This window comes from Juglans regia, chromosome 7, assembly GCF_001411555.2.
Source record: "Juglans regia cultivar Chandler chromosome 7, Walnut 2.0, whole genome shotgun sequence".
Taxonomy (NCBI): Eukaryota; Viridiplantae; Streptophyta; class Magnoliopsida; order Fagales; family Juglandaceae; genus Juglans; species Juglans regia.
In genome coordinates this window covers 15568872-15640960 of record NC_049907.1, presented here as the reverse complement: position 1 = coordinate 15640960, position 72089 = coordinate 15568872, and the positions used below count along the sequence as shown (strand labels likewise).

Below are 72089 nucleotides of genomic sequence, written 5' to 3'. Positions count from 1 at the left end.
AATAATGCAAAGTTCACACCTCATATACAAACATTATCCGAGAGTAGGTTAAGAGTCAACTTACAAATACCGAAGCAAAATACAAGTTTCACAATCAAGCAAGCTGAAAATATAATTTAAACTATTAGACGTAGTGACAATACAAAACCCTAATCCGAGTAGGTGTAGGTGTGTGTGGCGCGTTTAGGGTTTACTCCCTCACGATTTTTGGAGCTTCTTCCATGGCTAGAATGGCTCTTCATGTACTCGTCCTTAATGAAATTGCCCTAGGCCGTATGATGTCCATTGCCTCCTTAACAAGGCGTGGTCATGGGGTTTTACTAATGTGGCATCTCTAGCCCTCGCTTGGGATTGGACGGTGACTGAAACATCGGGACATACAACACATCGCTACATACCCCTCGTACATAACAGATAAAATGTAATGCTCCTATCTATACTGGCAGTATGCCATAATTAATGCAGTGGAAAATATAAAGTTCATATAAAACTAGGCAACACCTAAAGCAATTGCCTTAGCACATGATACCGTAAGACTATGCATAACTCAAACATTGCCTTTAACATAAAATTCATATCAAAAGTACCCAATGAAAGATATGTTCATTGTCTCCTAAAACATGAGTAACTGACATAACCTTTTTCCCGAAAACAAAGGGACCGATCACAAAAGGGCTTAACTCATGAGACAAGAAATTTCACTAGTACTAAGGTCCCTTCACTGGTGAGACTTAAGAAAATACACCTAGTCCTCATGGGCTCGGGTTTTATTAGTCCCAAACTAGCAACAACTCCCTCGGCCTCTATTGAGGAATCCTTTGCCTGATCTAGATATCTGGTTACAAAATCCAAGTGGCCCTTTATTGTAAAGGCTTTCTCGATCTCGATTTCGTAATCGTCTTTATTCAACGCTTCTAAAAGTTCCCTAAGGCGTTAGGCCGTGACTTTCAGAAGATCGGCCGTAAAGTTATAACGGGTCTCTACGGTGAATTCATCTTCTATTAGCTCATTACTCAAGTCCATGGTCTTTGGTACCTGTCACAACTTCTACCATTCTGGGTGGGGAATGGTAGTGGAAACTACCATAATGAGATTTTGAGAAATCTCAGCAAGTAAACATACAACATACAATGATTAACATAAGCATACAAGTGACAAACCATGAAATGCATGCATGAACATGTACTTGACACATGATGTGACCCAAAACTTGACTTATGCACTTGACCTTTTTCAAAAGACATGTAATAGATTCTTTGGACTTTTCAAAAAAATATTCTTTGAAATCATTTCATATCTTATCATATCACGTGATACATATCATATTGTATTATATCACATCATATCATGTGATTCATATCACATGATTCGTATCATGTAAGCTCATTGCCTTGTTCTTATAACACATGGTAGACACAACACAACTCCTCTAAGCACCGCGTGTTCCTACTAGTTACCACACCACCAACAGTCTATACATTATGGTGAATACGTCTTATTCATATTCATTATAACACAACAGTACTACGTCAAGTTATTAGCCTTAGTCATGGCACCCACTAGTGTTAGGTGCTACCTCGCTTCGATATCCTTTCCAAAAAGATCCATTCAAGACACGCCGATGGTTCTTTATCGACCCAGGGATTGCCACTCTATTCTTAAACACACCAGAGTGGACATAGGAGTTCCACAGGACATTCTCCCGTCCTAGAATTTGGGGTCATGATAAAACATTTTCTTTGACACTTTTCTTTTTCTTTTAAAAAGGGCATTTACCCAAATGCATGTAACATGAGACTTAAAACGTATTCTTTCTTACACTTGACATGCGACACATGAAATGTCATACATGAAATCATTAAGTGTAACATATTCAAATCATGGCACGATAACATAAGACATATGAAATATCAAAATAACTTCATGAACATAAAAGAACATGGCTTGGCCGAAACATCAAAGGCATTTAACATGGAGAAATTTCACGTTAACCTGTTCTAAACTTGAAGCATAATAGATGAAAGTCATGACAAGGGTGAATCAAAACAGAAAATCATGGAAACATCACATGAATCCGAAACACTTAACCTTACAATCACCGAATCTTCATTACATGTGAAATATCAATAACCACAACTAAAAACCATAACATGTGCATGTGAATCGTGGCATTTTTAACATAGATCCAATACATATAATCTCTTTCATGATCTCATTTAAAGTCGAAACAGAATATTCAACCAAGTAAAACATAGATTAACAATCAAAGGTAATAACAACAACGAATGACTGACACAAATATATACACATGTTAACCAAACTAAGTTGAGTGTTTACTTACAAAAATCCTTCAAGAAAGCACTAGCAAGCTGTGAATGGAAGTACAACTTGTTAGAACATGGATTTTGAATCCTAATTTGTGTGCATAAGTGTGTGTGACGTTTCTAGGGTTCATCACTTGTTGTAGGAAATACCTCAACCTTTCGGCTCTAGGGATTTTGAACATGAAAACCCTTCAAGTTCACATAACCATGACTAGGTTATGAACATATGAGTAGTGTGTGTATGTGTATGTGCGCGTGTGTGTTTGGCCAATTGTAGAGGATGCAAGTCCTCAAAGTTTCAGCTCCTCCTCCCCTTGGAAAATCCTAGGTTATAAAAGCATTTGTGACCCTTCGAGAATCTAATACTCTTTGGATATTCTATCATCTTTTCTAGTGAGGTGTGTGTAGTGTGAAGAAAAGATAAGAAAACGAAGTCCTTACCTTGGATTTCTTTGTGCTTGGTGTCGAGGTCCTTCTTTGGATGTAGAGAAGAGTTGTTTTTCATGTTTGTTTGAAAGGAAAACTCAAGAAAGTGATGAAAATACCAAATGGTCGTGTGAAAGAGTGTGGAAAGGGTGAGAACATGCAAAATCCGAAAAAGACAAAAAGAAAAGCCCTTGGGTGTGTGGCTCCTCCCCCTTTATATATTGAACTCTCCTCAAAATCCTATTGGTTGATAGTGATCCATTGCATGAAGGACAAGTGGCGTGTGGCCTTTCCCTTTAGAAGAATGTCTCTTCGTCTTCTTCATCATTGAATTGCTTTGGAAATGTTAAAAGGCACATGGTGTGGCGTGTAACCCTCCCCTTAGTCAAACCTCTTGGTCTTCTAAATCCCCTCTTTTCTTGTCTAGGTACAATGTACCTTAAGGCAAAAGAGTAAAACAACCACAAGTGTGTGAATGGCATAGGTGTGTGCGTGTGTGCCCTTGCCATCCACTTCCTCTCATTTCCCCATGAAAATTGTTCGCCTTCTAGTGCTTCTTCCCTAGGTGGCGTTTTCAAATACCCAAAGCCCTCTTATGTAACTCTAAAGTGACAAGTGGTGCATAAGTGTGGGCCCTTGAGTGTAATTGCCAAAAAGCTAGGGTTAGGATGGTCATTGTGCTCATAAGTCCCTTCCTCTTCCTTCTAGAAACAGTCATCTATCAGTGCATAGTTGACAAGTGGCAAATTGTCAGAAAAACACTTGAGTGGGCAAGTGGGTGAGGGAATCCGAAAATCCCCTTTGTCCCTTAGGCTTCCCGATGCAATTTCTTGAAAAGGATCCCCTTTTATCTTCCCTAGGCGCCACTTCCTGTGGAGATCTTCTTGGAACTACAAGCAATTGCCACATGGCATGGGGTGTGCATGTGGGTGGGTTGGCCGAGTGGCCTTTGACCTTCTCTAGCCTTGACTGAATCCCTTCCCCTTCTTCTTTAGGATTGTTCTTCCTTGGGAAGTCCAACTGACCTCTATGCTTGAGTGATAAGTGGCTTGCCTTCTTCCTTAAGAAATTCGAATCCCTTAATGCCCTTAGGGCATGTAACACAAGGTGGTCTAGGTTCAATAAACTTTTGCAGCATGTTGGTCTTTTGGCGAAACCTTAGTCCTAGACTTTGGCTTCCTAGACATGTGCATGCTAGCCAAGTGGCAAGTGGCATATAGGGGTGTGTTTGTTTATGCCCCTTTGTCGTCCCTCTTTGGCTCTTCCCTCACAAAGATTCTCCTCGAACATCAATGGGTGTGTGCATGTATTTCCCATGCATTTTTTCCTTTTCCCCACGTGTGTCTTCATCTTCCCCATGCACCTATTTCTCTTCCCCATCATTACCTCTTTCTTGAAAGCTCCAATCCTAGTGCATGCATGAGACTTGGCTAAGTGTTTATTTCTCTCACACAATGCTCATATGCTCTTGAAAATGGCATGGATGAAAGTGGTGGATTTAGGGTGCTATTTATAGGATTCATATGAAGGGGAAAATCATGTAAAAATCTAAGCATCACACGACTTGTCTGAAATTGAGAAGGGTAACTCATCTTGATGCAATTGGGTAGGGTGTTATGATTGCATTTCATTTTATTTCCTCATGTGCAGCTAGGAGAACCACTTTGTCTCCCTTTAGATGAAGACCTAGCTAAGTGTGGGTGGGGTGCAGGCTTCAGATTTTTCAGAAGTGATCAAGTTCCTGAAAGGAATCGATTTATCCTTGCAAAACCTCTTCTCCTACCAAAACCGTCGCCTATACCATTTGGTTTCTAACCAAATCAGTCCTACGGGCCCACGTATGTGCAAAGATATTATTTTCTTGTGAATGAGAGAGATGAAGGTAAGGGAAACTTGGCTTAAGTTTGTGAAAGAATTGGAAGAGGATGAGCGAGGTGTGCATCAGACGAAAAGAGTGACTTGGCTTCTTCCATCTTCTTTCGTCCATATCTCAATCTTTTTGACCAAGTAAGATGTGTGGGAGTCAAGTTAGAATCTAAACATCTTGAAACTCTAATTCTTTGCTTGTGGCGTGTGAATATGGCTAATTCTGTTTGGTTGAATGGTGTAGATTCATGATGGTACCTGGTTGATGTTTACATGCATTATTCCTCTTGTGAATGTGTACGAAAGTGCAGCTCTTGTCCCAACACTAGGTTTGAATTTCTAGATTTTATTCTTGAGAGGGGGTTGTGCTTGTTGTAGAAATTTTACCCAAATTTGACTAGGAAACCGATGGTATGCATTGAAGGGAATCTGATCGTGCCAGGTGTGTTGTTTGTATAGGGTCCACGACTTTGATATGTCTCCTATGGTTATGACATGTGCTGGTATTTACTCCTAGCCTAGGTCTGCCAATGCTTGATCTAATTCAAGTGGAGAGAAGCTTGGTTTCAGAAAAAATTTCAAAAGAAGAGAGGTTTGGAGTCAATTGGCCGATACATAGCATTCATGCTCTCTTGCCTTGTTTTTGTCCTATAATGCCATACCAAATTCAGAATTTGCATTCTTGACCCATGATGGAGTGTGAAACTTGGTGCCAAGAAGTTTTGGGGGCTCCACTTGGTTTGATCAAGGCGATTTTTGATTTGTTAGGTGCTACAATCTTAAAGGAAAGGGTGATGAGCAAGGCAAGGGTTGTGCTTGAGCCCTAAGATTCTATGTTGGGCAAGGCTTGGTTTTGGGCCTCCTATTGGGCCTTAGGTCTAATTTTTTGGGCCTTGTTATTGGGCCTCCTATTGGGCCTTAGGTCTAATTTTTTGGGCCTTGTTATTGGGCCTTTAGTTCTAGCTTGTTGGGCCTTGATATTGGGCCTCACTATCTTATCATATCGGGCTTTACCTTGGGCTTCATATTGGGCCTTACCTGGGGCTTCTTATTGGTCCTCATCTTTGTCCTCTTTCTTCAAAAGTTTGATCTATCATTTAACTAAGTTTGAGTCTTCCTCATATCCTTCTATGATCCATAGTATGTTATAGGTTCATTTCTAAGCCTATTGATTCCAAGAATTTCCTAAAGATCTTATCTTAAGTAATGGAAGTTACTTGGCTAAATCCTAGCTCTAAATACTCAAAAAAATCTTTCCATATAGTTACTATTGCCAAAATTCCAATGTGTTTTTGGTCCTTTTGCATGATTTGGTGAGGTTTTACACATATAGACTAAATATTTGTTAGTCGATAACTAAGGATTTCCAACTCCATTATAATGTCTATTTAGTTTGAATATTGGTTGGAACTATGTTACAACTTATGAGATATGTGAATTTATGAAGTATTATTACGTCTTGGGATTAGTATTATGATACATTGTGTATTGCTCAAACAAAAGAAATTATCCCTTGGGAATATTGCATAATGTTAGATGCATAATAGGTACATTACATCTTCAACTGTCATGAACGGGGGAATGTGACATTGTGTTGCATATCTCGATGCTTCAAGCTCCATCAAATCCCAAGCGGAGCTTGCAAGAGTCACATGGTGGTATCAGAGCAATACGTCCCTGGGTTAAACCAACATGTCCCTCAGAATTGTACTAGAATATAAGATTAGTCTTTTATTAGGCTTGAATTTTTGAAGTATAAGAGTTAGTACATGAATCTGATACATGTAAGCATGTGTTTCAGGAAGTAACACATGGTGTGTGGCAGAGTGCCTATAAACCCTGGTGGAGGCAACAACTAGGAGGATCAAAATCTTCAAATGGATGAAGGACGAGGAATAGCAGAAGTTTTACGTCTGCTGACTTAAGTGCTCAGAGAATAGCAACAGCAGCAAGTGCTTGTGCCTAGACCTAAAGTTAGGGGTTGTCCCTATGAGAAGTTTTTAGTGTACCATTACTCAAATTTCTTCGGTAACAAAGGGCCTGCAAATAAGTGGATGATTGATCTCAAACGGACGTTTGAGATTTAGGGATGCACCGAGGACCAGAAAGTGTTGTATGTCAAACATCTATTGCAAGGAAAGGCCGATATTTGGGGAGATACGTGAAGGTAGCTTCTAACAAGGGAGTTGGGAACCCTAGCTGCCTTACTTGGGGAAGATTTTGGGAGGAGTTCGACAATGGATTCTCCCAGAATCAACGAAGCAACAAAAGGCTCAAAAGTTCGTGTCATTTGTTCAAGGCAACATGTTTGTGGAATAGTATGTTGCCAAGTTTATGGAATTAGGAAGGTTCGCACCTTACCTAATTTCTACTGAAAAGATGCAAGCCCAGAATTTTCAAGGAGGTTTGCAGCCAAGGATATGAATTACCAAGAGCAAGTTAATGTGGCAACTATTGCTGAAGTAGAGAATAGGGGCTTAACTTCTCACATTAATTTGAAGAAAAATAGAGCTTAACCATTTGCTACCAGAAAAACTAAGAAAATAAGAAGGGGATAACCAGAGCTGACAAGGGAAACAGAATCATGACTAGAGGAAAAATTCCCACTCCACTACCCATATGTAGAAAGTGTGGTAAGAAATATGGAGGTGAATGTAAACTTGCTTCAGGAGCCTGTTTCAATTGTGGCCAGCTAGGCCATATGAAGAGGGCTTGTCCCAATGAAGCTCAAGAAAGTGGAATTGCCCCCAACATTGATAGCAAACCAAGGTCGAGGCACCAAGTACCCGTCAGAGTGTATTCTATCACTCCGAGAGATGTAGATACTATTGTTGTAAGGCCCAGTTTCTTCATCAAGTGGCCCGGACCTAGCGTGAAAATGGCCCAGCCATTTTAGTGTTTAGTAAGGGTCCCGAACGACGTCGTTTGTGGAGGTGAGTGTTTCTTCTTCAACTTCCGTTTCTTTCTCTCCTTTCTTTCTGCTTTTCTCTGTTTCATTTTCAGTTTCTTCCGCAACTTTCTTTCTCCCACGTCTCTCTTATTTCCTTTTCGGTTTCATTCTTTTTTTTTTCTTGTTGTTGCGTTAGTCTGTGAGTTCCGATTCTCTGCCCAAGTTTCCTCAAGTTCAGTTTCTCTCTTGCGCTGCACTGGTTTAGGTTGTCGTTTACTGCATTCCTCTGTTTTTCTCTCCTTTATGCATTTCGGTCCTTCCTCTACAAGTCAGCGAGCGATCCCTCCATTTTCGACTGGTAAGGGTTTCCTTCTCATCCCTTTAGGTTTCGGTTTCATCTACTGAAACTGTGCAAAATCTGCTCCTTAGTTTTTGGTTTGATTTAATCTCTTTTTCTGCAGTTTCTGTTTTGGCTGTGAGGTTTGGGTTGCGTTTGTGTGTCTGGGTGTTGTGCGTGGTGAGTCTTCAGGTAAATCTCTCTCTTTGCTCTCAGGTCGATGCCTTCCCCGTACTTTATTTCTCTAGTTTTATACAATTCCGACTTTGAATGGTTCCAGGCGGTGCCGTTGTTTTCTTCCCCACTCCGGAACCCCACTTTGATGCTCATTCTCTTACAATCCACTTTGTTTCACTTCTGTCCGCATTGTGTTTAATCTCCTTGTTGTGGCTTGGCATTGAACTCTGTTGAACGGGTAAAGAGGCCGTGAACCATACTCTTCATGGTGTAAACTATGTCTTTAATTGTTGGAGCGTGGGAAGGATTTCTTTTGTTTTTAATTAGAGTTGAGGCCTTGTAATATGATAGTTTGGTTGTTGAAGAAGGATTTATAAATTTTGTGATTTTTTGTCGAGGTGGTGCGGTAGAGCAAATGAATACTTGGGTTGACTAGGTTCTGTGTTTCTTTGTGCTGTTGGTTGGTATTTTAGACCATTGGTAAGATTGTTATTTTTTTTAATAGTGACGTTGACCTTGGAGGGTGTTTAGGATAAAAGCTAAGACTAGTACATGGTTCTTGAGTGGGAGTGCAGGCTGTTCAATTTTATTAAGTGGTTGACTTAGTGTGTTAAATTGTGGGTTTTATTTAATTATTAGATGAGGTTATGCCTTTTGTCTTTTAATACTCGGTGTATATTTCTTTTGTTTTATGAATAGGTGACGAGATTAATAGAGGTCATTTTCAAGGCTTAGATAATACGCTACAAGAGTCAGGTAAGCGGGGTTCCTATGCTAGGCTTTACACGAACTATTTGAGACTGAGGTTGATTTTCTGAAAACTTTGCATATTTTTGTGGTGAAATGAGAACTTGGGAAAAATAAAACCAACCTCAGTCGTTTATTTGCATACTCATGAAATCTGTACGAAAAAGAGAAAAATATGTTCTGACATGCATTGTGTAGACATGAGCTAAATTCTGTCATGTGATTTTGAAATCTGAAAAAAATGAGCGATATTGAGAATATGAAAAATTGTGCATTTATTCGAAAAGATATTCTGGCTTTTGTGTTCAGTGTGTGTAAACTGTTTGATTCTGTTTTGATACTCTGTATTATTTTGATATAACATCTGAAAACCTTTGGCATGGTGTACTGGTTTTCGTATCTGACTCTGTCTCTGCTTTGCTCTGCTCTGCTCTGTTATGCTCTGCTCTGTTTGGGTTGGTACCAACTTCTCTGTCTCTGAGTGCACCCACTTTGGAAACAAAGTGGTTTTATTGTGGTCTTTCCTGTGTGCACACTCGGGGCTCCGAGAAGAATAAAGGAAAGATTTCACCTCTGTCTCTGCCTGGTTTGGCCACCGGGGTTAGCACAACCCTACCACGAGGGTGAAACATGGTCTCTGCTCTGTTTGATGCTCTGTTTTGATCTGATGATGATACTCAGTTTATGTTATGCCAAAGCACTATGGGTTTTTACTTGTCTTAAAACCATCGCTCTGTTACTCTTGAAAATATGTTCTGTGCTGCATGATAACTCTGAAAAATATTTTGTTCTGCATGCTATTCTTTGTAAATGCTCATGTTTGCACACTAGCATATGATTTATGCTTACTGAGTTGTGATAACTCACCCCCTATCATGATAATATTTTTCAGATGATATGGAGAGTCCAAATGAGGATCTGGATTAGATTGGTGAACGTGTTTAAGTTGAGGAGATGTGGTTAGAATAAGGACTTCTGATGTCCTTAGTTTTAATGTCTTTGAGTTTTAATTATATTTTCGGGTTTAGTAGGACCTATGGTTTTATCAGTTTGGTATGTTATTATTACCAGGAGATTGTGGACCCTTTGATATTTTTTTTATGATTGCATTAAAGATTGTGTGGAGTTTGTAATGAGATTATCGAGAAGGTATGAGATTGATTTCATTTATGAAGTTTTTTGGAGATTATTCTTTGGATGTGTTGGGAGACATGTTTATGAGTGATAGGTAGTAATTCTCCAAGCCACCTGGGTTTGGGGCGTTACAATTGCCCCATAAAATAAAGGAGCTAGCATTGTCACTGGTATTTTCTAAGACCTATGTATTGTTAAGTTTAGCTAAGATTAGTTTAACTATGGTCAGTAGTGGTACCACATTATGGTCAACGTTAGGCAATATCAAGCCATTGAGGATTGTGGCTTGTGCACTGTTTAATTCAAGCGCATCATGGTTTTTAGTGTCTGCAGTGTCGCACGAATATTAAGTTCGTATACTAAATTAATACCCAAGAGCGAAGAGTAACAGTTCTTGTTAGGGGTATTATTTCTTGTACCTGTGTAGGTATAGAATACCCTTTTGAAGTAAGAGGACATTGAAGATAGATTAAATAGTGTTCCATGTATTGGAGTTTGTTTTGATTTTGAGAATGATTAGACAGGACAAACTATCCAACTTAAAGGATACTTTTGAGCTTATTTTTGGAAGAGTAGAGTAATTGGGAGAAACATTGGCCTTAGTAGGATTACTTAAAATAGTAGTTTTCTTATCGCCATTAAATTGCCTCTGGCGAAGCACTATATTTGTTACAGATGAGATGGTCTAGTGGTATGACATTCTAGATTCAATTTCTCCCATTCCCACTAGAGAATGTGTTTGGATCCCATTTATGATGATTCACAGGTTCAAAAAATAAGTTTTATTTGAAGCTATATTGCTTCAAATAAAATTTCCTTGAATAGTTCCATTTAAGCATCCTAGCAAATGATACTTCATAAGAGTAATGGGAAGGAGCATACACAAGAGGGTGGGTTCACATATTGGGAATGATTCTTTCAATATTGTGGGAGGGCTCATCTAGTTTATATTTCACTATCCATGCACGTAGAGGAGTGTTTTTTAAGATATTGCAAACGACGACTGCACTCAAAATGTTGTTGCAAACTGCTACGTTGAAGTTGAGCTTGAGCTTATCACAAGGTGGGGCAAGCAATTCTTCATCCTAAGTTCTTTTAATTTCTACTTAGGCATTCCTATGCTCATTATATGCTTTTTTAAGTTTGTTAAGGACGTGTTTTGCAACCCCATGATTGAGTCCCTAAGAGTCCACTCACCTGCACCTGGGGTCAAGAAATCTTGGTCGGCCTCCCTACTGGGTGATACCTCCGATGCTAAAGTTTGTTCATGGTGAGAGTAGTTGACGTATATGAATACTTTAGAGGAAAAAAATAGATAAAGGCAATGAATACTTTTCATTTTCTTACCCTAGGGTCCATTTTTGCTTGCCCTTATGTGTCCCTCATACCCTTTGAGGCCGAGTCTCGTCTGCTGTAGGCCAATAGTCTTTTGGTTGATTCTCTAGGTACTCATATCGCTATATTTAATGCAGTAACCCTTTTGGACCTTGATGCCATTTTGACCTGTCTGGGGTTGATTCTCCCATGCAACCATATCGTGTTTAATGTGGCATGCCCAACCATGGGTCTAGGTGAACTTCCACCTACTTCTGATGCAGAGATGTATGTCCAGCAGGCCCTCCTCGAGTGTGTGCCTTATTGCATTTAATGCGTTGACCCCTATAAAAAAATGGGCGAATCCTCCTTGTCGGAGCAGGTTTGACTTTCAGTTAACCAGAAGGCTCTTTATGTACCGCATATGATAAGGATAAGGATATGTGGTGTATGAGATCTCACATTGCTTGGGAATAAGAAGCTATTTCTCTTTATAATATTCCAATAAGCCTCCAATTGTATCATTGATTAGTTCTTTTGGAATATAGGTCATGTATGTGGCTTGGGCCTTCCATTGGGGCGTTACACTCTCCTACGCTACTGACTTCCAACTACCCTCATGGCCTCGCCTCATTATCAAATGGTGGACTTTTGCACCACAAGCATGGTTGGGTCCCTTCTATAAGTTTCGCCATGATGGCCTGGTCTGATGGCTTCGACCAGGCAGTCTTTCTTGGGGTGCATTTTAGGTTCAACAGTTACCCTAAAGATTCTAGTCGTGTATTTGTGTGATGGGAATCTCATTAACCAATTCCCCCCCTTTTTTTGTTTGAGTCAGCGCCTACTCATTCTCATGATTATTTCCCTCGTACAGAGTTACCCCCCTCGGTTCCCTTTCCCCGTGTCCCTTTGATCCATCAGTTTCACAAATTGTGCACACCATGCCTCATAATTGTGACACAAGTCCCCATTGGGAAGGCGCCTACCTCCAACCATCACTCTCCCTCTTGGGATTGTTGTGCCCATCTGTACGATCACCCTTTTATTTCTTCTGACGGGTCCTACTGGCCTTCTGGCCTTCACACAAATCTTTATTCCTCCTTTCCTCTATACTCCTTGATGCAGTTTTGTGCCAGACTTTCTTTCCAGAGTAGCGCAACTGTTAATGGCTTCCAACCGTTCCTCCCGTGGTAGGGGCCATGGTGGGACCCCCGAAGGGGCCCATAACTCATGCCCCAAGCCTTCTCACAATGATGCAAGCCTTCCTAGGAAAAGGGAGTTTGCGGGACACTCTTGGTCGGCCACTACCATGGCATCGAATCTTAACCTTGTGTGGGATCAATATGGAGTCCTAGATTCTGTGGACTTGATTTTTCCGGGTTCACGCCAGGGTGTAGTGGACCTATAGGGCTTTGCTAGACAAGTGGATGTGCCTTCCTTTCTGCCACCCTATTCGCAAGGTTCTAGATTGCTTTGGTTTGGCCCTGTCACTTCCTCCCAAATGTTTGGAGGATATTGTTTTCATGTTGTGTGGCATGGCTTTTTCACACATTAAGGAGTGGTACATGAGTTTTTTCTTTATCTTGTGACTGGGTGGGAGTTTCCAATAGGTAAAGTGAGGCAAGGTGACTTTTCGGTGTGTTCCATATGGCAGATGCTTTGGACAATAGTTCCCTCGACATCGTTCCCTCCCCTCAAAAGGTAGACCTCCAGGACTTTATATTCATAAGTTGGGGAGAACCTAGAGGTCACTTGGTGCAGCACCCTCCTAACTAAGGAGAGCATCGATAAATTCTTAATCTCCCCCAACCGGTTGTGATTAGTTGGCTGCCTATCCTTCGGTGTTCAAGGAGAGCTCCCACCAGTGGTCAGAAGAGGCCCGCCTCCCCTTCTTCGATACACGGGAGGGGAAGAGGCCTTGTTCAGAGCAAGCATGTCCTAGTGGTTCTAAAGAGGTTTGGGATTGGACACGCTCCAAGGCCGTAGCCGCTAGTTCCTGCAGAGGCTTTCCCCCACCTTAGGTGCCTACTATGCCTTCGCTAGTGAATAAGTCCCCTCCTCGGGACACACCATCTCCTTCTAACTTTCTGTCATAAATACTCAACCGGGGACGAAAAATGTCAGCGAGATAAGAGATTAGGCCTTTTTGGGCCCCGCGATTCAGAAACCGCTCATGCAAGGTCAGACCCCGGTCGCGAGCTCAGTTCCCAGGGGGTTGGTTCCATGGTTCCTCAACCGAGGCTGCCTTCTCTTCCTATTGCCCAAGTGCATTCAAAGGCATCAATGTTGCAATGTAGAAATTATGTTGGAGCCATCCATTAGGGGGAGGGCAACGTGGGTTTGCTGCACCCCAAGTTTTTCGCCCCTGCCAACAATGTGTTCAAACCTGTCTGTAAGGCACCAATTGAAGAGTCTGGAACTTCATCGCCCAGGTCCACCGACCACGCCAATGAGAAGCTAGGGTTAGACTACCTGCGGGTTCCCCTTTCCTAGGGAGCCCCATGCTCACATCTGGTGAATCCTCATTAACTTCGCTATTGGCTCCTACGAAGGCCCCATATGAGGTTTCTCTTATGCATGCGCGGTCTTTGCCAATCTTCCCAGGCTCTGGGTCTAGTGGAAGGAATGCTGGGGACGCCGAGCCCGCTTCTCCAGTTCCAGTTTCCTTCGACGGGGAAGGTTCTCTAAAGGGTGCAAGAGATCAACGCATGGAAGGGGCTGAGATTGCATTGTCCTTTGCCATCTTCCCTCTCCCAAGGTCTTGGGGAAGAACTCACCTTTCCCCTTTTGGACGTACCAATGATAGGCCGGTCCTTCAAGGGTGCATGGCATCCCTTGGCGAGAGATTGTTCGGTTGGAGGCAGAATTGGCATCTTCCCAAAAAGAGGTAGTATGGCTCTCTCCAAATCCTGGTTGTGCGCGATGTTCGTGACTAGGCTAGGGGCAATCGTCTTACTCTTGGGCATGAATTGTTAAGGGCACACCTACTGAGCCATCCAAGGACCGATATGTGTACACTTCAGTCGGAGTCAGTGTAGCCCAGGAACAACTTTTATCAGTACCTGGACTCCATAGGTACCGACTCAATGCTCGATGCCTTCCCTCTCCAGCTAGCCATCTCAAGCCCTAAATTTCTGGGCACTCTGTTTAGGGTTTAATGCTTTAATTCCTGCACCATTCTCCAAACAATTTTAAATTTAATTGATGCCTTTGTTTGGGCCTTTCCATTTCAGTTTTTTTACCTGCTGCTCAATTCATACATGTTGCTTTACTTTTTACCTGTTGTTTCCTTTCACGCGAAACTTACTGTTACTTGCTAAGCTTTAAGTAAACGGTGAGGGTTGACACCATTAAGAAAGTGGTGTCATCTGTGGTGACCACTCGGCTTTAGTTCGACGAGAGACAAACTCAACCGCACTAGCAAGGATTGACACCCTTAAGAAAGTGGTGCCATCCATGGAGATTCACTAGGTGCAAGTGTAGCAACAACTTGGCTTTGGTTCAGAGGGAAACGGACTTGACCGCACTAGCGAGGATCGACACCCTTAAGAAAGTGATGCCATTTGTGGAGATTCACTGGGTGAGAGTGTAGCGACCACTCAACTTTTGTTCATTGATGCTCTTTCCGACAAGCAATATCTAAAAAATGGGTTAATTTTATTATATTAGCAAGTTACATCAGGAAACTTATGCAAAATACTTCTTGCAGTGTTTGGTGTTCCACAGTCAAGGTAGTTCTTTTCCTTAGCTGTCCTTGAGGTGGTAAGATCCGAGCTTTTGACTAGCCCGACCACGTATGGTCCCTCCCAGTGCGTTCCAAGCTTTCCTTTTGCTGACATCGTTGCTATGATTTCTTTCAACACCAGGTGTCCAACCCTGAACACCTTGGGCCTGACCCTCGGGCTGAAATATTGTTCAGTCCTTCTCTTGTGGCCGGCCATCTTGGTTTCCACTTCTTCCCTCTTTCCTTCTAAAAGGTCGTGGTTCTTTTCTACCCTTCGCCATTGGTATCCTCACTGTAGTGCTAAAATCTATAGCATGGTACCCCTATCTCGAGGGGTATCACCGCTTCACTCCCGTAGGCCATGGCAAACGGGGTTTTGCTGGTTAGGGTCTTTACTATAGTCCAATACGCCCACAAGACTCCAGGGAGTTTCTTCAGACCATGCTCCTCTCATATCCTCTAGTCTCATCTTCAAAATGGCAAACACTATCTTATTGGTGGCCTCGACTTGACCGTTAGCTTGGGGTGGCTAGAGAGGAATATCTAACCTTGATTCCAAGTTCTATGCACCAATCATGGTAGTGATTAGAATCAAACTACCACCCATTTTCGTAGATCAGGCTTTAAGGGATCCATGATAGTCCCCAAAGCCTCTCCCTCCGGCCATTTTGTAAAGTAATCCACTACAACCATGGCGAATCTCACTCCCCCTTTTCCCTGGGGCATGGGTCCCATGATGTCAATCCCCCATTGTGTGAAAGGCCATGGTGCCATTATCAACGCCACCACTTTTGGCAGACAATGAGGTACAGGCGTGTGTAGCTAACATTTTACACATTTCCTAACGAACTCCTCTGCATCCCTAAGGGTGTGTGACTAGTAGTAACCTACTCTGAGGACTTTTTGTGCCAAGGCCCTCCCATCGGAGTGATTCCAGCACACACCTTCATGTATTTTCACCATTACGTGCTACACTTGTATAGTACTCTGTCTATAAGAGTGAATCGGAGTGATTCCCACACACACTTAAGGAAGGGTGCAGAGAAACCCTACTTGTACAGTACTCTGTCTACGAGAGTAAACCGAGCTGCTCAGTTCCTCGTCTTCTTGGCCTCCCACTTCCTGTTGGGGAGTTCTCCACTGGTAAGGTACTTCACCCCCGATTGAGGGGGTTTCTAGTGTCTGGATTTCTACTTTCCAAGGCAAGGTCATCCCGTCCATGCCAAAGGCAACCCACGCTAGTTTGTCCGCTGTCTAGTTGTCCTCTCGCGATACCTACTTGATGTCAAAGTACTAGAAGCGATCATGTCTCTCCCACGACTTGGGAGTCGGCCCAGACATTTACCTCTTTTGCCCCCAGCACCTTCGCCAAGGTGAGTCCCACCTATAGCACCTCTTACTTTGTTCTATTGTTGGTAACCTAAATGCGAACTTTATTCCGTAATGGATTTCTTTTCCAGCGTCAGTCACGATGTGTACGCCCACCCCGTCAACAGCAATTCACTAGGGTTTTCCAGTAGGAGGCCCCTGTATTTCTTTGGGGAATTTTGTGAACTCCACCACGAAGTCCGCCAACACCTGACCCTTCATGGTGCTCCGGGGAAGGTACTCTATACCGAATTCACTAAGTTCAATCGACCAGTTTACAAGGCATCCTGACGTATCAGGCCTCCTCAATGCCTTCCCTAGGGGATTTTTCATTTGCAACTTGATCAGGTGGTGATGAGTGCACAAAAGTGTACTTTGAACATTGCTTTTACAAGTTTAATTGCTAGATTATGTGTTATTTGGGCATTTTGATTATGTTTTCTCAATTTAAACTTTAATTCCATAGTGCCCAAGTTTTGATTCAGTGTCTAATCATTTTATTACAAGAATGAATCAAAAAATGATTAAGTTGAAGTCTAGCTAATAAGGAAGAAAAGAACAATCAATGGAGAATTTCATACGTCCAAAGTCAATGGGATTCACGTCATAAACAAGGAAGGAAAGAACAATTAATAAAAAATACTCGGAATTCGCAGCTTCTCTGAGTATAGATCAGTATTATGGTCATATCTTCACCGTCCAATTTCCGATTGAGGCAATTCAAGATGCGCTGGAAAGACAACTCAATGGATACATTTGTTCCGAAAATAGAAATTTTATAATTTGGCCGTTTACTAAGCAAAAATATGCACATGGAAGTTTGGAGTATTACCTACCCGAGTTTGCACGCGATTTTCTTTCCTTATTGGGATGGCTCGTGAAAAAGTGAGGAAAATAAAGAGTCAGGGTTTGGAGAAATTCTTCTTCCACAAAAAGAATCCTTGTTTCGAATGGAGAGTTAATTCCTTGGTGAAGTTAGGGATGAACTTGCTTGAATGATGATGCTTTCAATTCTGTTGGATTCAAGTATTAAACTTTCTTGCTGATACAATTCTTGTTTATCATCTCTTATTAATCTTTCTTGTATTTGGATAATTTTATAACCAATGTTTTTCGTAGATTCAGTCATGCTTTCTCTATGGGATTGTTAAGGTGTTCATATTCCAGGTTTGGTTGTCAATCTTATTAGTGTGATTCTCTGCTGCAGTATTGCTATTGATTATATTGTTGTCTTTGAATCTAAGTCTAATAGGATAGCAATCTGTGCTTTCAAAAGAAGAGTGGTTTTCAAGAATTACATTTGAACAAATTGGTTATAAAGATATATTTTTCGATTAGAGAGTCTGGTGCTATGATCTCTAATTGAGTATCCAATGAATTTGCTATGAATAGAATTATCCAGTTCAAGTAAGGGATTCTCGATGCTTTGCTACTATTAATTCTAGTCAAACCTTTTCATTATTATGTTTTGGCTCTTCAAGTTATTTCTTTTCAGAAATGATTCATCTGACATTGCTACTTTGATTTTTGTTCCCTTAAATTTTTAGTCTCTTTTAGTCTTTCTACCATCTCCCTGTGGAATCGACACCCCAATCTATATTGTGACAGCTGCATTATTCTTTGGGCGTGATCAAATTTTGGCACCGTTGCCAGGGAAACGGTTCAATAAACGCATTCAAAGAATAGGTTTGCTGAATTTGACACACCAAAGGCGGTAAACTTGTTAATTTCTTTTAATTTTAGATTTAATTTTTTTTCTTTTCTCTTTCAGTGTTTGCATGCATAGATATAGAGACGAGTTAGGTAGATTTGCAAGGAGACCTGAAGTAGACACTGATACTCTCTTTGATAATCTGTTTGACACATCTAATTTTGATACACATTCTATTTCATCATTTTCTTCGTCTAACATGAGTGTGCACGAAGATCAACCTAGGACTCTACATGAGTACCTTCACGCTACACACACAGCAACACCATCCTGCATTATATTTCCATCTAATATTCCTCCAATGGATTTCTAACCAGGTATGAAACAACTTCTCCCTACTTTTCATGGTTTCGAGAGTGAAAATCCATATGTGCATATTAGGGAGTTTGAAGAGGTTGTTGCTACATTTCATGGTTAACTTCGCACTGTAGATGCTGTTCAATTTTAAGTTCTTTCCTTTTTCACTAAAGGATAAGGCGAAGAGTTGGATGTATTCATTGAGACCACAGCCGATTGGGTCATGGGCTAAGATGACCCAAATGTTTTTCAATAAATACTTTCCTTATCATAATACTAATGTTTTGAAAAGGCAAATCTCAACTTTTACACAAAAGGATAGTGAGACTTTGTATCAAGCATGGGAACATTTAAAAGAGTTACTTAGCTTGTGTCCCCATCATGGTTATGAAAGTTGGCGTCTAGTTAGCTATTTTTATGAAGGTCTTACTCCTAGAGAGCGTCAATTTGTTGAAATGATGTGTAATGGTGAGTTTTTACAGAAGGATCTGGATCAGGCAATAAAGTATTTGAATGAACTTGCAAAAAAAGCTTACACTTGGACAAGACCAAATGCTTTTGACAGTACCAATCAAGCACGCTCGAATCAAACCCATTCTAGTGGAGGCATCTATCATCTCAGAGAATAAGATAACTTGAAGGCAAGGATGGAGGGCCAAACTAGAGAGTTAAAGGCATTGAAGATGAAGGAAACTATGGCAGCTCGTATTATTCCCCAAGCTGATGCCCCAAAACTTTGTTTTGTTTGTCAGGGAGTAGATCTTCTTGCACTTGCCCAACACTTGCTAAGATGAGAGGAGTATATGAGGAACATTGCAATTCTCTTGGCATGTGTAAAAAGCTCTTTTCACTCTACTCAGATACATACAATCCTGGTTGGAGAAATCACTCAAACTTCAGTTGCAAGTCTGACACTCACAACCTTGCACAATCACAACCATCAAGGAATTACTCTACACCATATCATGCATCTACCTCTTCTAGGAACCATTACAAGATACTTTGCATGCTTTTATTGAGGCACAGGGTAAACTAATCAAAAGTTTGACTCTTTGATTATGCAAGTTGTTGAGGAAAATAAGGAGATAAAAAGTCATGTATCCAAGTTGATAACTTCGTTGAGTGTGAATGAGCGTGACAAGTTCCATTCTCAAGCTCAACCCATGCCCCAAGGTCAACATGTGGCTCAAGGAAATTTGAAGGAGATCAATACCATTGTGACACGAAGTGGGAAGTTCTTACAGATTCCAACAATTGATAAGCCAGCTGATGTTGAAAACGAACAAAGCAATGGTAGAGCCAAGTTGCCCAAGGAAGCTAGAGGTAATCAAGATTTCAATTAAGGTACTATTTTCTCAAGCTTTAAAATCTGGTATGCAAACTTTGGATTTTAGTAATGAAATCTTGGAGAACCTCATGCAGGTAAAGATCAATCTTCCATTTTTGCATGTTATAAAACAAGTTTCTACTTATGCAAAAGTTCTCAAAGATTTGTGTACAGTTAAGAGGAAGTACCATGTTAAGAAGACAACATTTCTGACAGAGCAAGTTAGTGCTCTAAATGAGCAGCGAATTCCTCTTGAGTACAAGGAGCCTGGTTGTCCAACAATTGCATGCAATATTGGGAATCATGAGTTTGGACAAGCCTTGCTAGATTTAGGAGGCAGTGTAAATTTGATACCTTATTCAATTATTTGTAGTTAGGGTTTGGAGAAATCAAACTCACTCTTGTGGTATTGCAACTAGCTAACCGTTCAGTCAAAATGCCATAAGATGTGGTGGAGGATGTTTTGATTCAAATTGAGAAATTTTATTATTCTGCTAATTTCTTAATTCTTGACACCAGTTCTACTGTTAATTCTAGTTCTAAAATTCTCCTGATTTTAGGTAGACATTTCCTTGCTACTGCTAATACTCTTATTAGTTGCATGAACAGTCTAATGAAATTCTCTTTTGGAAATATGACTCTTGAGGTGAATATTTTTCATATTGGAAAACAACCAATAGAAGATGACGAGTGTCACCAAACGTACATGATTGATGCACTCATAGACAAGGGAGTTCACATAACTCATGATTTTGACCCCTTGAATACTTCCTTATTAACTCTGAGTTTGATACTATTAGTGATTCATATGATGTTGTTGATGTTTGTGTTGTTTTTCATGAAACCCAGGATCATGGCATACAAGCTTGGCAACCAAAAATTGAGGAGTTGCCTAGGAAAAGTGAAAAACAGATTCTTTCAAGTTCGGAGGCACCAAAATTCAAATTGAAACCTTTGCCTAAAGGTTTAAAATATGTTTTCCTTGGTCTAGGTGATATTTTTCCTATTATTATCTCATCTGAATTGTCTGACTCTCAAGGTGAGCAATTGCTTCGCACTTTAAATGAGCATAAGTTAGCTATAGGTTGGAGCATTGCTAATATCAAAGGTGTTAGACCCTTAGTCTGTTCTCATAAAATTAATTTAGAGGAATGAGCTAACCCTCATAGAGACCCACAATGCAAACTTAATTCCACCATGAAATAGGTGGTAAAGAATGAAATATTAAGATTGTTAGATGTAGGGATTATATATCCTGCTGATAGTAAATGGGTTAGTCCTACGCAGGTTGTCCTCAAGAAGTCAGGCGTTACTACGGTGAAGAATGAAATAGGAGAGTTAGTACCTACAAAGCTTGTGACTTGGTGGTGGATGTGTATTAATTACAGAAAATTGAATGATGCCACCTGAAAAGACTATTTCCCCCTCCCTTTTATTGATCAAATCCTTGAGCGAATTGTTGGTCACCCTTTTTACTTTTTTTGGATGGTTACTCTGATTACTATCAAATTGAAATTGCATTAGAAGACCAGGATAAAACCACCTTCACTTGCCCTTTTGGTACGTATGCTTTCCATAAAATGTCATTTGGATTGTATAATGCACCTGCTACTTTTCAACGATGCATGATGAGCATATTTAGTGACGTGGTTGAAAATTGTATGGATATTTTTATGGATGATTTAACTATTTTTGGTGACTCCTTTGACACTTGTTTGATAAACCTGAAGAGAGTCCTTGTTTGCTGTAGAGAGAAACACATTGTGCTCAACTGGAAAAAGTGTCATTTCATGGTATCTTCACGTATTGTATTAGGTCATGTTGTTTCTTTTAAGGGTATAGAGGTTGACCAATCCAAGATTGACTTAATCTCAAAGCTGCCAACTCCAAAAACTATTAAAGAGGTAAGATCCTTCCTTGGTCATGCTGGTTTTTATAGAAGGTTTATACAAAAATTTTCAATGATCTCACGACCTTTGTGTAGCCTTCTTTTTAAGGATGCCCCATTTGAGTGGACAGATGCTTGTCAAGATGCGTTTAAAACGCTAATTGACAGATTAACATCCACACCTGTTGTGCAACCACCTGATTGGAGTCTTCCTTTTGAAATCATGTGTGATGCAAGTGACTATGTAGTGGGAGCGATACTTGGACAGCGGAAGGAGGGAACATCTTATGTTATTTACTATGCTAGTAGAACTCGGGACACCGCTCAAATGAATTACTCTACCACTGAGAAAGAGTTGCTAGATGTAGTATTTGCATTAGATAAATTCCATGCTTATTTGATTGGATCACCTATCACTGCATTTACAGATCATGCCACTCTTAAGTACCTTCTCTCTAAGAAGGATGCTAAGGCACGACTAATCCGGTGGATTTTTATATTGTAGGAATTCAATCTCACAATTAAGGACAAGAAGGGTGTCGAGAATGTGGTGACTGACTACCTTTCTAGGTTGATGTTCGAAGATACCAGCACTACTCTACCTATTCAGGATGACTTTCCAGATGAACAGTTATTTGTTGTCATTCGCCTACCATGGTTTGCCTACTGTGAACTATTTGGCTGTAGGCGAGATTCCTTCTATTTGGAGTGCACAAGACAAATGTAAGTTTTTAGCTGAGGTACGTAATTTTTATTGGGATGATCCTTACTTATTTAAATATTGTCCTGACCAAATTATGAAACGTTGTATTCCTAACGATGAGATTGTAAGTGTTCTCAACTTCTGTCATTCACTTGCATGTGGAGGCCACTTTTCTATCAAAAAGACTACTGCAAAAATTGTGCAATGTGGATTTTATTGGTCTACCTTGTTTAGGGACACTAACAATATTTGTTGTTCATGTGAGATATGCCAAAAGCTAGGTGCCTTGTCCTGTTGTAATATGATGCCTCTAAATCCAATTTTGACTACTGAAGTATTTGATTGTTGGGACAATTTTGACTACTGAAGTATTTGATTGTTGGGGTATAGATTTTATGGGACCATTCCCTCCTTCTCTTGGCTACCTTTATATTCTTTTGGCTATTGATTATGTGTCTAAGTGGGTTGAAGTTGTACCATGCAGGGACAATGATCATGCTACTGTGGTGAAAGTTTTGAAAGAAAATATTTTATCTTGGTTTTGTACACCATTGGTGATCATTAGTGATCAAGGCACCCACTTTTGTAACCGTTCTTTTGAGGCTTTGATGCGTAGATTCGGTGTGGTACATAAGGTTTTTACAGCATACTACCCACAGACAAATGGACAAGTAGAGCTTGCAAACAGGGAAATCAAGCAGATTTTGGAGAAAACAATTAACCTTGATCGGAAGGATTGGTCCTTACGCCTATCCGACACACTTTGGGCATACCGTACATCTTTTAAATCTCTCCTTGGAATGTCTTATCAACTTGTTTTTGGCAAACCTTGTCATTTACCTGCAGAACTAGAACATAAGGCTTACTGGGCTATCAATGCCCTTAACTTTGATTTAAGTGTTGCAGGTAAGCAAAGAAAACTTAAATTGACAGAGTTGGAAGAGTTGAGAGATTATGCCTATGACAACTCTAGAATCTATAAGGAGAAGATGAAAGCTTTCCATGATAGACGTATTGTGAGAAAACAGTTTGAGCCTCACCAGCGGGTCAACTTATATGATTCTAGGCTGCATCTCCATCCAGGTAAGCTACTATCTAGGTGGACCTGTCCCTTTATTGTGAAACATGTTTTTGAGAATGGAGTTGTAGAGGTTGAAGATCCAAAGGATGGACGTGTATTTAATGTCAATGGACAATGTTTGAAGCCACTTGTGGAGCGTCTGAATCCTGCAGAGGAGAACACTCTTCTTGTAGACGTTGTTTATGAGACTTAGTACCATTGCATGAACCTTTGTAGTTAGTTAGCTTCTCTATTTCTCTTTATTTTTATTTTTGTTCTATTTTTGTTTTTTTTTCTTTCTTTGTTCTATTTTTGTTTTTGTTTTTGTTTTTGCAGTAATGAGCTCCTTGAGTTGTTTTGAAATTGTCCTTCACTTCCTAGGTGATACCTTTCTCACTTCATCTCTGTGCCATTGTGGTTCCTTTTTTGTCATTGAGGACAATGTCAGCTTTTGGTTGGGGGTGGAACATACCCAAGTGCATAATTTTCGCATGACTAAAGCTTTGACATCTGGACTAGATTTCAATGTATATCTTTTGAGTCTATTCTTCTACCTTAGTTATCTATTAAGATACTCTCCTAATTCTCTTTGAGCACAAACTAAGCCTTCGTGGTAAGATGGATGTTAAACACGTACAATTAGCAGACACCCTTGAACATTAGTTGCAACTTCCACATGAGTGATTATAAGAGATATTCCTTGAGTGAAGTTCATTGACTTATAGCATGTTTTCCCTTTTGACTTGTTTAACTATTGAGAATTTTATTACATGGTTTGTGGCGTGTTGGTTGATTATACTTAGGAGATGATGAAGGTCAATTTAGGATGAGCGTTTGATCCTTTCAATCTATCCCATGTTTTATCCATTAGAAACCATTTTAAGCCCAAATAAAAACGAAAAATTAGCCTTTCTTTTGTAAACTCATGTTTCTCTCACCCCCTCCACGTTGGAGTTGAGCCTAAATTATTATCTCTTTTTCATACCTTTTAACTTTAAAGTATGTGAAAGGGATGTTAAATGTTGATCCAAAAACAAAAGGAAGCCAAGGAAATGGATGTACTGTGGTGGTTTCTTATTGGTGCTAGCAAGTTCGTTAAAAGGGATTCCATGATTCAAAACAAAAGAGAGAGAGAGAGAGAGAGAGTAAAAAAAAAAAGGTACAATAAATTGAGGGAGTTGTGCTTAATGTATTATCGTGTGAAGACCTCTGGCATGTATTTATAAGCTCTTGTGAATTCTTTTATCTTCCCTTATTCTTTTATCTTCCCTTATTTTATTAACCTGACCTTAGCCTCATACAACCTTTGATTATTGACCTTTTTTATCCTAAGTGGATTTGTGGTAAGAGTTGTTGAATTCTCGATAATTAACATTTCAAGTATAGAGATCTATGCTTGTTTGTCATTTTACCTAAATACACTTATACCTCCTATACACTTGAGTGAGTAGCCTTATTCTATTGTCGAATATGAGAGAGGTGGAGTTAATGCTTTTGTTGAGGGTGAGCTCGAAGTTGTATGTGTTTGGGTTGTTGGTAAGATGGCTATGGCTTAGCGCATACACATGAATTTTGAGAGTTGTTTCAATAGAGAAACTTTGGTAGCACTACAAATCTCTTGTGAACATGTTGCTTGATATGTCTAGATATTACTACCTTGTTTATGTGGAAGTTTTACATCTCGGGTTGGGAATATTTTTCTTTTTGCTTCCTTGACACTTGAATTACTAGAGACTAGCAATAAACTAGTTGGGGGTGTGATGAGTGCACAAAAGTGTACTCTGAACATTTCTTTTACAAGTTTAATTGCTATATTATATGAGTTATTTGGGCATTTTGATTATGTTTTCCCAATTTAAACATTAATTACATAGTGCCCAAGTTTTGATTCAATGTCTAATGATTTTATTGTAGGAATGAATCAAAAAGTGATTAAGCTGAAGTCTGGCTAATAAGGAAGAAAAGAACAATCAATGGAAAATTTCATACGTCCAAAGTCAAAGAGATTCGCAGTCATAAACAATGAAGGAAATAGCAATTAATGAAAAATATTTGGAATCCGTAGCTTCTTTTGAGTATCCATCAGTATTATGGTCATATCTTTCACCTCTGATTTCTGATTGAGGCGCTTCAAGATGTGTTGGGAAAAAAAAAAAAAAAACTCAATGGTTTACATTTGTTCCAGAAATAGCAATTTTCTAATTCGGCCGTTTACTAAGCCAAAAAGGGCTTGCAATCTGCACGTGGAAATCTGGAGTATTACCTACTTGAGTTCGCACGCGATTTTCTTTCCTTATTAGGATGGCTCCTGAAAAAGTGAGGAAAACAAAGAGTCAGTGGGCAAAAAAGAATATTCCCTTCTTGATTTGGTAGAGAGGGTGCTAGGGTTTGGAGAAATTCATCTTCCAACAAAAAGAATCCTTGTTTCAAATGGAGAGCTAATTCCTTGGTGAAGAGGGATGAACTTGCTTGAATGATGATGATTTCAAATCTATTAGATTCATGTATTAAACTTTCTTGCTGATACAAGTCTTGTTTATCATCTCTTATTAGTCTTTCTTGTATTTGCATAATTTTATAACCAATGTTTTTCAAAGACTCAATCGTGTTTTCTCTATGGGATTGTTAAGGTGTTTATGTTCCAGGTTTGGTTGTCAATCTTATTGGTGTGATTCTTTGCTGCAGTATTACTATTGAGTATATTTTTGTATTTAGATCTAAGTCTAATAGGATAGCAATCCATGCTTTCAAAAGAAGAGTGGTTTTCAAGAATTACATTTGAGCAAATTGGTTATGACATATTTTCCTATTAGAGAGTCTAGTGCTATGATCTCTAATTGAGTATCCAATGCATCTACTATGAATAGAATTATCAAGTTCAAGTAAAGGATTCTCGATGCTTTGCTGCTATTAATTTTGGTCAAACCTTTTCATTATTACGTTTTGGCTCTTCAATTTATTTCTTTTCAGAAATGATTCATCTTACATTGATACTTTGATTTTTGTTCTCTTAAATTTTTAGTCTCTTTTAGTGTTTCTACCATCTCCCTGTGGAATTGACACCCCAATCTATATTGTGACAACCGCGTTATTCTTTGGGCATAATCAGGTGGGCTTGGAAATAAGGCCTAAACTGTCGGGCAGTTGTGACTAGTGTGAATGCTATCAGGTCTACACGCGAATAGCGGTTTTCTACTCCATTTAGTGCACAACTCGTGTAGTACACGAGCTTTTGGGCATTTTATTCTTCCTTCATCAGGGCGGCCGAGACTGCAAGAGGGGAAATCGATAGGTACATGTACGAGTTTTTCGTTGCCTGGCTTGACTCAAGAGGGGAGGGTTGAACAAGTATTCCTTGTGCTGCCCGAATGCCTCATCACATTTGATGTTCCAGGAGTGGGCTAATTTCTACAATACTTGGCAAAAGGGCAGGCAGTTGTCCATCAATCTAGACATGAATCGGTAGAGGGCCGCTATCCTTTTAGTTAGTCTTCATACTTCGAAGGTTCCCAAGTGCCTTCATGTCATTTATCACCTTGATTTTCTTTGGATTAGTCTTGATCCCCTTTCCGAGACGATGAAACCCAAAAACTTACCAAAGTCCACTCCGAAAGTTCATTTCACCGAGTTCAACTTGATCATGTACCACTGCAAGATGACGAAAGCCTCGAGTAAGTCCGCCAAATGGTGCTCGTGTTTCTTACACTTCACTAGCAAGTCATCCATGTACACTTCCATGTTGCACCCGATCTGATCTTTAAACATGCAGTTTACCATCCTCTTATACATGGTACCAACCTTCTTCAGTTCTAAGGACATCATTTGGTAACAATACAACCCCTATCCATTATGAATGAAGTTTTCTCTTGACCACAGGCTCATTTGGATCTAATTGTAATTGGAATAAGCGTCCATGAAACTTAACATCCAGTGGCCTACTGTCGAATCGACTATCTGATCAATGCAGGATAGTGGGAAGCTGTCCTTTAGCATGCCTTGTTTAGGTCAGTGAAATCAACACACATCCTCCATTTTCTTTTTCAATTTCTTCACGAGGACCAAGTTGGACAACCATTTTGGGTAATGGGCTTCCCTAATGAACCCCGTGGCCAAAAGCTGCTCGACCTCTTTTGCTATTGCTATGTACATTTTAGTGTTGAAGCTCCTTCACTTTTGGCGAACCTCTTTGGCGCCCGAGTCAACACAAAGGCAATGCTCAATGATCTTGGTGTCAATATTAGGCATATCCTCGTGACTCCACATGAACAAATCCATGTGCTCGGTCTGGAGCTCTTTCAGTTAACGTTTGATTTCGGGCTCCATCCTTGTCCCTATTCTTGTCGTTGCTCCAGGGCGGTACTGGTCTAGGCCTACCAATTCTAAAGGTTCATCAACTTCCCCTTGCCTCAACCTTTGCTCATCCCTCACCTCAACCCCGCACTCAAGGAGCTCACGGGGAGGCGGCGGCAATGTCTATTGGCCTTCAGTTTCCATTTTCTCCTCTAGCATGCGCACCTCTCCCTCCGTCCTCAAGCTCATGTATGTAGCATTTGCGTGCCAACACTTACTCACCACAAACTTCACCGAAACCAACCTCCCTAGGGAATTTCATGTTCAAATGGTAGGTGAAAGTGACGGCCTTCAAGCCGTTCAAAATGGGTCGACCCACGATTGCATTGTAGGAGGAATGGATTTTAACCACCATGAGTTAGTCATGATGGTGATCACAAGCAACTCTGCTCCTACGAATACCGATAATGTGATAATTCCCACTAGTTGGACCACATCGCCTAAGAAACCCTTCAGTTGGGTATTTGATGGGTGCAAGCAGTTCGAATGAATCCCTATCTTTGCAAAAGCACTCCATAATAAAACGTCAGTCAAGCTCCCATTTTCTATCAAGGGTGGTGTAGAAGCAACCAGCATCAAGACCACCAATACGTCATCATGTTGGTACTACTTGACCTCCTTTGACACCTACTTTGCTTGTTCTAGCTCGGACTCCCTCGGGTTAGTCAGGGCTTTCAGTGTGTCTTCAGTATTGATGAGGTCGTCAGCCCTATTCATGAACTCCCACAATGACGTCAAGGTTCGCCTCGCCAACTCGACCATGAATGAGCTCCTGGGCCAAATGCCTCACACCAGCACCGCTAGTGTAATCTTCTTGTCTTAGTCATCCGTTGTCATGATCTCCTTGTTGAATCTACTAAGGTAAGCCTTAAGGCTCTCGTTCTCCCACTGCTTAACCGTAAGGAGGTAGTCAATTGGCTACCTCCTTCGCCGACTCGCTATGAATGGGGTTAGGAATTGTCGGCCCAATTCTTCGAAGTTGTTAATGGAGTTAGGCTGCAAAGCTTTCAAACCAAGCTCTCACCACTCCTTTGAGGGTTAAGGGAAGGCTCTACTCTACACATGACTTCTCCTCGAAAACCATGGAGCGTCATGTGAGCCTTGAAGGTCTCTAGGTACTCAACAGGATCTCGAGATCTATTGTACTTCTCAATTTGGGGAACCTTGAACTTAGGTAGGCGACAGTGGCACCACCATGACGTCTGCACTATAGAGTAGTCTGTCGTACTGAGTAAGTGGTCAACTAATGAAGAAGAGCCTATTCTCCTAGCCATTTCTTCGTATTTGCCCATGAGGTTGCACAGGTCATCATGCATCTTATTTTTCTCTTCGTCATCAAGGGTAGGCCTTCCTCTGCCTTGGGATTCTGCTCCATTTGCTCATCTCGACTAGACCCCGCCTCTCTTCATCTCAAAGTTTGGTTCACTTTTCAGAGGTTCTCCAAATCCAAGGTGATGGGCCTCTCCTCCATCTCTGCACACCCCCTATCCATGCTACCATCTACATGGTTGCTTGGAAGCGCGTCATCGCAAGCATGCAAAAGGCATGTTGAACACTCAGATCCCACAGACAGTACCAATTGTTAAGGACGTGTTTCGCACCCCCACGACTGTGTCCCTAGGGAGTCCACTTGCCTGCAACTGGGGTCATGAGAGCTTGGTCAGCCTCCCAACCGAGGGATACCTCTGACGCTAAAGTTAGTTCACGATGAGAGTAGCTGACGTATATGAATACTTAAGAGGAGAAAAAATAGATAACAAGTAATGAAGACTTCTTGTTTTCTTACCCTAGGGTCTATTGCCTCTTACCTTTTTGTATCCCTTGCACCCCTTCAAGGCTGAGTCCCATCTACTATAGGCCAATAGTCTTTCGATTCACCATCCTCTAAGGGGGGGGGGGTGTTCATACTTTTGCATTTAATGTGGTAACCCTTCTAAACCCCGAGGCCATTTCAAACCTATCCCGGGCTCATTCTCTCGAGCATCCATATCCGCACGTTTGATGTTGCGTGCCCTGCCATGGGTCTAGGTGAACTTTCACCTCCATCTAATGCAGAGATGTTCGTCCCATAGGCCCTACTTAGGTAGGGGCCTTACCGTATATAATATGATGACCCCTCTAAGAACATGGGTGAATCCTCCCTGACAGGGCAGGTCTGACTTTCGGATTTACAAGGAGGCTCTCTTACGTTGCTAACTTCCAACTACCTTTGTGGCCTTGCCTCCTTACCGAATGGTGGGCTTTTGGGCCATGGGCTTGGCCGGGTCTCTTCTATAGGGTTCTCCAAGATGGCCAGGTCCGATGGCTCCGACCTGGCCCTCATTTCTTGGAGTGCATTTTGGTTTCAACGGAGTTGCTTGATCTAGTAGAGGATATTGGGTGCCTCATATCCGTGATGAATGCAATTGCATAGAAGCAGTTTATGTCCAAAGCAATAGCTTTAAAAAGAATAAATGAACAAGATTCGATGGGAGTGATGCTAAGAATGATAGGAGTCAAGTCAGGTTCAAAAGGATCCCCATCCACACAAGAGGTAAGGTATGCAATGAATAGTTGAATGTATATTGAGCACTAGGCTTATAAAAAAGGATGGTGATGCCATCCAAATCAGGCAGCTTTATGGGTCCCATTAGGTAAAGTTGTCGTTTCCTCATCCTCTGGGGTTGCATAAATAAATGTGTTGTTCTCGGTAGTAATAGCTTTTAGGAAAATGCCATCCAGCTCATTTGGGATATCAAGTTGAGAGGATTTCAAGAGTTCTGAAAATTTATTGCAGAGGATAAAGGTTCCTATGACTTGCCATTTTGAAACTCATCTCTAGTTATTTATTTTGAGGAAGTCAATATAGTTGTGTCGAAGCCGGGTTTTGGTTGAGAGGTGAAAGAACTTGGTATTGAGTTCTTTGAATATGAGCCAAATGACTCTACATTTTTGTTTCCACAAAATCACTTAATGCTTGAGTTAGTTTCAGAGTTCAAAATGAAATTCGGTCTCTTTGAGTTTTATATCGAAAGAGGCCGTTTGATTTTTGAACTTGTGGCACTAATATTGTCTTGCATTGGTAATCCTTGGATTGATTGTTCTTCTTATGGTGCCTTGTGTGTCTAAAGGATTCTATTGTTGCAAACTTCTTTGAATAAGTTGCTACGATCAAGATCAATTGGATAGAATTAGTTTCATCTTGTAAATATAGGGCTTCTTTGAGAAGTGGAATGATCTCATCTCATCTCATAATTTTATTCACAAACATCACGTAAATACAAATACTTTTCAATTTTTAATTTTTAATTTTTTTATCTAATTATTACTTAATCATTATAACTTTTTTAAATTTTTAAACAAAATACAAAAACAATACTACTTTTTTAAATTTTAAAATAAAAATTATATTAAAAAATTATATTATAACAATATTTTAACGTTATAATATTTTTGTTTAATTTTTTCTCTTTCGTTTTTTAAAATTTAATAAAATATTGTAACTCAAATTATTTTATTATTATTTATAAATTATTTTATTATTATTTATAAATTTTTTATCATATCTCACTTTTGAAGCCAGCCTTTATCCTCGTGAATGAATGTCACACATGAAATTAAGATGATGACTAATATTATTAAAATAATAATAATAATTGATTATGGACGATCCATATTGATTTGATGGGAGGGCTAACCAACACGTTGCTTAACCAAGTAATTTCGTAATGAATGTTTTAGACTTGAGGATTATCCAACTCTGCAAGTGGGTGATTGACAGTTCATGCTTGCTTACAATGCAAAGTGCAGCTGAAGGTCAAAAACAGAATATATAGGCGAAGTGTACTTGTAGTAGTAGTGCTTTATTTTTATGTACTAAACGTACTCGGTGGGTTAAGTGTGATTGAAAGAGATTTTTGCTTGAATGCAGGCTAAAGAGAAGCAATCATAATCAAGCAAGCACAAGACTTTCGTCATTTTCAAAATCTCCTGCCCAAAGATTTTTAAATTAAAATTATTTTTATAAAATTAAGTTATAAGAGTACTATTACTTTATAAAAATACACTTAATTTAAAACAGAGTTTTATAAAATTAAAAAAAAAAAAAAATGTGTTTCTACCATTACTCTTATAAAACAATTTATCTCTTTTTAAATTAAACTGTAATTATGATCAATTTGATCATAATATCATTTCGAGAGAGAAAGTATCTCCAAATTTGCCGCTTATTGTCCAAATGAAAGCTAACACATGGATTAAGTGCAAAATTTATTTTAAAAAAAATTATTCACAAGTCGTGTGGTTTATGCACAAAATATACGTAAAAAGTAATGTTAAATACAACCATGAGTTTTACAAACATCGCACACTCTTTTTAAAAAAGAGTGAGATCTACTATTAAAAAATTTATTTTTTTATTGAGTAATATTAGATACAGTCATGGATGGAACAAGCGTCGCGAACTCCTTTTAAAAAAGAGTGGGATACACTATTAAAAAAATGAGGACTCTTAAAGATACAAAGAGATCTCACAAACTAACGTGTCACTCCCACATCCGTTAAATTTTTTTCTCTCCCTCCCCCGTGCCCTACTCCCCCTCCCTTCCCATTGTTGCAAACCAGTGTCCCTTGTCCCTAGCAAATAGTAGACGTTGTTCATCGGAGCCAGTCCCAGGAAACCGTTGATGTCGTCTCAAGGCTCCCATTCCTCGCTGGCAAGTATGCAAAGTTTTTTTCCCACTATTTCACCGTTCCCCTCCCTTTCAATGATTTTTCTTTACAATTTCTTTCGGTTTCTCAACAACCAAACAAAGAATAAGTTGCAAATTCATTATTTTCCTTTCATTTTCTTTTGTTTTCTTAACATCCAAACAAAGAGAGAAATCATCTCTGGCAGTAGAGGGTTGTCTATGACGTCGTCTGGCTGTCTGGGGGGCTTCCAGAAAGGAAAGTCGGGGGAGGGGTACTAGGGCGTAGGGGGAAGTGAGAAAAAAAATAAATTGCGTTTGGATGTTAAACTGAGTTAAGTTGAGTTGAGTTGAGTTGAGATAATAAAATATTGTTAGAATATTATTTTTTAATATTATTATTATTTTAGGATTTGAAAAAGTTTTAAGTGTTTATTATATTTTATATTAGAATTTAAAAAAATTGTAATGATGAGTTAGATGAGTTGATGATCCAAACGTACCATTAAAAGGAAAGTGGAAAGGGGTACTGGGGCGTCGGGTGAAGTGAGAGAGAGAGAGAGAAAAAAAATAATAATAAAAAAAAGGCGGGACAAGGGCACAGGCGGGAAACTAAAATTAGAAAAAAAAAATATTCCCTACCACATCAGTTTTTGGAATCCCTTTGTGTCTATAGTGATTTTCTAAAAAAATTAATTTTGCATGTGAGTCTCATATTTATTTACTTTTTTCAAAATGAGTGCATGGCGTTTGCATACTTTATTATTGTAAATATCATTTCTCTTCTTTTTTTTTTTTTATGTGTATTCCATATTTACTCACCTTTTTCAAAAGCTTGGTAAACTTTCAAGAAAAACTTATATCCAAACATCTTCTATAAGAAGGTGAGACTCAAATTTTGTATAATCACCCCAATGATCCTTTTTTCAAACTCTCTCTCTCTCTCTCTCTCTCTCTCTCTCTCTCTCTCTCTCTCTCTATATATATATATATATATATATATATATAATCAATCTCTAAACTGTATTTGTGGTCATCCATCTAGTCCTTTTATGACCATATTCTACGAAAACCAGCAGGCCATTTGAAGAACTTCCATTTTTGCCAAGTCCTCAACTCGGAAATAATTAAGCTGCCTTTGGAGAAATGTCACTCTAAAGTCTGAGCAATATTGTGACATTAAATAATGGAATAGTTTTTGTAAATGAAACGATAAACTATACAGTATACATAACACTAATATGTCACGTTTCATGAGTTGATTAGTGTCACAACTCCTGAAACGGTAATCAGATGATTCTATGGTGCAAATCAAATGCTAGCTAGCTGTATTCTAATGTAAATTAAAAAAAAAAATTAATGATTTGTACAACTCTCGCGGATATAAGTCTTGTGCATGCAGTCATTTTTTTTTTTTTTTAAATAGATCCCACTATAAAAAAAATGTAAGTCACTTTTTTTTTTTTTTTTAGCGAAGTCCACTTTTTTACAAAAAATCTACACAAGACTTGCACACTTAAGATTTATAGTAGCATTTCTAAAAAGAAAGAGAAGTGATATAGATACAAATGAATTATATAAAAGCAAATTTACAAGCTGACGTGACTTCATGTGATATGTTAGATCTACTTTATAATAAAAGTAACTTTACAATATGACGTAACTGATGTAATCCTTTAGATCATATACTTTATGATAAATGTAACTTTAGAATCTAACATACCACATTAAATTATGTCACTTTGTAGATTCACTTTTGTATAATTTATTTGTGGCGAAAGTATTTCTCAAAAAGAAAATAAGAGAAATGATACTTGGCACCCTAATTGAGATATATAAATATATATATATATATATATATATATTCTGAAAAATAAAGAATAAATAGGAAAAGAAAAAATAATAAAAACTCTCCGCATGCACCGTCCAAACAAAATCCCATGATATTATTTATTAGCTGGTGGAGGAACTACTTAAAATGACCCAAACTTTGGTTAAAGAGTACCCAAATCCCACCACACTTTGGATAGATAAAAAACATTTTTTTAATCGTAAAATATATAATTTTTCAGCATTGAAAATGAAAGCCCAAGATCCAAGGTACATATCACATGCATGCACGTTGCTTGGATACAACGTTTTTGCTCACTCACACGACGTCGAAGAATGTTGAAGCTAGCACCTTGCATGTATAATATATATCCATGTGAACAGCCTAATGCATGTCGATCTCACACGGTGCCGTAACCATAGCATTGGACTTCAAAACCCAAAATAAATAAATAATTGACCAAATCATTTTATAACCCACATTATTAAATAAATATCATCTTAAATTGAATCGAACCAACTCGGCATTGTTGGCTACCTATGTGAAATTCTACTCTATATAAACCTAAAGCAACAGAGCTCAAATACCACAGTACCAGCAATTCAATATTAGCTAGATATATATAGTACAAGCTGCTTTAGTGCACTCGGAGAATTCCATAGAAGGAGAGAAAATGAGAAAGGAAACGTTTGTGTTTTTCCCACTTTTATTAGCTCTTGCACTGAGTCTATGTCTAGGGTTCGCGGGTGCGGCGTCGTCGCTTCAACCGGGGGTGAAACTGGTTTGGCATTATTACAAGGTGCACAACACATGTGCTAATGCTGAGGTCTTTGTTAAGCACCAAGTGAAGAAGTTTTGGAACCAGGATAAAAGCATCACTCCCAAACTCCTCCGCCTGCTCTACTCAGATTGCTTTGTCAATGTATGTGCTTAATTTCTTTAGCCCATCTCTTCTTCCATGTATTGTAATATGCTATCCATCTATTGTTTTGTGCTTTTATTCTTTCTATTTTCTTCTAAGAAAAATATTATTCCTTATCTTTTAATTATCATCATTTCATCATCTTCTAATGTGGTATCAAATAGTTGGAAGATAAGCGAAAAATAATAAAAGTTTTACAATAATTTAGTATCACATCAGAGAATAATAAAAGGATGCAATTAAAAGGAAGTTTTGAATAACACTTCTCTTCTTATAATAGGCAAGCAATTTATTTTGAGAAATGATAGTTACAATTGTAAGTGCACAAGCGAATTGCAATCATTTTGAAAAAATAATAGATCTTATTTTTTTCAAAGCGACTGCACAATACTTGCTTACTCCACGACTGCATGTAGAATTACTCTTATTGTAATATCACAGTAATTGAGTTTTATTCGATGCTACAAAATAGATAAGATTCAACAGGATCTTTAGTCATTACAAATGAACTTCTCCAAGCTCTTTCAATCTTACCATTTTGGGTTTTTTTCTCCCCAACACTTTTCAAATGCCTAAGCCCAAGTGGGCACAGATCTTTTTCTTATGTTCTGCAAGAATAAAACACTAAGAAAAACCTTCAGAAAAGAAAATACTTTAACCTTTAAACCTATTATTTATCCCCATCTTTTATGAGTATATTTATCCCCATCTTTAAATTGTATCATGTCCCAAAATTAGATCAACTCTTATTTTTAAAATAACAAATTTAGATAATGTCTAATCGAGACAACAGAATATGAGTGAAATAAGTGTGTCCTATACAACATTTTCGTTTTAGTTATGGTGGAACAAGGAGGTGACTTTTTTTTGTTCAAGTGTGCTACGATATGAGAATGAACAAGGAGGTGACTTCGGATGTATTGCTTTTGGTGATAGTTATTGGTACATAGATTATGGGGTTTCTTTTTTTCTCTCTTTTTTTTTTTTTTTGGATCCATAGCTGCTACGAAACTAAATAATGAAAATATATCTAAGGCTACGCTTGGATAGTGATCTCAGATGATTTATGAATAGTAATAAAAAAGTGATTAAAAATAATAATAAAATATTAAATAATAATGAATAGTAATAAAAAATAATGAAAAAATATTGAATAATAGTAGAGTGATCTCATTTTCCGATGGGACCTATAGTTTATACGCACTATAAAACTTTGGATGCTTGTGCTGATCTGCATATACTTATAATTTAGATAGACAACTCTTTTCACAACCCTTCATAAAACCATGTTTTAAATTCCGTATTTTTGTCAAATGAATACTTTTATAAGTAATGCTACATGCAATTGTGGAGTGCACAAGTGCCGTGTAGTCACTTTGAAAAATAGTAGGATCCACAATTAAAAAATTATTATTTTTTCATATATGTCTCATTTATTCACTCACGACTGCAACTATCATTTATTTTTTCTTATTCTTATAATTTGACTAACTGCAAACTAAACTAAACTAGGGCTGCGATGCATCAATCCTCCTTGATGGGACAAACACGGAGAAGAAAGCACCACAGAATAGAGGTCTGGGAGGATTTGTAATCATCGACAAGATCAAGACTGTTCTGGAGAAACGGTGTCCAGGAGTAGTCTCTTGTGCCGACATTCTCAACCTTGCCACCAGAGACGCTGTGCATTTGGTGTGTCTTTTGACACCCTCTAAACTACAAGCAAAGATTGATTTTGGTAATTTCCAGAGAGTTGTCTAAATTACAGGTTTTCTTTATCTTCTTTTATCTATTCACAGGCAGGAGCACCATCTTATCCCGTTCTCACAGGACGACGGGATGGGCTGACATCAACTGCCGCATCGGTGGACCTCCCATCACCATCCATCTCATGGGAAGAAGCACTGGCATACTTCAAATCAAAGAGCTTAGATGTATTGGACTTGGGAACCCTACTAGGTAAATAAATAAATAAATAAAGATGCTACAACATTAAAATGACTAACGTACGTACCATGATGCTTAGAATGACCACAACTGACTTAACATAAATTGCAAAAGACTAAGAAGGTTCAGCGGAAGTCATTGCATCTTTGCTCCAAATTCACAAATTGCTTTAGATGAACAAAAAAATGGTTATCTACATTATCCTACATATACATAACTCCTAATTATGTCCCTTCGAGTCTACTGAATAAAAATGAATATTTCTTGGTCAAGTTTCAAGTTTGTTCATTAGGTTTAACCGCACAGAAAATAGACACATCCTCAAAGACCTGTCTCTTTTTATTAGGAGCACACTCAATGGGCAGGACACATTGTAGCTACATCGTTGATCGTCTCTACAACTTCAACGGTACCAGAAAGCCAGACCCAAGCATGGCCACATCTTTCGTCACCGAGATGAGAAAGCTATGTCCACAACGGTTGAAGAAGGGCCAAACCGACCCACTAGTGTTCCTAAACCAAGAATCAGGATCGAAATACAAATTCACTCAGTCCTACTACTCTAGAATTCGATCGCAAAAAGCAGCCCTCAGAATTGATCAGCAACTACTCTATGGTAACGACACTGCACAAATTATTGAAGAATTCGCAGCTGGTTTCGAAGATTTTCGAAAGTCATTTTCTCTGTCAATGAGTAGAATGGGAAATATCAATGTTCTAACTGGAAATCAGGGAGAGATACGCCGAATTTGTAATCGTACAAATAATTAAGGATTACCGCAACTAAAAGTATGAGGAATCCACTGTCCTATTTTGGAAGGATGAATAATTCATAAATTAGGATAAAGAAAATTCTGCCTTTCTATTTACAAATAAAATATTGCAGCACACTCCTAAATGATGAAACAAGTTATCCCAAATCTCCATCTCCAAGAACTACAATCCCTCTCTTTCTCTCATCCTTCCCAAAAAAAAAATCAAAATTCTCAGAACAGTCAAAATTGTTGATGCATGCCCAACTGTGTACTACAATAAAATTTTAAAAGTTAAAAAAGAAAAAGAAAAACACAAATAATGATTGTGTTCACCTAACCTGTGAGATCCATGGTAGCAAAACGATCGGATCTGGGGTGCATCAACAAAGGAACTTCTTCCCACTTCCAATCATTCCATTGGCTTCTAGAGGATGTACAAAAGTGGAACAAATGTAAGCATCAGCATAATCACGAACTGGTCAAAGAACTGAGAGACATTTCTAGTATTATTTTTGCACACATTGACATCTTGGCAAATGAAGTCAACACACTCAGAAAGAGTAAAAAAACCACCAGTGAACAGAAAACAAATCATGAAAATAAAAAGGACAATAAAAAAAATGAAAGGTATAAGCTTTTCTTTTACAAAGATCAAATGCCCCTTTTATTTAATGGCATAGAACCCCAGAAGGCAGGGGGGCCTTCAGACCCACGCTGAACAAATTAATGAATGGTTCAAAGAGTAAGGAAAATAATTTGGGAAAGGATATTGTATGTTTCAAAGAAAAGCTAGACCAGTTCTTTTAAATCAGCAAAGGATTACAAGTTTGAACCCACGAACACATTTTTTTTCACCCTGAAAGCGACAAAAAGTGCAAAAGGCCCATCATTTAAGTTAGAAACAAATGCTTTTGGCAAATATAAAAGCAAGTTTACCCCCCTATGCCATATAAAAGACAGTACGAGAGAGAAACAGGAGCGAGAACAATACAGACGAACCATAATGTTCAAAACAGAAAAGAAGTTTTAGGTCTATAGATAAAAGGGTTCAAACAAGACCTTTATATGTTTATTTTTCTCTTGCCTAGGCCCTAGGGATAGGGCTAGATTTTAAATCTAGGCCCCCAGGCCTATGAAATTGTTTTCATATTGTTTTGTTAACACTGTCCTTAACTTTATCTTGCACTTTTCAAAGGGGAATATACAAGATTCTAAAGAAGTCCAAGATTCCTAGATGAACTAGGAACCCTAGTTTTACTAGGAAATGATGCTGCCTAATTAGGATTCATCCATTGGTAGTTTACACGTTACAGGGAAAACCCTAAGGAAAGCTTCAACACATGCTGCTGCCAACTTGGGAGATCACAAGAACTCCTAATCTTGGTTTGGAATCCAAGAAACAGCAGGAAACTCGCAACCATTGGCTATCAAGGAACTTGAAAGGGTTTCTTTATTGGAGGAGATATCTTGGAGACAAAAATCAAGAACCTTATGGTTGACGGAGATAAATGCACCAAGTTCTTCTACCTTATGGCTAACTCACACGAGAAACAATTCCATAGAGACTGATGGTGGATGGGGTGACAACCTCAATTCATCCTAAGATCACATATCACATAGTTAACTACTATGAAAAGTTGCTTTTAGAACAATTCTCTTGGAGACTGAATTTAGATGGACTTGCTTTTGACGCTCTTGAAGAAGCAGGGTGGCTCTAATGGCCTTTTGAAGAGGTGGAGATCCAGAAAGTGTTAAAAGGTGGATACTATTATATATATATAAAAAAAAAAAAGGTATGGTAGGCGACAAAGCTCCAGGCCAGATAGCTTCTCTATGGATTTCTTTCAAATTGTTGAGAAGTGCTCAAAGATGATATCATGGGGGTCTTCCATGAAAACGGAAGGTTTCAAAAAAGTCTCAATGCAACCTTCACAGCTGTCATTCCAAAAATACCAGGCGTGGTAGAGGTAAAAGATTATCGCACCATTACCTTGGTGAGTGGGATGTACAAAATCCTTTCAAAAGTCTTGGTGAATAGATTGAGTCTAGGTGAAATAAGGAATTAAAGAAAAAACATCTAAGTTCATCCACCGAGCACTCCTTATCTTCAAAGCATCAACCATTCCTCTCTACCCAAATGCACCACATAAGGCATAAAGGTATCATATTCCAAACAGCGGCAATTTGCACATCACCCCTTAAACCTTTCCAGCAAGCAAAAAAGTCCACCACCCTCCAAGGCATCACCCAAGTCATACCACACCTATTGAAGACTTCATTCCATAACAACCTGGTCACATCACAGTGTAATAATAGATGATCCACTGATTCACCAGATTTCTTGCATAAAAAACACCAATCCAAAACAATTAATCCACACTTCCTGAGATTATCCAATGTCAAAATCTTCCCTAAAGAAGCAGACGAGCCAAAGAACACGACCTTTGATGGCACCTTACTCTTCCAAATACTCTTCCAAGGAAAAGAATGAACCCCATTCGGCCTAGACAGCGTCTTATACCAAGAACAAACTGAAAACTTCTTATCACCAGTATGCAGCCAGACCATCTTATCCCTCATATCCCTCCCAAGCTGAGTAGCATACAATAAACCAAACAATTCAGAAACAGCCCCCATTTCCCAATCATTCACAGTTCTAGAAAAAAGAACATTCCACTGCAGAGATCCACTGGAACAATCCCACAAACTCAGTCACGGAAGCATCCGGATTTTGAGAAATATGAAAAATATCTGGAAAAACAGCACAAAGAGCCCTGCCACCATACAATGGATCAAATCGAATTCTAGAGCCGTCCCCAACCAAAAAGATGACATGTTTTACAAAAGCATCCCAACCTCTCCTAATATTTTTCTACACCCCCACACACAATAAGTACCTCGTACCTCCTTGGAACTCCACGCCCCCCAAGCACTCCCATATTTAGAATCAATCACAGCTCTCCACAAAGAAGTACTCCTGATGATACCTCCACAACCACTTTCCTAGTAATGCTTTATTACAGATTTTCAACTTTCGAAACCCCAACCCACCACATGACAAGGGAGTACAAATCTTATTCCAACTAACCAAATGAAACTTAGCTTCCTTCCCCTATACCTCCCCACAAAAAGTCTCAAAATAACTTCTCCAACCGATACGCCACACCATTTCGAATGGGAAATAAAGACAGAAATTATGTAGGAAAGTTAGACAACATACTTTTGATAAGGGTGGTTTTACCCCCTTTTGACAAATACACCTTCTTCCAACCCACCAACCTCCTCTCTACCTTCTCCAACACCCCATCCCAAACCGTGTTGGCCTTGAACGTAGACTCCAAAGGAAGCCCAAGATAGCTAATCAGCAGAGAAGAAACCTGACAGTCCAAAATACTTGCCAACGTACTCATATTTCTTACCTGGCCCACCTATACCATCTCAAACTTTCCCAGCTTTACCTTAAGACCCGACACAACCTCAAAGCAAAGCAGAAGTGCTCACAAAGTTTGCACATGGCCGGCCTGGATTAAGATCACAAAACAACAAAGTATCATCTGCAAACAAAAGATGAGAAACTGCAACCAAGCCTTCTTGAGGCCTTCCCACCATGAAACTTGACAACAAACCATTGCCAACCGCAGCCCCCAACATATGACTAAAAGCATCCATCACGGTGACAAAAAGAAAAGGAGACAACAGATCCCCTTGTTTCAACCCACAGAATTGTGAAAAAACCCCTCAGAAGAGCCATTCACTAAAACTGACAAAAGAGCAATCGAAACACAATGTTTGACCTCCCCTAAAACCACATTTCCCCAGAAGATAAAACAGAAAATTCCAATTGACATGATCATAAGTCTTCTCCATGTCAAGCTTACCTAAACTACCCGGCTCATCCAATTTTATTCTACTATCCAGACATTCATTTGCAATTAATACAGAATCCAAAATCTGCCTCCGTCTAACAAACCATTCTGTGATTCCGAAATGATCATCTCCATGACTTTACCTAATCGATTGGCCAACACTTTAAAACTAATTTTATAGACCCCATTAACAAGACTAATAGGGCGAAAATTCTTCACATCAGAACCTCCCATCCTCTTTGGGATAAGTGCAATAAAATTAGCATTTAAACTCTTTTCAAACTTGCCAAAAGAGAATAATTCATGAAACACTTCCATCACATCCTCCCTCACAATGTCCCAACAATCCTGAAAGAAAGCCATCGTAAAATCATCTAGACCAAGAGCCTTGTCTCTGACCATCCCTCTTACCACAGTAAGAACTTCAATCTCATCAAAAGGTCGCTCTAGCCATTGAGCGCTCAAAGGATCAATAGTATCAAACTCTAACCCATCCAATTTTGGCCTCCAATCATGCTGCTCCTTAAGAATATTTTCAGAGAAAAGACAAATGTGCTCCTTAGTGTCAGACTGATCAGAAAACACAGCACCATTAACCTCAATCATTTCGATAGCATTATTTCTCCGATGAGAGTTTGCCACCTTGTGAATAAGCTTAGTACATTTATCCCCTTCTTTTAACCATAGGACCCGTGATTTCTGCCTCCACGACATCTCCTCCATCAGCATCACCTTCCCTCTAATTCAGACCTAATAAACCTTCTCAAAATCTCATCCTCAGAAAGAACACTACACTCTACTTGACTCTCCAATCCCTGCAATTCCTTAATAAGAGACTCCTTATGTCTATCCACATTCCCAAAGACTTGTTCGTTCCCTTCCTTCAAATCCTTCTTCAAAGCCTTTAGCTTACCCACCAATCTGAAACTAGGGATATCACACCATTAATAGGAAGTCCACCGTAACTTCACCATATCTTTGAAACCATCAGCCAACAGCCACATATTTTCAAACTTAAAATATCTACAACTTCCGTGAATGCCTCCACAATCCAAAAGAATAGAAAAATGGTCCGAAGACTAGGTGCTTATTGCCAATGAATGCTTGGATAGTAAGCTTAAGTCGGGTGAGCCAGAGCTTCTTTGCAAGCTAGACATGGATAAGACCTACAATTTTTGCTTCATATGCTCAAGAGATGTGGTTTTGGCATGAAATGGAGCTCATGGATCAAACATTGTATCCCTACTGCATCTTCTCTATGCTGGTGAATGGCATACCAATGGGCTTTTTAAAAAGCTCCCTTGGCTTGAGATAAGGTAATCATTTAACCTCATTCTTATTAGTTTTTTTAATGGAAGCTTTCAACAAGATGATCTTAGGTGTTGTGGAGGGTGAATTCTTATCTGGATCGCCCTCCTTTGCTTTGAAGCTGTTTCTGGATCAAATGTGAACCTGGCCAAGTCAGAAGTATTTTCAATAGGGAATGTTCCTAGCATGGAGAGAATGGCTTCCATCCTGGGATGCAAGATATCTTCCTTGCCAATGAAATATCTCGGCCTTCCTTTGGGTGCTCCCTTCAAAATAAAATCTATTTGAGATGAGGTGTTTGAAAAAAAAATGGAACGGAAATTGGCTAGTTGGAAGAGGATAAATTTATTTAAAGGTGGTAGGGTTACACTTATTAAAAGAACTTGCTTACATATTTCTTATCTCTATTTCTGCTTCCCACTATAGTGGCCCATCGCACAAATAAACTTCAGCAGCATTTCTTATGGGGCGATAGATGATGAGTTAAATTTCATATGGTAAAATGGTCCCCGGTTTCATAAGATGGACTGGACATCCAAAATCTGTAGATTTTTTTAATAGGATTTTATTGGGGAAATGGCTATGGAGAATATCAACAAGAACAAGAGGGTTTGTGGAGGACCGTCATAGAATTAATTTATGGTGGAGCAGGGGGGATGGTGTTCAAATGAGGTGAGTGGGCCACATGGGGTGGGTCTTTGGAAGCACGTAAGAAGAGGATGGGATACCTTTTTAGATTTACCCACTTTGAGGTGGGTGATGGGTCAAGAATTAAATTCTGCCATGATACACGGTGTGGTGATAAGGCATTCAAGGAAGCTTATCCGGAAATCTTCAATATTGCGAGAATGCAAGAAGCCTCAATTGCGAACCTTTTAGAATTATCCGATGGCATGTTACATACTTTAGAGATGCTCAAGATTGGAAGTTTGATCCTTTTCAGAGTTCTATAATCTTGTGCACTCTACTCGAATGAGGGGGGAGATGAAGAGAAGATTTCTTGGCACCCCTCTAAGAAAGAGAAGTTCAATGTCTGCTCATTCAACCAATCCCTTAATACACTTAATGCAAGTCCATTCTCGTGGAATAATCTTTGGAAGACAAAGACAAAGGATCCCTTAAAAGCAATCTTCTTGTATGAACGGCTTCCTTGGGGAAGATCCTCACAATAGACAATGAAAAGCCAAATTATTGCCATTGATTGGTGTTGCATGTGCAAAAAGAGTAGGGAGTCTGTTGATCATCTACTACTTCACTGTGAGATTACCATGACCTTATGGAATGAATTATTTGCTAGGATGGGATTAGCTTGGGTGATGCTGAGAAGGGTGATCGATCTCCTAGTATCTCGGAGAGGCCTTCAGGGCAATTCACAGATTGCAACAATCTGGAAGATGGTTCCAACATACCTATGATGATGTTTGGAGGGTGGAGAACAAAAGAAGTTTGAAAGATTGTGAGCGGTAAATGGATGAGTTTAGAACTTTCATTTTCAATACTTTATTTCATTGGTTGATTGTAATTGATTTTAGCGGCATGACCTATCATGAGTTTATTGTATCACTAGATTATCATGCATAGGAGGTGCTCTTGTATATGCCCCATGTACTTGGGCTTTCATCTATTCTTATTATCAATAAAATTTTGTTTACTATAAAAAATAAAATAAAATAAAATAAAATTTAAGAAACCACCAAGAGATAAGGCTGTCACCCCACTAAATTGTAAAGAATTTATTCTTTTATAAAACCCTAACCAAATTGAGACAAAACCTAGAGATACCTTACTGCTGCGTCTCATGAGTTAACCTTGAAGTCCCAATCTTGATCAAACCCTTGAGATCTCAGACTTTAATAACCTAGAAACAACCAAGAAGAGGGAGAAACCTACTTGCCCTATGCTGCCACTCAACATCTGCTTCAAAACAATTGAAAAATAGCCCCTAACATCAAGCTGCTGCCACTACTTATCGCTAGTCCTAAACCCTAAAAACCATTTTTTATAGGTAAAGTAAAAAACCTTAACAAACTTTAAATGACAGCAACTCAGCTCAAGCAATTTACCTGCATGCAGCTCCACTCACAAGCCCATGGAGTTCCAATCAAATCAACCAGCCCCATAAGAACCCTAGTACTGCAGCCACTCTCAAGAAGCTTTAAAAATTCTAGACCTCAACAAACAGTAAAATACAGGTTCAATTAATACACAGCTGCTGCCCCAAAAAACCCTAGAATATTTCCAGAAATCATATCCACACTCTATGGAAAGAACACAAGACTTTTGAGTCACAAAACACCCTCACTGCCATACATACAGAAACTTCACTGCTGTGCTGCCCCATATCCCTGCCCTTTCCCCTGTTTTTCATCATCAAGAATTGCAGGAAATCAAGAAATCTTACTGCTAGAGAAGGTAACACATGACTCCACCTGATTCCTATTAATTTCTTCAGCATTGATTACGCTAATTAAAGTTGTCAAATTTAGGTTGTCCAGGTGCTAGGGATAACCCCGTTGGAGACCATTCCCAGTTTCTCCCGATTTCCAGTAACTCACGGTAAGTGAATGATCAAACTCGCACACTTTTCATTCATGAAATCTGAACTAAAGAGCAGCCACCCTTAACACATGTCCATATACATGATTTAATCACGTCAAGAAACCAAAATTCAAGAGTTATTTGCCAACAGAGAACCCTAGACTAAAATTCCTCTCAAGAAAGTTTATCAAATCTGTCCCAAGTAGCCAACACCCTAGGTATGAATGTTTGGCAAAGTTCTACACATATTCAACCATCAAATCTAGAGCAGATCATTACTCCCTAAAACATGATGCTGTCCATGTTCACAGCATCATACTTATAAAACAAATGTTTATAGCATCAACAAAACCAAAATAAGCAAGTCTCTTTGCTGCCAAACTGCATGTCTGAGAGTTTGATACACATATCCCTTCCAATTCATGTTGAATCTCATGAATTATTGAAGGGGGTTGCTGCCAACAACCCCAAATTTCCCTAGAAGTCAAAATTTCCAGCATTTAACCATATTGTGTTCAATAACACGTCTATAGAAAATAGATGCATGTCAAACACACCACACGAATGTATGGTTAATGGTGGCATGCATGACCCCAAAGTCAGGTTTTATATGTTTTAATGGCTGCCATCAATTGGACAGCAAGTATACTTGTCGAGAGCCATAAGCAGATTCTTGCTTAAAGAAGTTTTGAACCCTAGACAGCCATTAAATCATGTTTTTGTGAGATAGGTATGATAGAAGTTAGGTTATGCACTCATGAGCTTCACAAATGCCAAATACACACCAGAAACATATCAAATAGCTGCTGTCATGATTTTGACAGCAACATGTTCGCATCCACGAAACACGATACAAGCATGTGATTTGTTAATTTTAAGTAAAAGTTGACTAGATGTTGATTCTATGATTATATAGGTGATTTCGATGCACTTGATTATTGCATAAGCTGCTCTTTGGTAGCCTACATTCCATGTACCCTTAAATGTATCTATGAAAATTATGAATGCAAATGAATTCTAAGAGTGCTTCCGCACATAATATTATGTCTCTTTATGCTTTATTTATCTTAAGAATGAATGGAAGACAAGAATATAATAAGATATGGCATTACAAGGTAAGGTAAGGTAAGATAAGACGAGAAAGCATGATTATGATTGAATGCATGACATATAAAATATATAGGGGGCACATGTATTATAAGTATGATGAATCAAAAGACAAAGGCGAATTGCAACACCAGAAGAATCACACTGGCGGGCACCTAGTGACGTTATCCTCATGTTCGAATTCCTATCTATGGCCATTGGTGGAACCAAGATCAAAGGATCGCTAACCTTAACACAAGGGTTAACAATGTGTAACAAGTGGAACTTAAGTGTATGACAATGAAACAAGATTTTTTTTTTTTATAAGTAAGAGTAATTATATTAATACGAATGAAATAGGCATAGTCCGTGTACACACGAAGTATACAAAAGAACACCTAAATACATTCTAAGATCAAGAGAATAAAGAGAAGAAGTCATGCACACTGTTTCCATTTAGCACGATAGCTGAAAACCAAAGCATTAAAGTATATAAGAAAAAATTCTATAGTTCCACCATTGTGAGCTCCCTATCTTCAAAACACCGCTCGTTTCTTTCCGACCAAATATACCACATGATGCACAATAAATCCACCACCCTCAAAGGCATCGCCCATGCAACGTCAACTCTTCTAAAGATCTCATCCCACAGCACCTTTGTCACCTCACAATGTAAAAGTAAGTGGTCCACTGATTCTCCATCCTTTTTGCATAAATAACACCAATTCATCACAACGCAGCCCCTCTTTCTCAAATTGTCCGTGGTCAATATCTTCCCAAGAGCAGATGTCCATACAAAGAATGCCACTTTAGAAGGCACCCGAGAACTCCAGATAGACTTCCAAGGGAAATGTGCATCAGCTTGTGATATCAATATTTTATAATACGCCCTGACTGTATATTTCTTGCTGCCATTAATCCTCCACTGCAGCTTATCCTCCTGTGCCGTAGTATTTCCCGTGGCATATATCAAGCTAAAGAAATCCAAAACAGTGGGCAATTCCCAATCATGAAAATCCCGGTTGAAGAGGACGTTCCATTGAGGAGGGCCGTGAGGGGATCCCCACACATCTGCCACAGAAGCTTCCATGTTCGCTGCAATACTATAAAGGGTTGGAAACATTGTGTTAAAAGCCCGATCTCCACACCATACCCTCCCCGCACTTCCTTGGAGCACCAACCCCCCCACTCACTTCCGTGTCTACAATCAATAATTTCCCTCCACAACAACTCCCCCTCCGAGTGATACCTCCACAACCATTTCCCCAGTAAGGCTTTATTAAAGGTCCTCAAGTTGCATTCTCCCAATCCCCCATTCGAAATTAGGGAGCAATCTTTGGACCAATTAACAAGATGGATTTTCTTTTCCTCCCCCACTCCCCCCCATAAGAAGGCCCGAAATAGTTTTTCAATCCTGTTCGCCACTCCTGCAAGCAAAGGGAACAAAGATAAAAATAGGTGGAAAGGTTCGTTAGAGTACTCTTAAGAAGTGTGAGCCAACCCCCTTTCGATAAATACATCCGTTTCCAACCAACCAGCATTTTCTCTATATTCTCCACAACCCCATCCCAAATGGCTCTAGCCTTGAAAGTCGCCCCCAACGAAAGGCCCAAATATTTCATAGGCAACAAGGATACTTTACAATCCAGGAGACTAACCAAACTGTTGATGTTGGGCACTGCACCCACTGCAACCATCTCGGATTTACTTAGGTTCACCTTAAGCCCCGATATAGCTTCAAAACATAATAAGAGAGCTCGTAGAGTTTGAATCTGGCCATGTATGTATGTATGTCTCCACAGCCCGTTTCTCAGTGCTAGTGAATGGCACCCTTACTGGCTTCTTTAACAGTTCTCGTGGGTTGAGGCAAGGGAATCCATTATCCCCTCTTCTCTTCGTTATAGTCATGGAGGTCCTTGGCCGGATGGTAAAGGCGGTGGTGGGAGGCGGTCTTCTATCAGGTTTCTCGGTGGGTAATGGCAATAATGGCTCAGTCATAATTTCTCATCTCTTGTTTGCAGATGATACTCTTCTGGTTTGCAGATGATATTTTATTTTTTTTTTAGATTGGTTAAAGAGATAAATAACACCCACCGTGGGGCTCAAACCCATGTTTGATAAAAAATTATTTGAGCATGTTCTATTCTAACATGAAAATATATGTCATTATAATTTTTACGATGCAATGTGCTTACTGAGTATTTGACTCGCATTTGTTTTTATGTGTTGTACATCCAACTGCAAAACCAGGCTTGGCTCATTGGGGCAAGACCAAGTATTAGAATTTCATTAATGACTTTTAAGAAATTTTAAATTTATGCCTTTTATAATTAGTTAGAACTTTTTTAGAAAAGCACAAGGCTTGGAGTATTTTAATGTGCTCTTTAAATTGTTTTTACAAATAAAGTTTGATTTATCATTATGAAATCCTTTATACCTAGCTCACAAGTGATTTTTAAGCTAGTATCATTCCTATCATAGAGGAAGGGGGTGTAACAATATATATCTAAAATGACAACGAAAATAAACTTGCTATCTATTCTATGAAATACAGTGTGAAGAACAATATTTTCTTATTTGTAGAAAAATATGAGAAAAAAATTGAATCAAATAAACAAATATGAGAAACTAAACAAAATAAACAAATTGAATCATTACAAAGTTTGTCCAACTCATTCTCCTCCCCCCCCCCGCGGGCGGGGTCAATCAACTATGCTTTCTTTTGTCCTTCACAAAACTAACACATGAAAGTCACAAACTGGATGTTGACCCAACTTGTAAACAGTTGCCCTTGAAGCACCTTACTCTGACAGCAGGGAAGAAATAAAATAACCACTTTTATAGGTGACGAGCAAATCCAGTTACCGAAGATTGGCTTCAAGTCAAACCCGTCACAAGAACTCATCTAACCAACCAGGAAAGATCATTTAGATCACTTCAACTTCTTGGTGGTTAATGACTAAGAGTTTGAATTCATCACTCATCAGCTCACTATCTCCAATTCATCAAACGATAAATGTTCACTTTATTATACTTTTAAGACTATATAATTTCAAAAATAAAGCCATGTTTCATACTATTTGTACTTGAAAACACACACACACAAACAATTCCCATTCAGCTCAATACTCAGATTTCTCATATGAACGGACAAGCATTTCTCTTGGATAAGGAAAAGTTAACAATATTGTAAAAGAAACTCAGAACATGTGGCAATTACCTTGCAAAAGATGACATATGGAGGTATGAACAGCTGGGTGAATCTTAAATGCAAAAGCGCTTCTGCTTTGAAATCTTCCCTTCTACACCAAATAACAGCATTTTTCACACCTACTCCAAAATCCCAATCTGTAAATACAACTCAACAGTGCCATTTCTGTGCCTTTGCCATGGCAGTACTTGCCCATTTGCAAGATGGAAAAATCCTAGTCCTCATTACGAGCTTCAGGACTCTTTATCTTGATTATCTGGTTCAAGGAAGATATTGCTCTCAGAGAAGGCATACATACATTATACAAAGAAATTGTGAGGGGTGTTGTGCACTAAACAGTGGCACTTAAATGCCCAAGAAAGATACCCATGCCACCTGTATGGTCATCACTGAAGATGGTAACCCAAGTGCAAGAACAGGATTTCCCATCATTTCCTCATAATAAAAAGCACAACTAAGACCAAAAAACTAATGCACAGCAGAATGAACAGGTTGGAGTTGAGGTAAATTTATGTTCAATCTCATATTGAGTCTTTTTTTTATTCAGATGCCATGATTACTATGTGACAAAAGGGGAAGAAAAGGAAAATGCAGAAACAGTGATATCATTACAGGAGGTCATGGAGCCATCTAAATGAGCAAACAAACCTTGTAGAGATACTTCTTTCTGAGTTTTATTGCTGTGCATATACATCTTTTGACATGGATTATCAGCATTTTATCATTGAAAATCTGCAATGCATAAAACTTGTGTCAACATAAAAAATTGCGCATGGACAACCCTCCCCCCTCTCTTTCTTTTCTTCATAAACTCATAATACCAGCGACAACAGTGATAACTATAGTGATATTGAATATTTTATTATATAGTTATTAGTATTATTAACATCTATTCAAATTTTAATCTAAATGGTTTCCTATCTGAAGAGTATTTTAAAGAATTCAAACATGAAAGGGACATTCATGACAAGATCAAGAAAAAGAAAAAGATAATAACCATGCAAGTCGAAAAAACCGATAGACATAGAAAACTTTAAGGATCTCAGTAGAAGTTTTGTCTCCACACTTTACTGCTTTGGTTTTCCTCTATTGTACTAAATGGGGACAATATTCATGATTTCATGTCGTTAATTTATCGCTCTTAGAATGTATTTAGGTGTTCTTCTGTATACTTCCTATGTACACAGGCTATGTCTATTTCATTCATATCAATAATATTTCTCTTACTTATAAAAAAAAAAGAAGTTTGTGGCCCTACACGTATCTACAAAACCTATTCACTTAAGTACTGCATTTCCATGCAACTTAAGTTAGGCAAAGGCTAGGCTCTTCCACATAGATAAAATTGACACAGATAAAGGGAAGAGGATGCTCGTAACCAAGAAGGGAGCAATTACATGCAACGCAAATAAACTCCTATGTTTCATGTACAAATCTACATCAAAATTAAGCAGAGCCACTAGTTAAAAGGTTAGGCTGAAATCTGCATTTATGGCATATCATAACCTCCATTCAGCTTCCTAATGCATGTGAATAATAGCAAGCAATTCTACATGGACCACCAATCAAGTGTAAAAGACGATTTTTGTTATTCCAGCTACTCATGTAAAAAGTAAGGAAGTTTGACAGAAAATACAGAAGATTAGAATCATGATAAATTGAAAAGAAACTTCTATCAACATTTAGTTCCCATTACCTGATTAAACTAGTACTTATCCAACAAACGAAAACAAATGGCAGTACCCGAAGATTGATTGGCAAAGGGATATAAAAAATAAAAACAAAAAAAGGAACTGCTGCACCCGCCATGACCAAAAAAGATTATGATCCACCTGCCTTTATCATATCATCAAATGAATGGGTTTCTCTGATGATTTTCTGACGGTTCATAATAAGAATTGCCGCCACACAGAAAACTGGTAACTCATTATGCCCAGTCCTAGTTGAAGAGACCACAGTATATATTTGGAAACGATCATTCTTTGACCAGAAATTCCTCGTCAAGCCACAAAAAGGACGGGATGATATTGATTTCGCTCCAATGTTGTGTGGCATGGAGTGGTCTACATTTCCGTAATTTGATGGCGAGCCACCACCCTTCATGGTACAATTACCATTTTCGCTAATTTTTTCTCTCATTTCTAGTCCAGAATCCCTAGGAAGCTGCACTACCAAGGCTTCAAGACAGTTCTCCTCTAAATTGTAGGCCATTGATTCATCAAAGTCAGCTGCCCATATCATCTGCATTTAGACCAATAATGATAAATATGAAAAAACAAAAAGCAAAAGAAAAAAGAAACATAGATCATGAGGGGCTTAATAAATGAAAAGAAACTAATCTCTATGTAAACATGCGTATATGTTTAAGTTTTTCAACAGCCATGATACTCTTAAATATAACCTCTCAACGTGTTTACTTGAACAGACCATGCTAATAATAAATAGCAATATCGATTGATAGTGCTGATTCTTCAGGAGATCCCAACAAAATCAGAATCCATCATGCAATGAGAGGATGGAGCCAGCTCATCTACCAATGTCTACCTGGTCTTATTTTGCCATTTTGGTGCTACAGCTTACCCGGTCAATTGAGATCTCATGCCGGCGTTAAGGCCCATATCCATTCATTCTGCATGTGAAATATCCTTCACCATAGACAGTCCTCACAATGGGATATAAGATAGGACGCGTACAGTTTAGGGGACACACACACACACAGGCACAGGAGAGGAGAAGTTCTTAAACTCCAATCTAGAAATTGGTACAAGGATACAAATTCTAACAAAATTATCAAAACCATATTTACGAGATAAACAAATAACACATGGGTTAGTTACAAATCAGCCACTTTCTTTGTAGTTTTATTAACAAATACATTAATTTGCAGCATTATTATGCATAGATTTTATATTTTTAAGAAAAAAATTTAAAAATTATGCCGGAGAAAAGCAAGCTTAAAGAAAAGAATATCTTGATAATTTTGACATGAGGCCAAATTGGAGATCTTCCTAACCTATTCTAGATTCTATTATACATTGTTTTTGTGTTTCTTTCATTAAGAAGCATATGGTTTATTTCACTATAGTTGCCTCTAAAGTGGTAACTCCATCTAAAATCTTCAAGGTGAGACTCCATGAAGAACAATAGATAAAAGACTACTAGAAAACCTTTGTGAAATTCTAAGGTCTCCTATTTCTTTCTTTTCAGCTGGTTTCAAGTCCCTTTAAACCTTACAATTAAATCCCAGCAGCCACTAAAATTAAAACTCGCGAAAAATGCTATAACTAAACCATAAGTCACATGTATTGTCGTAGAAGGCCTAATCTTTGACTTTAACAGCTGAACTACATAACCCAACATAAACTTCAGAAAAGAACTACGAATTTCTGTGAGTCTTTCTTTGTCACAGGTATTTCTTTGTCAGTGTGCAACCATGCTTCAAATGACAGCTCCATAGGGACATAACATCTTTCAGGATATTCTCATAACGATCTTCCCTACCACTGCATGACATATAACAAGCCACAGACAAAAGTTGCACTATCCACATAACCATGTCATGACTCTTCTACATCATTAAATAATCAGATTTGTGTCAATCTGCCGGGTGTTATGCCAAATATGACCATCAATAACAATGCCCCTATTTTACTGTTTCCTGGGTATATTATGATGTAACAATTCCTATAAACTTGCATTTCAGTTTGTAGCATCCAGTCAAAGAGAACTAAAGAGCACACACCTCCCACATAGAAAGAGCCTCATTAAAAGATAACTCCCGACGAAAGAGTACCAGCAGCATCCGGAATGCAAAATGAAGGCTTTCAGCACCTATATGGGACAAATGCGCAAACATTTCCTTGTCTGTGAGTTCTACAATATGCCACAGTGCTTGCAACTGCTTCATCACTCCAGTTGGTCCATCCATCTGAAAATTTTCACGCTGGAGAGTTGTGAAAAGTATGTGTCAGTAACAGAGAGTAATACCATCTACCTTAACATCTTTGCCAAGTTCAGTAGTACCATTCTCCTCAAAAGCATCTCAAAGCACCAAAAAGCATCGGCATTATCCTCGAAGAGGACAACAAAAGGAGACAGCAAGTCACTCATACCTAAAACCAAGTTTCCAAGGAAAATATGATTACTCAGAATTTAAAACTCAGTATAAAGTTGGATACTTAGAGAAATCTATTAAAACGTAATCATGTAACCAAAAAATAGGAAAGAAAAAAGCCAAAACCTTGACAATAACCAGTTGCAGGATCAACCCAAGCATAAACAGCAAGAATATCCGACATCCTAGCTAAGTTTCTTGTATCCTCGTAGAATTCAAGATGACTATCTGTTCTTACAACGTCAACAACTACAGAAGAACAAAATTTTTCACCTCAAACAAGTAGCTAAGAAGAATGTCTAATTATGACATAAAAAGAACTTACTGTCTTTTGTTCAAATTGAGAGGAAAAAATCACAAATCAGTTACCTATTCGGTGTAGAGTCCAAAGCCATTCCGATACTCTGTCCTCGCTGGCAGGCCGTCCTTGAGATGTTGTCGAAGTTATCGCTACTGTTTGTGGTACATCTGATATTCTCAACCGATTTGCTATTTCGGTTTCATTCAGCATATTATTGGACAACAATATTGATTCATGGGCATCATGATGGAGCATTTCAATTTCAGAGTCTATAGTATGCAAGGCATTGCTAGATGGCGAGCCGTTTGATTCTATAATTAAATCTTCATTGTTGTTAATTTGAAAACTGTGCATTCTGTCATCCTCAAATCTCAGATTATGTTTACTAGAAATATTATCATCATGCAACTTGCATGATGTTTTATTTTCTCCACTCTTCTCAAATAAATCAGTGACAGGTAAAGGAGGAAAAATGAAACAATCTTCAGGCACATACTGCAATCCATCTGCTTCTCTCCCTTCTCTTGGAGAACTGCAGTTGTATGGACCAGAAATAGGTATATAACAAGAAGAGTCATATGCTCCACTATCCGTGCTTCCCCTCACACTGACAAGGTCGGCTGAATTGCTAGAGCTTTCTCTTTGACATGCATATGATGTATCTGTACAATTACAATTCCAATCACGATGATTTTCTAAATTATTAGTGGTGTCAATAGAAGCTTTTCTACTTTCCACTTTAGCTTCCCTTATCCTTTCATCTTTGGAGGATGTCCTCATATCCATGACTTTGGACCCCACAACATAGGCAAGTGAACCAGTTCCTATACTTGAATGCATCATTTGGCATTCCTTAATTAGGTCCTTGTAGCGTTCCCTGCATAGAAAGTATTAGAAGACTGTCATATCAAAAGTTTTTAGAAAACAATATTACAAGAAAATGTAAATAATTGATACAACATTAATTGCTTCGTATACCTCTAAGAAGTTTAACACTTCCTTTAGCATATCATACACCTTTGATCAATCGTAGACGACGTATAGTGTAAAAGAGAAATTTTCGGTAACAAAAGCATTATCTAGTTGATAAAAAGTTATCAATCTTAGGATGCCCCACCCCCCGGGACGCAGGGGGAGAGCCCACAGATATAAGATTGAATAAAAGTTGTAAAAACTGTCACCATAATTATATGGTCACTGTCTTAACAACAGAACACATTTTCCACTTGGGAAAGGACTAAACATAAATTTGAACTACAGATGGTCAATGATTATAGATGGTTAAGATCCCACACATCCATAGTTTGATACAAGAATAACAACAACAACAACGGGTAAATTGAAAGCATATAATTTATTTTGTTAGGTAGAATAATGTATATAAGGGATTTACTATGCATCAGCCACTATTCACTCTCACACCCCACACCTATAGCTTTTTCATAGGGTGTGGGGCTGTTTTTCATAGGGTGTTGTGGGGTGTGGGGTGGTGAAAAGAATTTTTCATGTATATAATTCAAAGAATTTGGGAGATTGACCTAAATCTACATGTCTGAAGATGGATTACAATTAGAATTTTCAACATTAACATACTTACAATGCCCAGCAAAATAAATTTATTTTCAAGCAAAAAAGCCAAAGTAAAAGGCAGTAAAAATAAAAGCATATCAGCATAGAAATTAAGAGCCTAGACCTCCGGGCTGTCCGCAGTTGCCTTCGGTACTCAGCAGTGCTTCCTAGTGCATAACAACCGAGTAGAAATTCCCAAACATCTGGCCTAATAGATGGATCCACCCCCTATCATGCAGCAAATAAATTGGTTTATATACATAAGGACACAAAAAAATTATTCAGAACTAAGTCCATGAGGAGCGGTGTTGTTAAAAGCGCTAGGCGCATTTCAGCTCATAAGCTGCCTAGAGCCTAGGTGCAAAGCACAAGCGCACGCCTGAGTGAAGTAAATCACACATTTTTTGAAAAAAATGATAAAATACAATTAAAAAAGGGTTTAAAAAGCCAATCTAATAATATATTTAGCATATGAACTGTTTTATTAGAGTATTTATGCAACATGACAACTAAGCGATCAACTAATTATATGAAATTCAATCAAAAAAATTTATATACTTCTCTTGTGGCTTATAAAATATACACAACCATGATTTGATAGCCATAACCAAAATAAAGTATATACTTGAATCAAAAATTCAAAATACCTCTAAAGGCAATGCCCAAAACCACACAAAAAATGTTGGAGTATATTCAAAAATACTACAATACAATGCACTCCTAGATTATATAGTCATCAGGTTTATTCTATTAACCCATGTTTTATATATTTATTACTTTTGATGTTTGCCTACAGAGTCATATGCTAAGGACTGAAAGAAACATTTTTTCATTAAAATGAGATCACCACTAAAGGCGCAAAAGAGTGCTTAAATTGCACTTTTTGAAATGTGCTTTACTTTTAATAAGTGAAGCTCTTAACCTCGGGCGCTTTGCGCTTTAAGCGTGCTTTTGACAACAATTGAGAAGTGAAATAAAAATAGATCCAAACCATGGAGCCAAGAAATGTCTTGTAAAGCCAGTAAAATGTTCCTTATTAAAAAAGCATACCAATTGCAACGACGTAATCCAAAAGAAATTAAAATTAAACTGAGCTAAAAACAACCTGTAAGTGGTGTCAAGGAATCTATGTTAATAATGAAGCAACGTACCCCCAAAACAATCGACTTGAGTGCTTTGTGGAAACCAAAAACCCTTCCATCACTATCAAAAGTTGCGTGCCACTTTTCTGCCTTAAGCATTTTGTTTACCTGCACCATTATGAATGATGAATTCTCAAAACCAAACTATCTTATAATACTAGTAATTTGAAGTCTATTTAAAGTAAAAGAATACATAAACAAATAAAAGGATTACCCAAACCAATTCGACAAGACTCACTCTTCAAAATCTTAAAAATTAGAAAAAAAAAAAAAAAAAGAAAGTGAAAAGTGAAGAATAATTATACATAAAGGAGAGGTAAATGATCAATGGAGTATACATGATTCTCAAAGTCCTTCTTTATATCTTATTGTAATTCCAAGTAAGTATAAACATCATCTGACCCTAAGTGTCTCCCAGACACAGTGCAACCAGTGTCCTTCAGTGAAATTAAATTTCATTCATGACCTATGATTTGCAGACATTGGCATGCCTGTATGCTTTAATACGGACCTGGATTTTCAGGCATGTCTTTCTATAAACATATAATAGTTTTCTGATAAATTAAGTTTTATTAATAATCAAAATGGTGAAATCCAAGTACACAAGCAGTATAGAGGATATACACCTAATCAAGAGAAGAAAAGAGTAATAGAAAATCATGAAAAGTAATAGAAGGGTAACAAGATCGAGTACCCATCCAATGGAATAGAGTTCTAAAGAAAAGAGATTTGAAAACTGTATCCATCTTCTCGCAATAGTCAAATGTCCGAGCATTTCTTTCCCTCCATAAGCAGGATCAGCTTCCATAAAGTATCTCTCAAGACTAGATAACTTCCACTTCCAACATCCAAAGAGATCTACCACTCTATACAGCATAACTCAACGAAGCCCATATGATTCAAAAATAATGTTCCATAAATCACAAGCTTCATCACAATCAATTAAACAATCAATTAAGAGATGACCAACCGATTCTCCTCTCCTTTTATGAGTACATCACAATTTTTTTTCTTTTTTTTATAAGTACGTGTACAGCACAAATCTACCACCACAATGTGTTTCTTTTAGTGTTATCAAGAGTAAGAATCTTCCTAAAGCATCCTAACAAAAAATGTGACTCTCAGTGGAGCTTCGTTTCTCCAAATTTGCTTCCAATTTAAGGGCATACCCTGAGGAGATAATACTTGGTAGAATGATCTAACTTAAAACTCCCCTCACTTTGATGGAACCCAGCAAAGCCCATCCTCACCAACCCTTCTAAACTGCATGGAGTACAATACATCATTGAACAAAGTAATGTCTCCACATCCCAATCATGTGCCTCTCAAATAAACTCAACATCCACTAGTAAATACCGTCAAACAAAAATCTATTAAATCACATAATATTCTCTAGGCAACCAAGAAAAGCATTTAGTTTTATGGTATCAATTTCTTTATTTATATCCATGGAGAAGAAATCTCAATATTAGAAGGGAAGAAAAACTACCAATACATCATAGGCCCCATTTGGTTTTACAAATGGTCTCAACTCATCTCATCTCATCTCATCTCAACTCAACATCCAAACACAAACACTTTTCAATTTCAAATTTTCAACTTTTCAACTTTTTCATCTAATCATTACAACTTTCCCAAACTTCCAAACAAAACACAAAAAACAATTTAACTTTTTCAAATCTCAAAACAAAAATTACATTAAAAAATTACATTATAACATTTTAACTTTATAATATTTTTATTCAACTTTTTCTCTCTCCTTTCCCAAAACCCCATAAAACATCTTAACTCAACCCATTTTACTACTATTCACAAACTATCTAACCACTATTCACAGATTTTTCATCTCATCTCATCTCATTTTATCTGTATAACCAAACGAGGCCATAGTCTTCAACATTTGATTTTTCTCTTTTTCTTTTGTGGGGGTGGGGGGAGGGATGTTTTTCAGCTCCACAATATTACATATTTATCGATTTACTTAAAATGATATTGAAAAAGCTTCCCTAGGGATAACTTAAAGAAACATCAAATAATTGTGATGGATTAGTTTTGTATGTGCAAAAGGAGCAGGGAGACCATTGGTCACCTACTTCTACACAGTGAGATTGTCAGTACCCTATGGAATAAATTCTTTGATAGAGTAGGTTTGCCATGAGTGATGCTAAAAGGGTGGTTGATATCCTAGCAATCAGGAGGAGTTTACATGGCAATCTACAAATTGCAACAATATGGAAGGTGGTCCCATTTATCTATTGCGGTGTCTTTGGAGGTAAAATAATGATAGAGGTTTTGAACATCGCAAGAGGCCAACGGATGAGAATAGAGTTTTCTTCATTGATAATTTATTCCACTAGTCAATTGCAAAAAAGTTTAATGGGTTGTCCATGATTTTCTTGTATCAAAATTCAGTCATACTTAGGTGTCTCTCTTGTATACGTCCTGTGTACATGGACCATGCTTGTAGCTTTCATCAATAAAATAATTAATTACTTATAAAAAATGATATTGGAAATGGTTATTTCATAATTCTAGTATAATATTGCATACTACAATATAACTATTATAGATTGATTTGTGCTGTTAATTTGTCACAAAAAATTCACACTGGTCTTACACATATTGGTCAAAAAATATGTTTTAAGCGTTATGTTAGGATCATATCTTTCCCAACTATGAAGCTTTAAAGACATAATGCAGCAAAAAAACACTTTCTGCAGCTATTCGAACAGTTATGGTCCAAACTCCAGGGACAACTTGGGACCTAAAAAAGAGTATAAGCACGGTGTATTGGAATAACACAAAAGTGTAAAGTGCAGAGAACGAAAAGTGGATACCATGTAGCTTAAGAGAGTCTTACAGCCATTACAACCTTTTTAGGCGATTGAGAGAGGCAAGGCTCTCCAATGATCGAACTCACTTTCTGCAAATTGACAGCCCCGGCTTTCCCGCAACTCCATTGCCTGTCCTCCCCTCCCCCACAAGACATCACAGTCCCCCAAATCCCCCCACCCCCTTCTTCCCCACTCTTTTTCACCTCGTCTACCTTCAACAACTACAAAAAAAAAAAAAGTGGATGAATAAAATAATATTTACATCGAGGAAAACGACAATACAAATAGATTTGATAGCTAAAATGAAGTTTACGTTGTGGAAAAACAACCATATGCTATCAAAAAAAAAAAAAAAACAAGAATTAGATTCCAGGAATATGAAAATTACAAAATTAAATTACAAAGAAAAGTAGGAAAATCGATATAGAAATGATGAATCGATTCTGAACGGTGATCAGATCATTAATGGGATCGCAATTCATATGTAGGAAAAAAAAAACATTGAGAGAGTGAGAGAGAGAGAGAGAGAGAGAGAGATCAGATTACCCAATGTAAGAGAATATTGGAGTGTCGATGTGAGACTTTGAGATCATGAGGAGCTCCTTCCTCACCATTTACACACACACCCACACCCCCACACAAGACCGTTTCCTTTCGCCTGCTGTTTTGTTTACTCTTCTTTCCCTTTCTTACTTTTCCCTTTCTTTTTCAATTTTCCGGCAAAATTAAAAAATAAAATATCATTAAAAAAATAATTTAACAATTCAATGAAAGAGTATAAAAAATATATATAATAATTATTTTTAAAATATATGAAGAACTCAATTTTATAACCCTTTTTTTGCGGAATTAATTATAATTAAAATTAAAATTAAAATATTGTGAAATATGCATTGGAGTTGACGATATAAAAGTGGAAAATCATTATTAATAAATAGTAAAATACTAAAATGATTAGAGAATGCAAAATTTAATAGAAAAAATATGATTTTCAAATAAATTAATATATTAAATTCAAAGATGAATCAAACCAAATGATAAAACTTTGGAGAATCCCAAATCAAACTAAATAAAAAATTAAATTATTTATTATATTTTATATGAAAATTTAGAAAAATTGTAATGATGAGATGAAACATTTCTTATATCCAAATGGTATCTATAATTAGGTTATGTTGGGTTGTTGAACCAAACTTAATCCATCTCAAACTAATTATTAATGGGACTCACTACTTTTTTAAATTCTTAAAAAAAAATTAAATTCATCTCAACTTAAAAAATTTAAACATATTTCAATAAAATTCACAAAATATTACTATTTATAATTTAACTCAACTCATCTCATCTCATCTCGACATCCAAACTGATCTTTAGGATATAAAACATAAAATCTCGATAGTTTGAACAAATGAAATTCTAAGATGTTTGTGAGTACTAGAATGGAAATTCCCGGTCAGTTTACAGGTTTGCAATTCACGCTAACTCCAAATTGAAACAGTTATTTTTGTAACTTTGTTCACATTCAACCATTATTATTTTAGACGTTAACTACAATTTAACAGAATTAGCTTAAAGTCTTGTCATTTAACAAAGGTCAACTAATAAATGTGCAATTGTTGGATACGAATCCAAGTGTTCTATTTAGAAAATCAGGCTATATCTCATCAGGCCATCGAACTCTTGTACACCTTTTTAAAAATTTAAATTCAACTTTCTTTACACTTAACTATACACATTTTTTTGTTTATTATGTTATTATATATATAATATATTCACATGTTATGATTGACTTATAGTTTAAAAAAAGAATGAGGTCATGGATTGAATTCTAACCTTGCAAAGGAGTCGTCTTTTTATAGAAATAAAAAAAAAATAGAAATATACATCTTTTAATATGATAGCATGAGATTGTAAGCCATTTAAAAAATTCAAAAGAAAATATATATATATATATATATATTCATGTGTTGTTTATTTAATTATGTTCTATGTTAAATGAGAAAATAAATTGTAATAAAGTTACAATTAATCTTGCATTTCTTTGATACAACATAATTATCCGATTTTTATAGTAATTAATGTCGTGAGAGATTAGAAAAAAATAGATGTTCTAAATTCACTTGTGTTGGAAGACTATCATTCATAATTATAGTGGTAATATAACTACTTGGCCCTCAAAAGAAAAGAGAAAGTTCATAAAAGGTTATCATAGAATAGGGTTTATGAAAATGATGAATTTTGACTAAGCAAATGATGACTTTGATTTTGCTTCAAATGTGAAAAAGAAAGTGTACAAAAGTGTTTAAATGCTCACCATTCATGAAAACAACTTTCAAGTAATCCGACCTAAGATTTTGATAGTAGGTCTATAGGTCTATACAGAAATATGATAAAAATAAAATTATAAACTAATGCGACTTGATATGAAATATTATATCTATTTTATAATTAAAAGTGAATTTATAAAATGGCATGACTTCGGTCGAGCGCGAATCAGCCAAAAAGGTTTGCACGAGACTTCACTCTAGTCTCGCTCGAGTAAAAATAGCCAAGGCCCTGTTTGGATTCAGAGATGAGTTGAGATGGTTTGTAAATAGAATAATAAAATATTAATAGAATATTATTTTTTAATATTATTATTGTTTTGAGATTTGAAAAAATTAAATTGTTTATTATATTTTGTATGGAAATTTGAAAAGTTGTAATAATGAGATGAGATAAGTTGAGATTGTTGAGGAATAATTTCACATTGATTATGGACAAGGTCTTAAGCATATTTATAAAGAATGAGCAATCATCTCTTGTTGAACCGGTTTTATGAGATGAGTTAGGTCCATAAATTTCTTCATGGTATCAAAGTCTGTCACAGGACGAATGGGGGCCCACACTACTTATCCCGTGACAAGGATCAGAAAAAAATACTGACATGCACGTGAGGAAGGATATTGAGAAGGAGTATTCTTGAGATTCCATGGCAAACTATCACGACTACCTTGAGGAAAATGAGCTTGAGTATTAGCATTCGTTGGGTTCTATTGCAACCTATGATGACTAACCCTTGTTGAGTATTCTATTACAACAATTTTGGAGATAAATTGTTGAGCAATATTTTATTTATAGTTGGCCAAAACAATTTCAACATTATTACCATGATGAAGAGGAGATCACAAAAGAAGAAGAAAATGGAATTGACTTGACAAAAGAAGAGAACGGTGGAATTGATGGGGCAATCGAGGTAAGGACATATATAATTCGAGTGCAAATTCTCTCAAACCCGAAGAGAATGAGGTAGGGAGCATGGTTACCAAGGACACAAAATGATTTAAAGAACAAGATAGCTTGAAGAATGAAGAAAATTGAACACAAATATTGAACATAAGAGTCCGCTTAAGTTTTTGTCGTGCAAGATCAACCAGAGAATTCACTCGAGATTTCACTCAAACCCTGGTCAAGCGAAAATGGCTAAATATGTTTAAATTCGTTTATTAAGATGGTTTTAATTCAATTTAAGTTGTAAATAGTATTTGAAATAATTAGAACGTCTATGGATGAAATATTATTAATAGAAATTTGGTTTTTAAATAGTTTAGAATTTAATCTAGAGTTTGATTGGGAATAATTTTAAGTTGTAAATAGATGCACGCTGCATCAACTTTTGTAAAATCATTTATATAAACCTTAACATCTTCCAAAATGCAATTCAGTCTAATATCTTTGGGCATATGGGCCGATGTGAGATTGCATAAACCCAAACAAGTGTAGCACATGACAGATACTAAGGCCTAAGATGTTATCACTTTGTTGGCAATTGGCATTCGCACATTTTTTTGTTAAAGTGCAGTAGTGTTATCTACTCTCAGGTAGTGAAATATTATCAGGTATTTTGTGAATAATAATAAAATAATAAAAAATAATAATTATAAAATATTAAATAGTGATGAATAGTAATGAAAAGTATATAAAAATAATAATAAAATAATGAATAGTAGTGAGATATTATGAGAATACTTGAATATCCAAATTTTGGGTTGTATTTAGATAGTGAGATGAGTTGAGAATAATTCTGAATAGTAATGAGTTAAGATGGAGTGGGTTTGTGGGTGTCATTGAAATGAGTGTGTTTGAATGTATGAAATATATTGAGTTATGTTTAATTTTTAATATAAAGTTGAAAAATTTGTAGATCTCATCAATAAGAGAAATGGTTTTATTAGTAATGATGATGAAATAATTATTTTATTTATATGTTGTAGTAATAAACACAATTATTAAGAGAAAAATCTCCTAACACCTTTAAAAATTAATTTTGGATATTATATTTTGAGCGAAATTTATTTAATTCAAAATTGGTAAAAATATTAAATTGCTAGCAATTATTCCTACATTATTCTCATGCCCCCATTTTATTCGAAACTTTGGGTATATATTATGATGACAACCCGTAGGTTGAGTTAAAATTCAATTTCACATATTTTTCACTCCCAAACTTATTTAATTCGAAATTTCCAATTTATAATAAATATTATCAATTATAAAAACAAGTTTGCTCATTTAAAATTCTTCGAAAACATAAATTATTTAATTCAAAATTTGTAAAAAAAAAATTATTATCAATTTTGAAGACCACATTCACATTCTCCCCCATTATCAATTTTTGTACTGGAGTGTTTTCATAAAAGCCAATATTCAATCTTCTATATCTATTTTCATCAAACTTCAACATCAACCTCCAATTTATATTTAGATAATAAAAAATATTTACAAGTAATGACATAAAGCCTCCAATTTTGGAACAATGTTCCACACATACAAAAATGGTCATACAATACCATGGAAAATATTACAAATATCAATTATCACTCATTTGTGACCACATAGGTAGTGCGATAAACTCTCTGGTTGCAACCATAGCTTGTGGCGATGCAATTGACATGTCAAGAACACACAACAAATGAGTCGGGTCATCAAATGTTGTATATCCATCATAAGAATTTGGATTGCTAAACTGCTGGAATATCTCATCATGGGTTGTATCCATGCGAATGAAGTTATGTATGGCAAAATATGCAACAACAATATATCGTTTCCTTGTTGGCTTGTATTGGTTCATTGATCGCAAAATTTGAAATCGTTTTTTTTAACACATTGAAAGTGTGCTCAATAATTGAAATAATCTTGTTATCCTTGGAATGAACGATTGTTGTGATGTTAAGACCTATGATATCTCACCCTTGGATATAGGGGCACTAATCCTTGGTGCACGGAAGGGAAGAATTTACTAAGTAATAATAACCTAAAAAATATTAAAAACATTAATAATGTTTGCTTCAAACATAACGAAATACTGTTTGTCCAATAATTAATTAATGTATAATACTTACCCTCAAGAGGCCATGGAAAATTGATCCTCGGACGACTCAACGTATCTATAAATATGCAAGCATCATGTGCAGTGCCCTCTCACTCAGCGTATACGAACGTGAATTTTATATCGTAATCACAAGTTGCCAGCACATGTTGGCTAACTTAGTAATTCTGAGTTATATACACGTTAGTTGCCTCAGCGAGTGTCCATGCGTCGATATAAGTCCCGTCAATTACACCATAACATTTCTGCAATCATATAATGAAATTGCGAGTTTTCTAATTTTTAATAAGTGGCATCGGCCACATTACGAAAGTGTAAACCACATAACGCCTTCGATAACCCAAAGTAAGAAATAGTTACCTCGAACAAATGATAATGTTTGGGATTGCCTTGAATATAAGGCATCACCTCAATAACATGGTAATAATAAAAACACTCTTAATAGGTAGCTGATATGCGTACTGAATTACCAGCTTTGATATATAACATAGCTTTTTTCTAACACATGTAATAACCTGAAATTAGTAAACTAACACGGAATGTTACAGTTTCTACCATCATAATATAGCCCAATACATTAGTCCAGTTTCTACTTTAAGCAAATTGAAAATCCTAAGCATCATGGGTATGGAAAAAAGAAACTGCTAGCCAGTTTAGTGACAACAAAATAGCAGGGAAATGCTCAATCAATAAAGGTATATCTCATGCTTGGCATATAGTTTTCTACCTCTAACTTCGTCTCAACCTTATATCTTCAATGAGTAGAATTTAAAATTGTGGAAGGCAACTAGTTTAGTGGAATCTAAAATAGTGTCATTATCAAGAAACTAATATTCATAGAAGGCAGCCACTCTACTTTAGGTAGGCACTGCTTGGTACCTAAAAAAGTTATTACAATACTTCAAACAAACAAATATTTAACACTTAAAATAATATTCATGTACAAACTACATAAATTTTACATCTAAAATAAATTTCACAAGAGGTAGTCAGTTTAGGCAGTCGCTACTTGGCACCTAGTGCGTCCGTACTTGTAAGAAATGGATGTCGTGCGTATTCTGGCTTGGCATGGTTGGTTTATAATGGAGGCTGAGATAAGGGAGGCAGATCATAGGGGCCCGAGTTCACAAGGGTGAGATTGACATCAAAGGCCAGATGTGCTTACCTTCTGCAGGCTTGTGGTAGAAGCATCGTTAAAGCAGACCCACGTACGAACTTTGGAGCACGCGACCTTGAGGAGGCTAACGGGGACACAATGGCGAGAGGTTCACCTCGATGGGAGAAAGGACACGAACCAAAGAGAGGGTGGGAAAGGGAGATTTGCCTGCTAAAAGCTGAATGACCAAGGGAATGACAGAGAGGGTATGGAGAGAGAGAGAGAGAGAGAGAGAGAGAGAGAGAGAGAGGGTGCAGGAAGGAAAGCAGAGAGAGAGGACAGGCTACGATAGGAGACAGAGAGGACAGGCTACAAATGAGAGAGCTGTGCGGGGATTCTTTTGGGGAAGGAAAGTAGAGACAGGGTGCGAGATGAAGTTTTGGGGAAGATAGGCTGCGAAGGGTGCTCAGAGAGAGAGAGAGAGAGAGAGAATGAAAATGTAAGGTGTTTCTCGAAATGGCTAATGGAAGCAAGAAAAGAAAAGTGATCTTGAATAGTAAAATTAAATCTTTCTCGTTTGAATATCTATTTTTCTTTTATAATTACCCCATTCTTACTTTACTCTTTATTTCGGTACACATTTTTTCAATAGGCATATTCTTCGGACTGTAATATTTTCCAACGATCATAGTCTTCCAACGATCAGATTCAAAATGGACATACCCTTTCAATGGTGGTATTCTTCAAATAGGCATATTCTTTCAGTGGTTGTATTTGTTTTAATATAAAAGTTCGATAATTTCCTCACTAGTTTTTATTCACCTCAATGCATGTTTCTTAATTTTCAGATCAATCTTTATTTTCTAAGGTTCACTCTCTTCTCAAAATGCTTCTTATTGATTAAATACTAATGAAGAGTTGGATAGAGTGACAAAACTTGCATGGAAGAAGAAGGATCAACATCACATGGTCATTTTAAAAAATTACACATGTTCATCAATAAGGTTGTAATCAAGCCGAGCCGGGCCGGTCTTTGGCTTGTCGAGCTCAGCTCGACTCGACTCAAAATACTCGAACTCGAGATTTTTATTTATTCTTTATTCTTTATTCGAGTTCAATTCAGTAAGCTAAACTCTCAACTTGAGTTCGTCCCACAAATGAGCTCAAGTCAAGCAGAGCTTTAGCTCAGCTCGAATTGTTTACTTTTTAATTTTTTTGAATAAGCTTTAATAATTAATAAATTAGATAAATTTTAAAAAAAAAATCTAATATTGAATTTGTACAACTGACAAATAGAACCTCTATTGAATTATAATATTTTAAAAATTTATAAATAATTAATATCTAACTAGTTGATATTTATCCATCATAACAATATATTATATGCCTACATATATTATTAATACATACACATAATATGATATCATATATCTATTTCATATATAGTTCTTATATACTAGTATATGAAATTATTAAAACTTATCAACTAATTATTGTACAAATTATAAAATATAGCTATGAAGTATATTCAATATATAGACATAAGTAATTAGGTTACATATTATATATTTAATTATTAAAGTGTTATGCTTATATTATTAGTTAATACCTATATAGATGTATGTATATATTTATCAATATATGAATGAACTTTAATTGTGTCAAGTTAACGAGTCAACTCGAGTACAAATGAGCGGGTCTTAACGAGCCTTAACCAAGTTGAGTTTTGTCGGGTATGTATTATTTACTAATCGAGTGGGTATCTATTTTCAAGGGTGAGTTTTTTTTTTAACATGTCGAATTCGATTCAAGTTTAACCGGGCGAGTACCGAGCTGACTGGTTCATTTACAGCCTCATTCATCAAGTTTGATCAATTGTAAACCCACTAAAATCTTTTTTAATTAACTGATTGATACAAAGTTGCAAAGACTTCAAATATGAACAACTCGATAAAAGTTCACATGAACAACTCAAATAAAAGCTCAATAAAATCTTTCCTCCATTTTTTTTGTTGATTCGTAAAGAAACTAGGGTGGGATAAGGAACTACAAGGAGTGCACACAAAAAGAAAGAGAATAAGTGCAAAAGGTTTTAGAATAAAAAATGGGAAGAAAGTAATAGTGTTACAAATCGTTAAATTTGGCGAGTAAGAATAATTTTATTTTTAATTAATGTGTCTCTAGCAAGACTGTTATTTAATGTATTTTAGGGAAACTAGCCAAATTTTGGATAAAGTTTATCGGTTTATCTCTAAAATCAAAATAACTTCGATAAAAATCAAAAGAATAATACTACTCTTTGACTTTATCTTTGATTTATAATTTTAATCACATGTCGAAGTACATATAATTTCATAAGTCAACATTTCAAACAAAAGCTATTTAAATATGATATATACAAGCTATTTAAAAATACCACAAGCAAACAAAACTTTCTTATAGAAAGCTTGTCTTGAAGCTATTCCAACAATCTGAATCTTTTTAAAAAGAAAGTTTCGGAAAGTCTGAACTGTCCAATATATTTAAAGAAGGAAGAATCAGTTGATTATGCCCTATGGAGATGTACTACAACACGAGACATCTGGAGTCAATGTTCCTAAAAAATTTAGAAGAGCAATTTTTGTAAGAATACATTTTCAGGAAATCATGGAGACTATGTGTGAAGAATATGATAAAGAAGATTGAAGGAAATAGTAGTGGTTGCTAGAAGGGTTTGGCAAAGAAGAAACATATTTGTATTCTAAGCCGAATTCACTCACCCAAGCTTAGTTGTAAAACAATCTAAAGAAATTCAGCAGGATATTAAAGATCTTCATTCTCAAAGTACAAGTAATTCAAATTTAGTTAATATAACCAAGATGGGATCCTCCTCTTCAGGATACTATTAAGATAAATTGGGATGCTGCTATTAACAAAGCTCATTGCAAAATTGGTATTAGGATCATTGTTGATGACTAGAAAGATAAAGCTATAGGCACAATGAGGATGAACCGGAGTTTATTCCTTGACCCTCTACTTGCAAAAAATTGTGGTGCCTTCCAAGCATTCTGTTTGGACTTGACCTAAGGCTACACGAATAATCCTTAAGGGGACTCACAGTAGGTGATTCAAGTCATCACTAAAATTGAATAATCTTGGACTAGTACAATGATGATGAATAGTGACATTAAGCATAAGATTCAAAATTTCTCAAAGTGGTTTGTTCACCATGTCAAAAGAGAGACTAATGTAGTAGCCTATGTTTTGGCAAAAAATGTCTTACAAATTTTCGATGTTATTGTTGATATGGAGGGTTGCCCTTCATGCATTCTTTCCTTGTTGTAAATGATATATGATCAATAAAACAATATTGATTTAAAAAGAAATATAACATATCTTTTAAAGTTCGAGATATTTCTCAAATTAAATAACTTTTGAAAAACACATTTCAAATTAAAATAAAGTTTGAGGTTTGGAGCAAAGTGTTTCATTAATTTCATATGTGCCTCTCTAGATAATGATTTGAGCAAGGGTTTTTTTTCCATTGAATTCTTGAGACAAAGAATTGGGTTTGTTTGGGAACATATACTATTTCATCTCATCACAGAATTTCTCATAATTTTCTTTTCAAATATTATTTAAACATAAATACTTTTCAATTTCGAATCTTGAACTTTTTCATCTAATCATTACCTAATTTTTACAACATTTCTAAACTTCCAAATAAAACATAAAAAAAATTCAACATTCTCAAATTCTAAAACAAAAAAAATAAATTAAAAAAATATATTCTAACAATATTTTAACTTTTTTACTCAACTTTTTCTCTATAATTTCTCAAAACCCACTAATACATATTAACTCAAATCAATTCACTACTATTCACAAACTACTTTACTACTATTTATAGAATTCTCGTCTCATCTCATTCTCCAAACATATCCTTAATCAAAGTCATTTTATTCATATCTCTTTTGGACATGATCGAAGATAGATATGGGGAAAACAACATTGGATAAAAGGTTTTGACTTTCAAGAAAACTAGGAGAGAAAAATGGAAGAAAATGAAATATTATACTATGAAACGCGACAAGGACTACAAAGTATAGGATAATAACAAAAAAATAAAGAAAAAATATGTTTAATAAAACCATGAATTTGAAGTGGCACGTGGCACGTGGCACGTGGCAACAACCCACAATGGTTTGGGGTTACTAATGGCTAGAGATGGTGGAAATAATTAATAATGGTTATAATGGTAAAGAGCATGTGGTAGTTTGTGGGTGGAAAATTGTAAATCAATCCTACAAGTGTTAAAGAGAAATTAACTCGAGCAAAAAATAGGAGAAAATTGAGAGAAAGAACAAGGAGGAAGATGAAAAATGAGAGAATGAGTAAAGGAGAGGGTTGAATCAAAAGCATTGTGGCTTTCCTAATGGTTATTTGAAAACATAGGGCTTTAGTGTTGTATTTATTTGTAAATAATGGACTAGCATTAACATTTAGTCATTGGGCCCATAATGGGATGAGTCATTTTAATAGACACATATGGAGGCCCTTACTCTCACCCCACTTAAAAATAGAACTAGCCTATTGAGTTCTATTTTCTTCTTGATATTTCTCTCCTCTTTCTTAGGGTAAGAAGGAAAATAGAAGAAAATGGGTATAAAATAGTTTTCTCCATCGCAGGAAATTTTTTTCTTTTTTTGCAGGAATCCTAAAACTCCATGGAAAATCTCTCACAAGCTATTGGAGGTATAAACTCTCAATTTTATTGAACACATGCTTTGATTATAGGAAGAGATTATCACATCTTGTGATTCTAACAATTGGTATTAGAGCTGCCTTCTTATTTTTCATGGTTGTGTTCTTTTATTTCTTTTTTGTTTGCTGTTGCGATTTGTGATTTATTGTTTCGAGGAGAAATGCGTAAATTTTCAATAGTCCCTGCTTGTCTCCGTTATCGAAAAGCTTCCGTTTTTTTTCTATTTGGATCTTTGTCAGCATTTGGGTGGAGATTTCTTCAGGACATTTTATAAATCACTACTTTCTATTTCACATGAGGCGATTTTGTCTTCATTCTATTTCACATGAGACAATTTTGTTCTTATTCCACTCCACATGACGCATTTTTTCATTGGATTTTTTTTAACAAACCGTTTTCTTTTTTTTTTTTTTTGACAAGTCAAACTTTTGGTTTAATTTGACTTTTAACAATTTATACCCATTTAACCATTTGTTATATGATTGGGTAATTGTTTAAACTTTGAGCATTGACCAAAGTTTATGGTCTTGATTGATGATTGGCTGTTTTGATACAATCTTATATTGCAAAATTCCTTCTTTTATGTGTTTATGAATTTTGTGATATTGCTCCATATTTGTTAATGGAGTTAAGAAATGAATAATCATTTTTGAAATAAATAGATATTTTGTTCATGTGGGTTATGTCATTTTGTTGTAATACCGATAGTTTGGAGTGGCTATGTACCCACCTCTCATGGGACTACTCATGATAAATTATCGGAGTTGTCGTATTAATCATGCTTTTGCTTAATGACTTTATACTAAGATCCATACGAATAGTAAATTTACCCTGCCGGCAAACCATTATTTGGTAGGATGCTTAGGACGATAAAGATAATAGTTAAGTGCTTGGCACATGGTGGCCTAGTCCTATCCTCTCAGTAGCGGGTCATTTTAAATCTTTATATTTAATTATTTTGCTTTATCATGCGTAAGAGCCTTTTATGTATCTTGGACTCTAGTATAGTGCATAAGAGTCCATTTTGAATAAGACTAGCATGGATATAAGATTGTCTGTTTCTAGTTTCACGTGCATAATAAATTTTGTTATATTCTCCTCAGTTTATGGCAATGCAGCTTTGTCTCTCACTTTGTTTGCCATCAAG

General features: G+C 37.1%; 2 protein-coding genes and 1 non-coding gene across 11 annotated transcripts; 1 reads left to right on the top strand and 2 right to left on the bottom strand.

Annotated features, from left to right (window-relative positions):
- Positions 1–18596: 18596 nt before the first annotated feature.
- Positions 18597–18703, bottom strand: LOC118349150. The gene has a single exon (XR_004802140.1). It is a non-coding gene; the product is annotated as a small nucleolar RNA R71 (small nucleolar RNA).
- Positions 18704–34748: 16045 nt separating this feature from the next.
- LOC108984927 (probable peroxidase 61) lies at positions 34749–37807 on the top strand. The gene is made up of 4 exons (XM_018957034.2): positions 34749–35063; positions 36576–36755; positions 36863–37022; positions 37357–37807. The coding sequence occupies exons 1-4, from the start codon at positions 34815–34817 to the stop codon at positions 37779–37781; spliced, it is 1014 nt and encodes a 337-aa protein (XP_018812579.1). The 5' UTR covers positions 34749–34814; the 3' UTR covers positions 37782–37807.
- On the bottom strand, positions 36891–60403 carry LOC108984925 (small G protein signaling modulator 1-like). Of its 9 annotated transcripts, none has more exons than XM_035692281.1 (12): positions 57595–58419; positions 56910–57008; positions 55883–55986; positions 54258–55066; positions 54015–54137; positions 53798–53886; positions 53517–53717; positions 51611–52015; positions 50423–50506; positions 49784–50030; positions 38104–38189; positions 36891–36967 (listed from the first exon to the last, which is right to left on the bottom strand). In XM_035692281.1, the coding sequence occupies exons 1-10, from the start codon at positions 57775–57777 to the stop codon at positions 49989–49991; spliced, it is 2139 nt and encodes a 712-aa protein (XP_035548174.1). In that variant the 5' UTR covers positions 57778–58419; the 3' UTR covers positions 36891–36967; positions 38104–38189; positions 49784–49988. The 9 variants fall into 9 exon arrangements, with proteins under 9 accessions (XP_035548174.1, XP_035548173.1, XP_018812573.1 ...); XM_035692280.1 differs by having other exon boundaries at positions 36894–36975; XM_018957028.2 differs by lacking the exon at positions 36891–36967 and adding an exon at positions 37631–37694.
- Positions 60404–72089: the final 11686 nt, after the last annotated feature.

Excerpts from the sequence above, each read along its gene's own strand:
- LOC108984925 (XM_035692281.1), bottom strand. The coding sequence starts at position 57,777 with ATGCTGTATAGAGTGGTAGATCTCTTTGGATGTTGGAAGTGGAAGTTA. Across the intron at positions 54,138-54,257 it reads TTGGACTCTACACCGAATAG|TTGTTGACGTTGTAAGAACA; the intron begins GTAACTGATTTG and ends GTTCTTCTGTAG. Across the intron at positions 52,016-53,516 it reads AGGCTCTTTCTATGTGGGAG|ATGATATGGGCAGCTGACTT; the intron begins GTGTGTGCTCTT and ends GTCTAAATGCAG.
- LOC108984927 (XM_018957034.2), top strand. The coding sequence starts at position 34,815 with ATGAGAAAGGAAACGTTTGTGTTTTTCCCACTTTTATTAGCTCTTGCA. Across the intron at positions 35,064-36,575 it reads ACTCAGATTGCTTTGTCAAT|GGCTGCGATGCATCAATCCT; the intron begins GTATGTGCTTAA and ends AAACTAAACTAG. Across the intron at positions 37,023-37,356 it reads GGACTTGGGAACCCTACTAG|GAGCACACTCAATGGGCAGG; the intron begins GTAAATAAATAA and ends TCTTTTTATTAG.